This window comes from Somniosus microcephalus, chromosome 13 (assembly GCF_052327205.1).
Source record: "Somniosus microcephalus isolate GS21.2 chromosome 13, FLI_Smic_1.0, whole genome shotgun sequence".
In the NCBI taxonomy this organism is placed as follows: Eukaryota; Metazoa; Chordata; class Chondrichthyes; order Squaliformes; family Somniosidae; genus Somniosus; species Somniosus microcephalus.
Window position 1 is genome coordinate 22,135,891 of NC_140999.1, and position 72,089 is coordinate 22,207,979.

Here is a 72,089-nt window from a genome sequence, read left to right on the forward strand (position 1 = left end):
AGCGCATTTCAGAAATCTGGGCACGCTGCACGATTTTCCGACCGTTTAATTGGAAAATGGTGCGTTGCATATGCCTGAACTTGCGATGTATCCTTTTGTTGGGTAAGGATTCCCTGCCAGAAGGGGAAAGTTGGAAAATTACCCTCAGTTATTTGTCTCTTAGATTGTCACTGCAGTTAAAAATATGCAAATGGAGTACATCATTTTAAAGTGGCCTGCTACTGCTTCAATCAGTAACTTTTAATTGGGGTCAAAACCTCCTAATGTCATATTCTTTGATTTTTATTTTTTATTTTTTATAAAGTCATTTATCTGTACAATCTAAATTCATATCAGTGGAAACATCAACCATTTTTCATATGCACAAGCACATAAAAGAAAGCTTACTGGATACTTGGTAGACAATCAAGGGATGAATTATAGGTATCAATGACCTTGCTAATTAGTTCTGGATTTATGCATATCTCCCAAAGAACTCAGTATGTCATACATTTTTATAATTCACCCATGAAACATTCATTATTTTTACTTACTGACTTCCGTGCCTAGATTTGAAACATCTCAACCCTAAGTTCTAACTAAGGATGAAATAATTGGTGGAATTTGGTATTTCTAAATTATGACTACCATCCAAATTTCTGAGCATCGAACTGTGTGCATAACCTTTCCTGCTGTAGTACACTTGACCCACTGGAAAATTGTATTTCACCATGAGATGCTGAACGTCTAAAATAAAAGCAGCCTGATGTTGCACATATGCTGCCTGGATGCCTCAGGTATGAAAGCTGCTCATTTGTTTTGGCCTGGGGCAAACATACATTGTAGAATATAACAACAGAAAACGCTGGTGATACTCAGCAGGCCAGGCAACATCCGTGGAGAGAGAAACAGAGTTATTGTTTTAGGTCGCAACCCTTCTTCAGAACTGAGAAAAAAAAAAGCAGGAAATGAAACAGATTAAAAGGCCAGTTTGGGGGCTGGGAAATGGGGGAGGGGATGAAAGAACGAAAGGGAAGGTCTGAGAGGTGAAGAGACATTGAGATATTCAAGACGAGACGGTAATAGGACAGGTAAAGAGACAAAAGATGGCTCTAGATGAGGTGTGAAATGCGCTGGCAGAGTGAGAGACAGCTGCCATGTGGGAGAGAAAAAAAGGAAAAGGCACAAACCAAAAGTGTGGATAAAAAATATATAAAAATGATAGGGGCCGAGGTTATGATCTGAAATTGTTGAACTCAATATGGAGTCCGGAAGGCTGTAAAGTGTCTAATCGGAAGATGAGGTGCTGTTCCTCGAGCTTACGCTGAGCTTCCGTGGAACAATGCAAGAGGCCGAGGACGGTGAGGTCCGAGTGGGAATGGAGCGGTGAATTGAAATGACAGGCGACATTGTAGGATGTTTTTTTCAACGGCAATTTCCTGTTCGTCAAAAAAAAATTGCACTGCTTTCCTCCTTCAAGACTCCTTAAAAACTACCTCTTTGACCAAGCTTTTGGGTCATGTGCCTTAATACCTCATGTGGCTCAATGTCAAACAGCCCCACAACCCTCCGGGATATTTGCACTCCTCAAATTCTGGCCTCTTGAGCCCCTCCGATTTTAATTGCTCAACCATTGGTGGCTGTGTCTTCAGCTGCCAAGGCCCTAAGCTCTGGAATTCCCTCCCTAAACCTCTCCATCTCTCTTTCCTCCTTTAAGACGCTCCTTAAAACCTACCTCTTTTGTTCATCTGTCCTAATATCTCCTAGTGTAGCTCAGTGTCAAATTTTGTTTGATAACGCTCCTGTGAAGTGCCTCGGGACGTTTTACTATGCTAAAGGTGTTATATAAATGTGAGTAGTTGTTGTTGAAGCTAACTGTAGCACCCCTTTCGCCACCCCAGCTGAACCAAGAGAGGGACTTCCTGAGCTGGATGAGTCAGTTGCTCAATGGATAAACACGCTGAACCATCAGGGCTCAACAGAGCTCCAGAAAGACTTTCATTTATACAGTATATATCATCACGTCTCTCAGAAACATCTCAAAGTGCTTCACGTTTAACAAATTACTTTGTAAAGTGCAGGGGCTGTCATTAAATCAGCAAATTGCAATGAGACAACTTTTGTGGTGTTAAGGGAGGAATATTTTCCAGCACATTGGGAAAACTCCCTATTCTTCTTCGAATAGTGCCATGGGTTCTTTAGTGTCCATCTGCATAGAAAAGACTTGCATTTATATTGCACTTATCACAACCACCAGACATCCCAAAGCGCTTTACAGCCAATGAAGTACTGTTTGAAGTGTAGTCACTGTTGTAATGTAAAAAGTGCAGCAGCCAATTTGCACACAGCAAGCTCCCACAAACAGCAATGTGATCATGACCAGATAATCTGTTTCAGTGATGTTGATTGAGGGATAAATATTGGCTAGGACACCGGGGATAACTCCCCTGCTCTTCTTCGAAATAGGGCCATAGGATCTTTTCCGTCTACCCGAGAGCGCAAACAGGGCCTCAGTTTAACATCTCATCCGAAAGATGGCTCCTCCGACAGTGCAGTGCTCCCTCAGTACTGCACTGGGAGTGTCAGCCTAGATTTATGTGCTCAAGTCTCTGGACTGGATAGACTTTGTTTAATGCCTCATTTAAAGGAATAATTTACTTTAATAGCCATTACAAGTTCAGAAGTTTATGCTACACTTGCAGTTTCTTGCAGAATTTTAATAGTTACGATTTTCCAAAATGTGAAATGATTCATAAGGTTATTACTTGTGGTAATTCAGTAGATTCTTGAAATGACTGTAGTCGTGCAATACATCATGAAGAGGCGTATTTGTATTTCAGCTCCAAGTACAGAAAAAATATTACATAGAATGTACAGCACAGAAACAGGCCGCTCGGTCCAACTGGTCTATGCGGTGTTTATGCTCCACAGAAGCCTCTTCCCACTTCTCTTCATCTAACCCGATCAGCATATCCTTCTATTCCTTTCTCCCTCATGTTTATCTAGCTTAGCTTTGAATGCATCTATGCTATTCGCTTCAACTACTCCCTTGTGGTAGTGAGTTTTACATTCTAACCACAAATATGAAATCGGGATGTAAAAAATGAAGTATTTACAGGCTCCCGGATGGCTCATCGAGTCTGTCTAGTGAGCGGCTAAGCCATATAGACATAGAAGACCACAGTTCGGTCCTTGGCTTGTTGCTATGTTAGTTGACATCAGCCAGGATGCTAAAAATCACCTCGCAGTCTCTGGATTAGGGAGGAGAAAAACAGCCAGGGTTCATTGCTGGATATGCCTGGGTGTGGATGGTGGGAGAGGACAGGGTGAAGCTTGGTTTTGATCTTCCTTGCAGTTGAATAGCCTATTGATGCTCACCATCAAGGCTCACACGTGAATATAAAGACTTGCATTTCTATAGCGCCTTTCATGGCCTCAAGACTTCCCAAAGCACTTTACAGCCAATGAAGTACTTTTTGAAGTGATGTCACTGTTGTAATGTAGGGCACACGGCAGCCAATTTGCACATCGCAAGCTCCCACAAACAGCAATGCGATAATGACCAAATAAACTGTTTTACTGAGGTTGATTGAGGGATAAATGTTGGTCAAGAGACCAGAATATCTCCCCTGCACTTCTTTGAATAGGGCCAAGGGATTTTTGCATCCACTTGAACCAGTCAGGGCTTAGGTTTACTGTCTCATCCAAAACAACAGTATCTCCAACAACGCTCCTCTTCAAAATAGTGCCATAGGATCTTTTTAATCAATCTCAGAGCGCAGGCAGGGCCTCGGTTTAACGTCTCATCCGAAAGACGACACCTCCAACTATGCAGCACTCCCTCAATACGGCCCTGGAGTGTTAGCCTGGATTTTGTGCTCACATGAATAATAAGAAACAGTGGCCACTTGTGCGAGGTACCGGAGACCGGAGAATACCTGGTGCCAGTGAGGCTTTGTTGCAGTAAGGATTCCATTACTGTCAGAAGGTGAGGGGAGACAACTGGCAGAGGGAAATAAAAGTAGTCACTTAACACAGCTAAAATTGATCACAGCAATCCAAATGGGCAGAAGGCTGCACGCTCAAACACGATTGCGGATACCCTTGTGAGACATAGCCAAAAGAAGGGCGTTAACCAAATAAGTCAAGTTCACTGTATTAGTGGCAACAAAGAGTTCTCTTTATTGTCTGAATCCAGACAGAAATATTTCAGGGATGCAGAAGACCAGAAAAACAAGATAGTGACTCAAACAGAAGCAAAGAACAATTATTGGTTGACTTTCATATTGTCTAACATATACTGGTATAATGGTAATGTAGCCATTTCATATCATGAGACAGGCTGGCATTACCACATCCCCATTAGCGCCTCCCCAACCCAAAACTGGCAGAAGGCTGGTTAAATATGCAATCGAGTCCGACGCAATTTTTATAGAGCAATAGGTGGAGGATCCGAAGTGCGTGCCAGTCTCAGTTTTTTTTTCCAGGCATTGAGCAGCCTAACCAGCAGTCCATAAAGGGACCATGAGACCGGCCAAAAAATAAGAAATTCAACTCCAATCGTCTGTTTTGTGCCTGAAAGATAAGCGGCCAGGAATTTTTTTTAATGGGGAGATCGGCACCTCAGCTACCCAAGGCCTACCTGAGCCATATTCAGGCCAACTTGTAAGTGGACATAACAACAGAAAATGCTGGAAATGCTCAGCAGGTCAGGCAGCATCAGAGAAACAGAGTTAACGTTTCAGGCTGATGACCCTTCATCAGAACTGGAAAACTGCTATTGCTATTGTAAATGGACAAGCAGCCTACCAGCCTAAAACAGGCTGCTTTGTTGTGCGAATCGAGGCCTACGCGGTTGTACGTACCCGATGCAAAATTTAGGTGGGTCTTGAGCAGCTTAACTATTGAGGACACTCAAAAACGGTCACAAAACATTTTCAGTTACATTGTTGTAGAGCCATAAGGAGCGGGAATGCTCCTTTCAGCACAATTAAAATACTGCGGGTCTCTGGCTTCCCCAGGACATCCCTGTGGGCCAGCTCAGCATTGGAACCAGCCAGATTTCATCAGGCCCCAACCTGCGAGTTGCATCAGGGTACCCGTAGCTCGCCACTTCCATTCAAACGAGGCCCGAAGCTAAATTTGGCTTGGGCCTCAGCCCAGCATGGACTGCCGCGTGGGAGCTTCTCCCCAGGTAAATTTTGGCTTTTTAAATACAATTTTTGCAGAGCATTCATGCCACCCCTCCCGCTCCAATAGGCCCCAACCATTGGCCAGCTCCATGCAGAATCTGACCGATTTTCCGCCCCACCAGCCCCACGTGCTGCAGCAGTGGCGCCATTTGGCACCCGCAGCTGAAATGATTCGAGTCCTCCAACGGTGGCCATGAGTGAGATCTGCAGGTGCACCACCGATACCATGCCAGTTTTGGGCTCAACTTGAAAATATCCCCCAATTTGAGCTCTTAGCGGGAACAAGGCCCTCCACCAGCAGCGTTAAACTGGAAAAATTACACCCAAAGTGCCCATTTCTGCCGTGATCCCATAATGAGAGAGGGGAGACTTTCATTTGATCATGTGGGGCTGGAATCAAACCCAAGGCCGAGAGTTGAAAGGTCATTGTTCTAATTCACTCAGTCGCCTAGAAGTTAGTTTCAATTTCAGCCTTAATCATTTTGTTTTTAGATGTGGAAGCCACTCTTGCACATACTAACCGCAAACTGGTGGCACAGAAATGTTCTGTACTTCACTGCATGAAAGATGTAACATATTTGGTTTAGAATTTTTTTTATTTTTTTAAATACACTTGTTTCCAAAGTGACAAACCAGCCCTACGACAGTCCCAATTGGACTGGTTGCTACGAATTTTGTGTTTCATGCCACACCGCTGGTATCATGCCTGTCACCGCACAAACACTGAAAATGTTTTGCTACAATCCTTCTTTCATAAAGTGACGAGTGTTGTGCCAATCCATTTTGCATGGGAAATATAGACACTATTGCAACGGGCTGGTCTCCAGTGCAAACTGGGCACAGGGAACAGGTAGGCCCAAGGCCCAATTTTGATCAGGTGAGCTGCGGCCGCCTGCTGTGTGCCCCCAGGCAACTCGCTGGAGAAGCGGAAGGGCAATTTTGGGCAGCTGCTGGCTTCACATCGACCCTCCGATAGGTCCTGGGAAGGGGGGAGATGTACAGTTTGGGAGATTCTATCAGCAGTGCCCTGGACGCCTAAAAAATGGGCCCTATGAATTTATCAGTGGGACCAGCAGAGATTGGGCACAGGCAACCCCACTGTGAAATTAGCATGCTTTGCACCCATTTTATACCCCAAAAAAGGTACTCTGCACTCCCAATTTCCTGCCCATGATTTCTTTATTGCAGAATAACCAGATCAGAATGGGGAAGAATTTTGTTTTTATTCTTAAGATTTGTATAAACATTGGGTTGTTTTGCAAGGTTAGCGAGAACCACTCTTGCACGTATTGACCTAAATTCCAACTCTTGACTGTATGTGCATCTGTAATTTGCTGCAAACCATCGGTTATTCTGTACAGAATTAATGTGGCTGGAAGAAACTTCGTTCAGCAGCACACAGTCCTTCAACTTGTCTAATTTGAGATTTGTGTCTTTGGATACTTTTAAACAAGATACAAGCACTTTGCTGGCAAGTACATCCATTGTTTTCCACTACAAGGGAGGGATTATTTTCCAGCAAATATAAATGGGTGAGTTTGACCATATTTCACTTTTTTTTTAAAAATATCGTGGCCTTTTTCTTTGTCTGTATTCCTCTTTTACCATATTAGTCCCATGGAGAGCTCTGCCTTGAGGCTACCACTTTTATCAAGACCCTAAATTCAAGTCCCAGGCACACATGCCCAGATGGTAGAGGCCAGCTGCTAGCCAATGAAGAATTAAATATAGAAGGAATCTGGCCAAAACATTCTTCGTGTTGTTTGGGAGATGTGTGCATTATTCACTTAGAACAAAATGAGACTGTTGTACATGGCTGGACCTTGCATCTCTGTTGCAAATTATACATGAATGTTATAATGATATCATGTAGGAGCCTCAAGCTATATTTATCTGGGTGTGCCTAGCAGCAATTCATTAATGAACACAATAAATCTATGGCTTTGCCTTATAATTAAAACTGCACTTCAGTTGTAATGAAATTAAGTAGAAAAGGACTCGAGTATGTCTCATGGGTTTAAACACAAAAGTTTTTCTATATGTAAAAATGGACTTAGTTGCACCAGAAAGGGTTCTAGGGAAATTAACAGCAATCTTAAGTTTTTTCATTCAAATATCCCATAGAATACTTAAAGCAATTACATTTTTGAAAAGCCAAGCAAGCAGTTGGCTGAAGACTGAAATGGAGTACTTTCAAAAGGTAGTCAGAGTATCAAACATCAGCCTGTCTTGATGAACTGCTCCAAGCTTAGAGGTCTACACCCCACCCCATTTCTGTAGCGCTCAGTCACTATGATTCACTGTGCATCATTGAAAATAATGTGGCAAATTTAAGTCCTTTATAATGCATTGAACCCACAACCCTATAATTCAGATGCAAGAGTATTACCAGTCAAGCTGACAGTAACGGGTCTAATTTCTTCTGGTATCACACTTAACACATTCATCTAAATTTATTTTTCCACTAATTTAACACGATTGTTAACCATTTAAATGAACAGGTTAACAACTGCGTTAATCGGCACACAGCATCTGCACACAAATGCATTAAGCAATGGATTGCTAGAGGAAATTAAACCTCCTCACCATTTTGAATCTTACTTGAATTGGAATAAAAGTTCTCACCTTCAAGTTATTGTGGTGTAAGTTTTTGAGTGCTAGCATTCAGTGCTATAGAATGGAGATAAATGTAGGAAGGGAACTGGTTACTTCGTCATTTTGTTTAATATTCTTCAATATCCATACTTAAAGGGTAGTGTTTTCTCCATTTATTTGGAATACCTGAAGAAAACTGGCACAGATCATTTAACATTTTAGTAAAAGATATTGCCACATATAACCAAGAACAAAGAAAAATAAAGAAAAATCGCTCACCAACACACACCAAGGGTATGGCCGAGAATGTTGTGATCACTCTCAGAAAAATAAGTGCTGAATAATCTAATGAGTATAAAAGTGAATTTTAGGAGTTAACAATGATACACATCTTCCAATGCCAGCTTCTCCACCTTCTGTGCAGAACCTCAGAAACAGTGTATGTTGGACCAGTATTCCCTGATGGTTTGGCTCCCTTGAAGGTGGACAGATGAGTAGATCTTGATTATGAATAAATTAAACTGTTCAGACTGCTGAATAAAACAGAGCACCATATGGTTAAGTACACCAAACGCTCTGACACGTACTTAAAGGGTTCAGTGTGATGCATTAAGGTCATTGCAGTGATTGCCTTAGAAACATAGAAAAATAGGAGCGGGGTAGGCCATTCGGCCCTTAAACTACAAACAAGATTCAATGTGATAAATTTGCTCATAATTCAACACAATTAATTTATGGTTGAACTAGAATGTGTTGTTGAAATGCAAACATACATGATTGTCACTGATAACATGACTGCACAGCTTAAATATAGAACAAAGAGAAAGCCAAGTAAAGCACAAGTCAATAACTAAGTGATTTAAAGATCTCATTTTCAGTATGCCTTAAAATCAGCTCCAAATAATTAGGATGTTTTTAAGAAAGGCATTTGGTTTTTATTTTCCCGTTGACTCCCTTTGGCCAAGAGGGGAAGTAATTTACCCAATCCCAGGTCTCCACCAATACCACTCAATAACCAATTGCTAGGGGTTGTATGACAGCAGACCAAGGTGCCCCTCCCTCTGCGTGGCATTTCCCAACAATGAAAATGGCTGTGTCTGGGAATTCATTGTGTGGGGGGGACAGTGAGAGCAAACCCAGGTTCTACCACAAAGAATTGTTATTGTCTAACAGCACTTGGATTCTTATTTGCCCTCCTCCTCCTGTATTTCTCAAGTCTCTAATCAGGAGAACTGGTTTGGAGACTGCGACTGCCAGCACGATGGAGCATGATTAATGTGTGCAGGTGAAATGACAAGATCACCAAAGCAGCGTAGTGGGCCTTTGGCGTAGCGGTAGCATCCCCGCCGCTGGGCCAGAAGGCATAGGGTTTCGAACCCCGCTCCAGACAGTCCCGGCAAGTGGAGTCGGAGCTCCGGCTCTAAATTCTGGGTTGACATCCAGCGGGATACTTGCGTCCGTGGGTGCCCCCCCCCCCCCCCCCCACCTCATATGGGTTGTGGGAGCCCATAAAACCCTCCCGCCATAGGACTAACCACCCTAATGGCTGGTACGAAGATGGTTACGGTCACGGAAGGAGCGTTAATCGCGGCCAGAAATCCTTCCACCACTTCATACAGTTCCCCAAAGGGAACAGTGTGAAGACACGTACGACGACAACCAAAGCAGCTGGTGTTAAGGCTGTACCTATGGAGACTAATTTATCCACAATCAGTTTTCAGAGTGACCTCACCGGGTGACAAACAAAAAGGTAATTGCAGCATTAAATGACCAAGTGGTGATAAGGTATCCTCGGAGATACTTCTTCAATTTGTTGGGAGTTATCCAAAAAAAGTAGTTTGATAAAGTATTTTTATTTGTCTGAAAGCAATATTCTTAAGGCTAATTTTCTCCCTTCTCCATGTGCTGTACACTGGTGAGAGCTCAAGACAGCGAGAGAGGGTGAAACCAATTACTGGGAAGATATGTAACCCAAAGCTGACACTCCCAACTCCTCCCATGAACAGCACCTGGCTTCTGCATGATGTTGAGATCAAGAAATCATGGTAGCGATGGTGTTTGGGGGGGGGGGGGGGGGGGTGCGGCGAAGGGGGGAAAATCAGATGAAAATCCGTATTATTACTACGCTGTGGCAACTTACAGCTGGTCCAATACACTGTACCATCATGAATATAATATTATAGGCTATTTATGCAGGCACCACAAAATTACCCATTACAAATACTGTTGTATGACAGGGTGAAATAATCTATGACTGTTTTAAAAAATGGGAATTGAATAAATGTTGGTTTAATTTTAGGGTCCAGACGGCATCCATAAGTGAAGATAACTCCCAGACCCTGAAATTAAAATGATTGTATAATTCTTTCACGTGTACATTATTCTACATATTATCCTGTAGTGCTCTGGACAATATTTTACTCCCTTCAGTATGGGTCAATAATTATATAATACAATTGAGTAAAAGGAATCAATCGGATTTAAAAAAAACTTCTGCTCCCATTCTTTTATGAAGAAAAAATAATCTTAAAATTTGCAGAGATCTCTGTAAATGTGAGTGAACTGCACTTCCCGAAGGTGTGGTGAATATTGCTCAGTCACAGTAAGGTATTTAGATAACTGAAGATGACAAACATAAATCTGGAATACTGGGGGTGTACTGACGCAAAAGGTAATCACGTACAATACTTGTCATGTTTCTGGGATGCATTTACTTTGTAATTATCTCCACAAAGTTACAGCAGAAACTAATTGGCCACAAGTCAGAACAAGCAATCCATAAATAGCTACAATCAGAACTATGCAGAGCGTGGTCACGCCAGTTTATCCATGGCAAAGAGGGCAACTTTATTAAAAGAAATGTAGTTGCCAAAATCAACCACAAAAAAGATTAAGAAAATTCTGAAAACAAATTCATAATGGACAGTATACATTGCAATCCACTGTAAACAAAGTATATTTTGGAAAACCAGATTCTAAGATCTTAAAACCAATACTTGTGTAAAATAAGTTTGCTATTACTGATTCTATTTTTAAATGTTTCGAAAATTGTACAAATTCAGCCTAATGTTCAAAGTTACAAAAATGTAATCTAGACTTCAACAAATCCACTGCCTGACTGAGGGAGCAAATCAGTGTATACGGAGCGCATCAGCTTAGCCTTCTCATGTGGTCATTCAATATTACACCCAAGACCGCCTGTTCCTCCTCTCTGTCATCAGCACTCACTAAACAATAGACAGAAACAAGAGAATGTTGAAGCCAATAATTCTTTGCTGATGGAGTTATTTTTGAGGGAAGTCCATCACCACAAAATCTGTTTTACATAATGAAACCAAAAAAATCCTTGCTGGAGAATTGCAGCTTTTCTCTTATTTTTCCATTTCTCCCCTGAAGGTACACAAACTGGGGTACAGTTCCTTGGGTGCCAGTCCCCTTCATGAACTTCACCCAAGTGACAATCTTTCAGGTGTTAGTTAACACTGGGCTGGCAAGTAATTCAACCATGCAGGTGGTGGCAGTAGCAGGTTCTCACCCAACCTCTATACACTTCATAAGGGGCCATTAGATTGTAATCGGCAATGGATCCCTATCTGATTTTTCACCTTCCTAGCCCAAGGGTGCTGAATCAAATGTAATGCCCAAACTTTAGATTAGCTTCTAGATCAGTGATCAATCCCAAGAACATATGGCACAATTTCATATCTGGCAGTGCATTTACCAACTGAGTCCTTGAGGGAGCAAGGGAAAACATACTATGGAAATCATCCAAAGATTTTCACACTATACATTAACGGAATAGTTCACATTATAAATTCACTCAAAAGTCTCAAGTATGACATCGCAATAGTTTTCTTGCTGCATCAATACAATTTGAAGTCATCATACAAAATCTGTTTTCCCTTCACGCCCTGTAACATTTCAAACAGAAAATAGGAAATTCGGCTGACAATTTGAAATCACTGGATTTTACAGCAGATAACTTGAGACTTCTTGCAAGCAACATTTCCTGAGCAGATTTACGACAATGCATTTTACAATGTTAGGCTCACACTTGCCAAAACTAATGATATAATAAAGCAGAGTATATAAGGTGATCACAGAATCAGAAGTTCTATACCTGCCCAGTAGCATTACACCATACTCTTAAATCCAACTATTTAGAAACCAAAGTACATAAAAGTCTTCTAGATTGCATAAAAGTCTTCTAGATTGCACAAACCTATCATTTTTTGTGCAAATGCCACCAGTCCATATATTTTTCCTGAAATATATTAGTTTAAAAAACAGAACCCAGACTTTCCTGATGGCTTAAAGTTTATCCATTGAGCAGCTAAGCCATACAGACTAGTTACAGCAGAGGTTTAATTCTTAGTCAGTGCAATTATTTGATCTCAGTTGGAGTGGTGGTAGAGACACACCAATTCATCTCTGCATTGACCAAGGATAGGATCTGGCTTAGCTATGAAGTCCCCCAACTCTCGTAGCCTCCTGGCACTCACCATCAAGGCTCATACATGAATAATGATCACTTGGATAACGTACCTTGGAAGGGTGACTAACTCTTATGGAACAATACCCCAGCAAGGAATCAACACCTTGGGGGATGGGAAAAAGTTGAAAATAAAAGAATATTTTTTCAGGCGAATAAAAAAAAAAATCAAAACAGATTGGTTGGTATGTTTATTTGCATAAATTCAACTCAATTAACTGTACAAAGTGTTGTCTTCTTCCCAAATGAAGGTTGAACAATCAGCTTCATGACATACAGCTCGTCCTGCCAACATAAAGGGACCTGTAAGAAGAAACATTTTTAAAACTTGTAGGTGGTAAGAACAAATGCAAACCTTGCACAAAGCATAGAGACTGATCAATGCCATATCTGGATGTAAACAGTGTATCCATACTTGTTTTTTTGGGGTTGAATGCTTGCACTCATCAAGTTGTGGGGGATATCAGTGCTACAAATGTAACAATTTTCCACTTAAGCTCTCTGTGACTACATCAAGCACTCCCAGGTCAGGAAGGCAAATGCAGACAACTTGATATAAAATTCCCTGGGCAAAGTGCTTTAAAATCGGAAGTATCAGAATGCCAGTTGGTACTGAACTTTTGTATTTGCATCCCAGCACTCGGATTGACATCCAGTACTAGAAGAGACGCTAATGCCCACTCATAGGAATGGCTGGAGAATGATTTGCCAGAGGTCATCCAATGGCTTTCTCCTATTGGGAGACCCCTGATGTTAGCACTGTCTAACTAAAAATGGCAGCCATCTTGTCCCAGATAAATATCAAACACTTCCTAAAATTGTAGTATTTCCAGGGGGAAGGATTATACTTCAAGCTTCCTCCAGGGTACTGTTTTTGCTATTAAAAACAATTGAGGATCTTGTCCATTACAAAATGAAAGAAAACACAACTGGAACAAATGTCAGAACATTTGAAAATATTAAAATGATATCCTTTGGGACTCAACATTTAGAGTTAATAATTTTACTTGCCCTAGGCTTTTCCCTGTGGGTTTATTTTTTCCTCAGTCCATAAACATTTCATACATGAAAATATACTGTTGATATAAAATAGTTTTTAACCATTATGTAATAGAACGATGGCTAGCTATTCCTGTATGTTGCTGATCAATGCTACAAGAACTGGAAAGCACCTAGAGTTCTGAAGATGATGAGACAGATAAAAGGACCAGAATCCCATCTCAAATACACATTCAACACCTGGCCTGCCAAGGGTCAAGTATTAGGTGAGAGACACACTTATTTCAGTTTGAAGTATAACCAATTTTGATGCATGTCACTTTGAAAAGTAAACAGAGCTCCATATGTTTAAATGGGTTCCATCAATCTTGCTGATAAGTGTCACTTCTACCTGCTAGTCTGACAGCTCTGATATGCACATACAAAATTACAGTGCCACAAAGTCAAAGATTAAGCAAATGTAATTTATTTGATGACATGGTAATCATATAAATTACACAATATCATAATCAGGTAATTAAGCAGCTTATTATTAGGTAGAGAATACAGTGCACTCAGGTAAAACGGCCTCAATTTTTCCTATTGAAAGCTTAGTCTGCTGTAAAAGGCACTGGTGAACCAGACTAATTTCCCCGATACGGTGGGACACACCAAGGCAAGGAAGAAAAACAATGTTGCAGGGGCTACTCTTGCAGACCCTAGCACCCAGTTCAGAGTAAGCCACTCATTAGATCTGATGAGTTGGGAGAGAAAGAGAGGAAAAAGCTACCAAAACAAGAACCTGGAAGCAATTTAGAGTTCAGGCCACAATTCTAGAACTAATCACGTGCTTTAGGACACCATCTTAAAAGCATGAATGAATATCTATCATTCCCTATAACATGTACTTACAAAATATTGCGTATCCCTATAGAAAACAATGACACTGAGAACTCAGAAACCCGGCACATGCATTGTACCTGCACAATCTGTGTTAAATTAGAATACTTTCCCACAACAACTATTGCAGCCAAGTACAGGAGTTTGGCAAATTATCCAAATAGAAAGAAAGAGAGAGCAAGTGACATGTTTTTTCTTGAAGCCACTAGCCAGAAAAAGCAGATATATTTCGTAAACTAGAATGACCCATAAAACTGTTGAAAGTAGCTAGGGACTAAATGACATCTTCCAGGTTTTAAGGAGAACTGCAAAAGTATCAATATTCCATTATGCACAAAAACAGCCAGTTCCAAATTTGTAATCCAGCCTTGGATGAAAGTGGTCTACTAGCATCAGCCATTCATATGGTGTTAAATCCCACAGCACTGGTCAAAATGCAGAGTTTTCTGGCCACTATTCCTCCCTCAATAAAACCTACTTCTTTGAGCAAGCTTTTGGTCATCTGCCTCAAGATCTCATGTGGCTCGCTGTCAAATTTTGTTTATCGCTCCTGTGAAGCGCCTTGGGACGTTTAACTACATTAAAGGCACTATATAAATGCAAGTTGTTGTTCAATCAACATTACCAACAGATCAACTGGTTATTCACCTCACTGCAGTTTGAGAGCTGTTGGTGAGCATAGGACGGCTGCAGTGTCTGCCTACACTGTAATTCATTGTTGGTGCAGCACTTTGAGACCTTTCAGAGACATGATAATGTGCAAGTTCCTTAACTGAAAGGTTTGAGAAACCCCAAAAAGCTGCGACATTTCTGATCTGCATGCTCAGCAAATGTAAAGGAAACACTTATTTTGCAGGGTTTTTAAAAATCAGGGCGGTGCTCCATCAGATCAGGCCTCAACCTCGTCTAGGGTTGCATTTTTGTAGATTCTATAAATTAAACATATCTGCAAGTGATGTTCTTTGCAAATTTATACAAAAACAATGAACTTTGCCCAATCTAAGAAAAGTTATCTATAACGAAAAGTGGAGTGATTTATTTTTAACCAATCCCACATTAATTACACAACACAGTTCCAAAGTAAAGGTTTGCATTCCTAGAATTACTGGAAATTTTTCTTAATCCTTCATTCCTCCACCATTTTGTCCCCCAGGTTCAGAAACCTCAGTCTCATTCCTGGGAAAATGAATTAGCATCAATGATTATAATTTTCAAAAATTTGCCTTGTTACATAGATTGATCATTTAGATCAGTTATATACTAACACTGCACCATAAGTAAAAATAAAGTGCTTCTAACAATTAATACCACTTCAGAAGTGGCATTTAGTAATGTCAACACAGTACCATTACAGCAATGTTCCCGTTTTTAAATTTTTTTGGTTTGCTTTTGTTCTTAATCTGTCTCTTTCCTTCTACCCTTATGAATTGACAGCCAGTTTCATACCCAGTGGAAGCACAGCCCACCAAAGCCATCTGAAACAAAAAAACACTTACTATGGGCGAGAGAGAAGTTTTGAAATTTTTTAAAAACTTTCTTTCTCCCCCCACCCCCTCAAATTTAACATGTTTGTTTGTGAAGAAAGCCCAGTTCAATAACAATGCTCAGCCTCTTCCCCCAACACACGCGCACACAGGCAACGAGTGTATCCAGACTATTCAACGGATGTGGTCAGTTGAGCCCAATGTGGTCCACCCAAATGCATTTCCATTAGTATCCTCAACGTAACGGTTAGAAGGAGGAAGCCTGGCTGATTTTCGTCCCGCCCCGTAGTCCAACACTGCTGAGGGAAGCCAACTGTAGAATCCAATACGAACCAGTTGAGATCTCCTAATTCAGCACAGACCAAAGACCATATTCGGATATAAACTGGTTTTGTTGATAGACACAAAAATTTTTTTTTTCCCCCCAAGTGTAGCTTATGCATGGTGCAAGGAAAATGAAATATAATTGAACGGCAATAGATTGGGAGAAGGGGAAGTGCAACGAGACCTTGGTGTCCTTGTGCACCAGTCGCTGAAAGTAAGCATGCAGGTACAGCAGGCGGTTAAGAAGGCAAATGGTATGTTGGCCTTCGTAGCGAGAGGGTTCGCGTACAGGAACAAGGATGTCTTGCTGCAGTTGTACAGGGCCTTGGTGAGACCACACCTTGAGTATTGTGTGCAGTTTTGGTCGCCTTATCTGAGGAAGGATGTTCTTGCCATGGAGGGAGTGCAGCGAAGATTCACCAGACTGATACCTGGGATGGCAGGAATGACGTATGAGGAGATTGGGTCGATTGGGCTTATACTCGCTGGAGTTTAGAAGAATGAGAGGGGATCTCATTGAAACTTATAAAATTCTAACAGGGCTAGGCAGACTAGATGCAGGAAGGATGTTCCCGATGGCGGGGGAGTCCAGAACCAGGGGTCACAGTCTAAGGATAAGGGATAAGCCATTTAGGACAGAGATGGGGAGGAATTTCTTCACCCAGAGAGTGGTGAACCTGTGGAATTCTCTACCACAGAAGGCAGTTGAGGCCAATTCATTAAATATATTCAAGAAGGAGTTAGATATATTTCTTAAGGCTAAAGGGATTAAGGGATATGGGGAGAAGGCAGGGACAGGGTACTGAGTTTGGATGATCAGCCATGACCTCATCGAATGGCGGAGCAGGCTCGAGGGGCCGAATGGCCTACTCCTGCTCCTATCTTCTATGTATCTATGTAATCAGCTATGATTAATGTATCCTCCAGAAAGGAGAAACTAGGATACTGTAGAGACGCTACACTACATAGTACAGAATTTACAAAGTGTGTCATCTAGTGGCAGAACATTAGCAGTGCAACTACATCTAAACCAAGTAGCAGTAGCTAAAACCTGCAAATGCACATTAAAATGCAAGATGTGTCCCCTAAGGCTCAACTGGTGAAAAATCAGTGTGTAAGCTATGAAGATGAGGAATGTTAAAGTGCAATCACTGGTCGATATCAAGTTAGTTGATCTTGGCCAGAGTAGCTGTAAGGGTGCTCCTGGGCTAGGAAGCACCAAAGATGTCCACTTTAGATCACTGTCCAGTGACTGCCCCCCATCCCCCTTTAGAAATTCTCTCTCTCCACCTAATTTCATCTCAAATATATCAGTTAGAACTTGTGCGCAATCCTATATGCAATCTGATATTATGCAGCTATCCACAGCTCTTCCAATAAACAAGATTTGCAGGGTTTGACCATCTGACTTAGTTTCAAAAATCACATCTTTGCTGAAAAGACACACTGGAATTTGGATGACTGAACAGAATGCTAAGCTCATGTTCAAAGGAACACGCAATTCCTTATAGACAGTAGAAATGGCTCAAAAGCTTTAAAGCAGACAACCAGATGGAATATCCCATCCCAAGGGACATGAAAAGCTAAACTCCTAAATATAAACACACTACATTCCAATTTGATAGAAAAAAAAGTAAAACTGAAAAATATTGAAGCAAATGATGCTGTACCAAACCCTTTGTGGCGCCAAAACTTTACCCCACATTTCAAAAAGGAGCCCATTGGATAGTATGAATGCATTTGGAACCAAAGGAAGTATTCTGCAGAAGAATGATCAAAGCCAGGCAAGTCACAACTGGGGCCAATAACAACGCTCCGAACCTGACATATGAATATCAAGACCTTGTTAGAATCATAGTCCTTAGTGAGGGAAGAACAGGGCAGCGCTTCTATAGTACAATGATGCATTTCAACATGATTTGAGTCATTGTATCCAGTGATTGGTAAATTGCATTCCTGATCCCAGGATTTTAAAAGGTAGAGCCCTGGAATTTAAAAGTACACTAATATAAATGATGCAGTGTATATGCCTCAAAGTGCAAAAACTTAAGTAAGGTGTTGTAAAATTCTGTGTTATGGGAACCCCCATCTAATATTGCACCAAAAAGTCTTGCTTCAATAAAATCCTGACCCCAAAGGTTGACTATTTAGAGGGCTTTCCCTGGATAGTAATAAAACAAGTGGACCACTAACTTGCACAATTGTGAAACATGGAGTTGATATTTTTAAAAGTATCAAAAAGGCATGATGCAGACTCCAGCAGATTCCTTCTTGATGTTTAGATGCCTAGAAATTAAGATAAGTGCTCACTTCTATTAGTACATCTCACCTTTCAATTACTGAAACTTATCCTCCAGGTGTGCAGTAATTCAATATTTTACAGTACAAACGAAATCAAAAAAACGGTCCAGGTCAGAACCAAACAAAACTACCAAGACTTTGTTCAATTCAAATCAGCTCTTACCCGATAGTCAAGCTACTCCAGTGCTTTTATGATTGCTTCATTAGTTTCTACACTAATTAAGGCCTCTGCCCGTGCTACCTCGTCAGAGGCAGATGATAGTTCAGCATTGGCCTTGTCCAGGTTAGCCTTTGCAGCCTGCAACAAAAATTCAAAACAAACATTCATTTTCAACAGAATACCAATTGCGCTGAAAACATAATCTGCAGCAAAACATCTTCTGCGCCTTTTTACGAAAATAGGGGTATGGCTCCATTTCATTTTTACTTCCCTAACAGAATAATTTAAAACTGCTGTAAATTCAGGCAGATTTTACACAATACAGGAAACTTTCGTTTAAACGGAGGTTAAATCTCCAGAATGCTCTATCCACCGGCAAAATTCAGGAGTCGGTTCAGATAACTTTTTTTTATTTTTTTTTATTAAACTTTTCGTTGCTTTTTTTCTCCATTCCTGGCTCTGCAAGCGTCTAGCTGAAGCTGTTGCTTAGCTAGAGACGATTGCAAGCTGCGCCGACTGTTTTGAAGCTGTTGCTAAGCAACAGGGTTTGTTGCTAGCTCCGTATGTTTTAACATTAGCGCTGGTTTCTCCGGCAGTGTTGATCGACCGGCACCAGCTCGGTCCCGTCAGTGCCGGATACCAGAAAGTTTCCTGTACATGAAGAGTCTGGATTCGGTCAGATCGGCCCTATTTGCCATACAAGAAACGCCTCAAATTAAAAAAGCGAGTGTAGTATGTGCATCTTTTGACATCCACACAAAGTAAAACATCCATGAAACCACTGAGAACCAGTGGTATTATAACAGCGCCACTAAATCCCCACTTAGAATCCACATTACAGCACAAAACCTCAGCATTAATAGGACATTAGAGTAAAATGTTTAAACAAAAAAGCATGGTTACTTTTCCAAGTCTCAGCAAGCCATTCCTCAACTGGTAGCCAAATAATATCCACCAAGCCTCCAATGACACTGAAGCCATTGGCTAGGTTACAAGAAACATCCAGTCTAACTCCGTTCAGTTTTCCCTTCCTGTGGGGCGTGCTTCCATTGAAAATGTAGCAGGTTGGGCAAGTTACACAAGGCATCATGGCACCACAATTCTATGCCATACACCACTCAGCTGAGCAACTTATTGCAGGGAAAGATACTTTTTAGACAAGAATAATCACATGACAAACACCTTTCTCCAAATACATTACAAGGTTTGTGGATGTGAGATCAATCGTATCAACCCACACACACTCAGACAGTTGTAAAAAAAATTTAATACAAGGATGTTTTTATTTTGCTTGCTCAGATATGAAATGTTTAAAGACATTAAATTCCCTAAATATAAAAGGAATTCTAGTTTTTCCTACTCTAAAGCAATTGCACTGATGCGCTTAGATTCTGGTCCATGCAAGAAAGCATCAACATGTGACAAAGAATTCTGTATTAAGAAAGTGAGGCCAAATAATGTGATAATTTTTGGGAGACTTTGGCATCAAACATTTAACAGGTCAAATTACATGGAGTAGCACAGGCTTTCAGAACACAACAGTACAAGACGACCAGAGACAAACAGTCATCCACGAAGGTGGGTGGGAGAGCCTCGGTCAGGCCTCTCATACTAAAAATACACCTGAAGGTACCCAAGATATGGCACATTTAAGGTTTTCTTGTGAGGAAAGCATGTCTGCTCAGCTGGACACTTCTAATATTTAGAACTAATCAAATGGGGACGACCTGCAAGTACAAAGAATGATCTACAACTCGATGGTACAGCACCATCTCTCCTACAATTGCCCACCTCACCCCATTCTCGCTCCTGAAGGTACTGACTTTTGCCTGGGTACAAATACTAGCAACCTCATCAAGGTGGTTACTCTGTGAGCTTGCAACAAGCTATGTAACCATGGAGGATATGACAGCCATGCCCAATCCCAAAGTCTACACATTCACACCTTCCAGCAGGGATCAGTGAGTAACAACCAAAAGGAGCAACCCGGGTTGATTTTTCCCCCTCCCCAGCCCAGAGGCAGTGAAACAAACTGTCACACCCCAAATGCTGCCTTAACTAAGGGCAGCTAGCAAAACAGATCAGAAATTTAATCTGGTCTGTATGGTTTAGTGCTACACTGAGGCACTGCCCTTACCCAAAAAGCTGCCAAGGAAGGCAAACCACAATATTTTCACACAAACAGATAATTAATTGGAATTTTGAAACTTTACTTGCAAATTTATCCCACTGTACACAAATGTCACTCATCTATTTTGTAGCTACAAGTCCCCTGTATATCTGCATGAACAGGGTAACTTAACCTTGAAGTTAATGCGGTTTTTATTGTACAGTGAATCATCATGGTTCAGCCCACCAAGTCTGAGGGAAACTAACAGGGCTTCTAACTGTGCACAGTGATGTATATTTTCCTCTGTAGATGGGGCAATTTGCAGAATATGGAAACACATTCTAAATGGTATGGTTGCAAATGTTCAGCTCTGCATCAGCAGATACGTTAACTCTAACGAAGAGTCAAAGTGCATATAAACAAAGGATACCTGGGAGAGACTACAAAACTGTAATCTAATCGAGAAGGCTCAGATGATGCAAGTATTCACAGCAGCCCAAAAAGTTCATTAGTGAATTGATACAAGAGGAGGTTAGATTTGAGGTCTTAAAACACTGGAATTTTAATAGAATAAGATTTCATTTTTGTGAAGGATTCATTCTGTCGTTGCACTGGCAGTAAGCTTCATGGCTGTGATGCAAAAGGGCATTCATACAAGGGGATTAACAGCTTTAATTCAAGTACTTTGCTCACCAAGACAGATATAAGGACCGATGTGTTATGGCCAATATTACTGCACGTCTTAAACTGCGATGGGATACACTGTTGTCTTTCCCCTAGTGCTACAGGTTGAGTCAGTTTCATTCTAAATGGAGACAGATTATCTATACTGCTTAGAGAAGATGAAACTGCTCTATTAAAGAAAACAGAAGCCAAAATTACAAGCGTAGAAACTGCTGTAGAATCTTGCCATGATTAACAGATTAGCAAAGCCATTTAGAACTGAGATATGGAGAAATTTCTTCACTCAGAGGGTTGTGAATCTTTGGAATTCTCTACCCCAGAGGGTTGTGGATGCTCAGTCGTTGGTAGTATATTGAAGACAGAGATCGATAAATTCTTGGGCACTAAAGGAATCAAGGGATATGGCAGGAAAGTGGAGTTGATGCAGAAGTTCATCCATGATCTTTCTGAATGGTAGAGCAGGCTCGAGGGGCCGTATGGCCTACTCCTGCTCCTATTTATGTTCTTAAAGCAGAGGTGCAACAAATTTCCAGTAGCATCACAATCCCGTCAAACTGCAAATGTAGGGGGCCAGCTTCCTGCATTTACTCATCTGGAAGAGCCCCATTTGTTGTAGGTCTATTCTGCTGGCTTCCTGAAACTCCCACTGTTTATATTTAGAAATGCAGCCCTTATAGGAAAACTACAATTTATAGTTGGCTGTAATCCTGCAGCATAAAAGCACTTTAAAAAATAGGCAAACTATATCTATTAGCACAAAATGGCTGTAGGTTATAGGGCAGTTTCATGATTGCTGAATATTATGGATAAGTTCAGACTCCATTTAGGAACAAGCTGACCCAACTTGCAGAGGTGTCACAAGAGACCAGAAAAAAAGAGAAACAAAAAGTAGCTCATACACAAAAACAGTATTTGCACCTCAGTCACTTTTCTGAGAAAAGCCTCAAATGACTTCACATAAATTACTTTAGAAGTGCAGTTATGTAGGCGTTGGCTAGGAACACCTATTACATGTTACCAAAATTCTCATGGCAATGCTGAGCCACACAATAAAGGGCCAAGATCCAAGCAGTGCAATATAGCACAATCTTAATGTCTGACTGGATCAGGCAACATTTTCTATCAAAACGGGCAAACACTTCTGTAAATTTGTACTTACAGCGACATCCAATTCATCGAGAGCTGCTACCGCTTCAGCCAAGAGCTGAACTGAAGAGTCTGCGTTCACTGTCACAGAACCACTGCTCACTGAAAAGAAAGAACCAACATTTCAGTACAGTGTGAAAGCACTAATCTTGGATTTTGATTGATAATATTAATTTCTGGTATTCTTCCTCCTGCAGCTCTGGTCATTAGCATGCTGCCATCAATTTGTTCAGTCTAGAATGGCATACATTCTTAAACATCGCTGGTATTTATTATTCTTACTATATGCCATTTAGAATATTTTACACTGCCACCGAGTGATCATTGGCTTGAACAACCTCACCACAAACTAATACCATAAAGACATGCTCAACCACATCATGTGCTCCAATATAACTAGAATGGTAAGCGCCCCTGAAAATACTAACATACAGTAAATATGACAAGCACTATTGGATAAGAGAAATCAGTAACACTGCAATGAACATCGCTCACAAATCCCAGTGTTTTTTCCCCCCCCGCGAGCCATGATGTGTACCCTCTATTGTCCATGATTTTTCAAAAATAACCTATGGATTACATGTTTGAAAATCCAAAACAAGTGGGTTTATTTAGATCTTTGCATAAATTTGGCCACTGCCAATTAATCTAGTTTATAGGCAGCCAAGATAATCACGAGCACAAGAAAAGTGATTAAAAACCAGGGCTAAAAGATCATAAAATGTCAAATCAGTATTTGAAAAGATTAGGCCAGGAGACTAGGTCATTCAAGAATATATAATGCACATGTAGTATAAGCACTGAGCAAAGGCCGATACTTGCACTGTACTGTACAACTCAAGTGGAAGTGAGTTTGCATGAATTACTTAGTTACTGCCGAAGATGTGAACCTGCAATGAACCAGGAAATAGCATAAGTGAGTTTAAGTTCAATTAGCAGATTCAAAATTAGCAGAAGCCAAGTTATATTGTACAATTAAGCATTTGATTTTATTGACGAGAAGTAACAATACTAAGGATTGTCATTTGTATTCCACCATTTCCTGCAACAGGAATAAACCTGCAAGCTATAAAATGCATGCAAGGTGAGCAGGGGCAAGAGTTAGGCCTAGAAATTGAGTTTGCGCTGCGCCGGGGCTTAACGCCGGAAATTTAGCGCCGGTGCTAAGTCGCGCTGTGCGCGCCAAAAATTCAGTAGCGCCGCGCCCAAACGGCTGCCGGCGCTACTGAAGGCTGTTTGCGCCTGAAAACTGGCGCTACGCGCCGCATTGCGGCGCCCGATGCGGTGCGGCAGGCTCGGGAAGTGCAGGCCTCCTCCTTCAGTTAAGGAGGAGCTGCCTGCACCCGCCCACTGGCCGGTTAAATCGCCACAAAAATGAGCCCGGCACCTCGGGGAAGTGCCGGGCTCGCAGCTGAGAAGCATCTGTTCCGCGGGGGGGGTGGGGGGAGTCCGGGGAGGGAGGTGCGGGCAGGCGGCCGGCCGCCGCTCCACCTTTATGCGCCGGCGCAAAGTCGTGCAAGACTCTGTTGCCAGAGTCTTAGTTGCGGCTGCCAAGGGCGAGGCGGCCGCAACTGAATTTCGGCGCTGGGGCCCGTCACCACGGCAACCGGGACGCTGCGCACACCGATGACGTCATCGGTGCCGGCGCAGCGCTACCGGTGTAACGCCGATGTTGGGCCCTAGTCAATTTCAAAACCGGCTGCAAGTCCAGCGCAATGCCCTCTAGCGCCGCAAAATGGGCGCTAAGCCCACTCAATTTCTAGGCCTTAATGTTTTTAACATTATGCAATCCCTCAAACAGTCAAGTATTCCAGCACATCGTTTTGGAAATGAAGGCTGGCCCATTTTTAGTCACAAGGAAATCAAACGGCATTTTTCCCTTTTCAGATAATAGAGAAGCACTGCCCAGCTAGCCAAACCAAACAGTATTAGTCTTCCTAGAATAAAACCCAGTTAGACTTGCTCAACTGAATCTTCCATTCGTACCATATCGGTACATGATTGGGTTGCGCTGCAAGGGCAGAGAATGGATTTTTAAAAAATCCATTCATTTATTTTAAGTGGCAGCAAAGCTCACAAAATTCCCTATGATGTGATGATAGAGGTAACTGTAGAAAACATCCAAAAATATGCTTTTATTGTAAATAAATCCAGTCAAAAATATAAGATTTTTACTGTAAAACAGTACTTTACTTATTGGCTACTGTTTACAGCATGGGGGAAATTTTTATATTCAAAAATAAATCTCGACAATAAAGTCAAATCATTTGTGTCAAAATCCAAGGCAACCATAAATACACAAATATCTCTCACACCTAATATGACAAATGTTGAATTTTATTTAGCAGTTCCTATTTTGCCCCCTCCTCTCCAGAAGACACTGTCATGCTGGGGCACACGAGGAGGATGCTAGCCGCCATTTGTTGTGTCGGGAGTTACACACGGGCATCAAGCTATTAGACGGTGCAGAACATCACCGCAGAGCACAATCCTTTCCTTACTACATGCTCACAACTGTGCACTTTCCCGTAGGAATCACTAGATAGCAATCAGGGGTGGAAGATCTTGCTGATATACCTCACAGAAGGACAAGGGCAGCAGACGCATGGGAACATCACCACCTACAAGTTCCCCTCCAAGCCACACACCATCCTGACTTGGACCTGTATCACCGTTCCTTCACTGTCGCTGGGCCAAAATCCTGGAACTCCCTTCCTAACAGCATTGTGGGTGTACCTACACCATATGGACTGCAGCGGTTCAAGGTGGCGGCTCACCACCATCTTCTCAAGGGCAATTAGGGATGGGCACTAAATGCAGGCCTAGCCAGCCAGCGACGCCCACATCCCATCAATGAATTAAAAAAAAAGTACTGAAGGCACATTTTAGCATTTTTAGTTCTTAATATGGGTAAATTCAGATGCAGCAAATTCAGGTGCTCTATTGCCGTGTGTGTCATGGACAAGTTAGCTTATCTGCAGCTACCACATTCTAGTTGATGCACGTCAGATATCAACAATCACATGCAACAACATCATTTGGTGTTTAGGCCTTTGATCAGGTTTTGAGAAAATACTGCTTTTTGATTCAGTGTCTAGTTAATCAAAACTCAGTTTCTAAAAGTTGCTCCCACCTCCAAAAATAAACTATCGGAGCCAGCAGGAGTTTAGAAGTTAAAAAAATGTTTTTTTTTAAAAAAAGTGTAGGCTAGGTTATCAAAAATAGATAGAAAAAATGGGTCATAGAATAGAGAGAATGGGAAGAGGAACAATGGAACAGTCAGAAGTAAAAAAGAGACCTTTTTTTATAGAATACATAGAAATTTATAGCACAGGAGGCCATTGGGCCCGTCGTGCCAGCTCTTTGAAAAGAACAGTCGTGCTTAGTCCCACATCCCTATTTTCTGTTCGCAATCCTGCAAAAGTTCCTCATCCTCAAGTACCTGTCCAACTCTTAAAATTTATGAAATCAGCTTCCACCACCTTTTCAGGTAGAGTGTTCCAGATGACGACAACTCACTCAGTGAAAATATTAACAAATTCTATTTTGGTGTTTGTTTTGCAGTTTGGGGTTAAATGAAAACTGGACAACAGTTAATGAAGCAAAAAAGTAAACCTGGAAAAGAGAGAATATGCTGGTCATTTATTTTGTGTTGCTATTTTACTTTCCTGCCACCAGGTGTCCCCTTCAAGACAAGTGGAGTATAAAGGGCAAATGTCTTCCTGGTAACTGCAGGCCACTTTGTGATCAGATGTTGTGGTTACTCAATTAAAAACTGATGGCAAGATAAAAAATTTGGAAGCCTTTTCAGGAAACACTAGATTGCACAAAAATTAAACCTATACATATTAAAATAAACTGTCTTTCTTGGTATTGCAAATGGATATTATGACTAGTATGAATCCTGAAAACACAACTCAATACCTAAAGGCAAATTGTTTGCAATCATAAAAAAGGACAGTATTAAAATATACTTGCACTTTAAAGAGGTGCGTTACTATACACTTGCGACAAGCTGTAAAGAGGAGCCAAATGCAGAAACAGAACGGTTACAAATTCTACAGCTGCATGCAGAAAGAGTGCATGCAAACAGATATTCGGCACTACAGTAATTATCTGATACTCCTACATAGAAACTGTGGCAGTTATTTTCTTTGGGCCTTCATAAGAAAATAAGAAACAGGAGCTGGAGTCGGCCATTTGGCCCTTCGAGCCTGCTCCGCCATTCAGTAAGATCATGGCTGATCATCTACCTCAACTCCACCTTCCCGCACTATCCCCATATCCCTTAATTCCCAAAACTTTATCGACCTCTGTCTTGAATACTCTCAACAACTGAGCATCCACAGCCCTCTGGAGTAGCAAATTCCAAAGATTCACCACCCTCTGAGTGAAGAAATTTCTCCTCATCTCAGTCCTAAATGGCCGACTCCTTATTCTGAGACTGTGACCCCTGGTTCTAACTCCCCAGCCAGGGGAAACATTTTCTCAGCATTAACCCTGTCAAGCCCCTTAAGAATTTTATATGTTTCAATTAGATCACACCTCATTCTTCTAAACTCTAGGGAATATAGGTCTAGTCTACTCAGTCTCTCCTCATAGGGCAATCCCCTCCACCCAGGAACCAGTCTAGTGAACTTTTGTTACACTCCCAAGGCAAGTATGTCTTTCCTTAGGTAAGGAGACCAGAAAGTATTCATAATGGAATACTTTATGACAAATGACTATTGAAGTAGAGTCTTCAGCATTGCTTAAAAGGGAACTGGGTAAGGATTTGAAAATAAAATACAAAAAAGATATGGGGAAATAGTTTCAGCTTAGACAGCTCCAACTGAGTAACTAGCATCAGCACAGGTGAGGGCTCACAGGGCCTCTATCTGTGCTATGATTTCTATGATGATCCTATAAAAGAGAATCATTAACACCATTCATGCATTAGGTTTTGAAGAGCACAACTGCCAAATTTTCAAAACCAGCACAACATTCAGAAATACAAAAGTTCCAAGTACACAAGCTCCTAGATTGGAGCCTTAACCACTGCATCTATATTTTTAACTAAAGTTTTACTTTTTGAAGTTATTTTTGCATAGTTGTATTTCATTTTTATTTTCTGAACATAGCTTTTCCATTTTGGTATCCAAGAATTGTCAAACTAGTTACACATCTGAGAAAAGGAGTGCCTGCAGGACACGGAGGGGGGAGGGTGAACAGCTAGAGGTCGTTGTCCATATCGATACCAACGGCATAGGCAGAAAGAGGGATGAGATCCTGCAGGCAGAGTTTAGGGAGCTCGGAGAGAGATTAAAAAGCAGGACCACAAAGGTAGTAATTTCCGGTTTACTCCCGGTGCCACGTGAGTACAAGAATAGGATGATAGAACAGATGAATGCGTGGCTGGAGAGATGGTGCAGGAAGGGGGGCTTTAGATTCCCGAGGCATTGGGACCATTTCTGGGGAAGGTGGGACCTGTACAAGCCAGACGGGTTACACCTCAACAGAACCGGGACCAATATTCTCGCAGGGAGGTTTGTTAGTGCTGTTGGGGAGGATTTAAGCTAGCTTGGCAGGGGGATGGGCACCAGCATATAGGAGTAGAAAAGAGGAATAAGGTCGACCAAGTGTCTGTGGGAGAACACTTGGGTACGAGTGATCATCGTATCATAAGATTTAGATTAGCAATGGAGAGGAGCAAGGAACAATCTAGAGTGGAACTTCTAAACTGGAATAGGGCTAACTTCAATGGGATGCGAAAGGATCTAGCCAGAGTAAAATGGAACCGAAGACTGACAGGAAAAACTGTAACAGAACAATGGGTGATCTTTAAGGAGATGTTGTTGCAAATACAGGCTAGGTACATTCCAACAAGGGGGAAGGGTAAGGGAACCAAAGCAAGGGCTCCTTGGATGACGAGGGAGATAGAGAAGGTGAGGAAACAAAAAGAGGGCTTATGATGCATGTCAGGTGAATTCTTCAAGGGAGAACCAGACCAAATACAATAAGTTAAGAGGGGGTGTGAAGATGAAAATAAGATTGGCAAAGAGAGAATGAGAGAGTAGAATGGCAGTTAACATAAAAGGGAACCCAAAAATCTTCTACCAGCATGTAAACAGTAAGCAGGTAGTAAGAGGCAGGGTGGGGCCTATAAGAGACAAAGGTGGTGATATTTGCTTAGAGGCGCAGGGCAAGGCTAGAATACTCAATGAGTACTTTGTATCGGTGTTTACTAAGGAAGTGGATGCAATGGAAGAGGTGAAAATTGTTAAGACAGGATGTACTAGAAAGGCTGGGTATGCTTAGAGTGGATAAGTCGCCTGGTCCAGATGGCTTGCATCCCAGGTTGCAAAGGGAATTGGGAGAGGAGATAGTGGAAGGGCTTGCCATAATTTTCCAATCTTCCCTAGATGTGGGGGAGGTGCCTGCGGATTGGAAAGTGGTAAATATGACGTCATTGTTTAAGAAAGGGTGTAAGGACAATCCTAGTAACTACAGGCCGGTCAGTTTAACATCAGTGGTGGGTAAAGTTTTAGAAACAATAATCAAGGAAAAAGTTAACAGGCACTTGGAGGGGTTTAAGCTAATTAAGGAGAGCCAACACGGAATTGTAAAAGGCAGATTGTGTTTGACTAATCTAATTGAATTTTTGATGAAGTAACAGAGGATTAATGAAGGGAACGCAATGGATGTTGTCTACATGGATTTTCGGAAGGCGCTTGACAAAGTACCACACAGAAGGCTGGTTAACAAAATTGAGGCTCATGGAACAGGTGAGTCAGTGGCAGCTTGGATAAGGAATTGGCTTAAGGACAGAAAACAGCAAGCTGTGGTAAATGGCTGTTTTTCAGACTGGAGGATGCCACATTATTTTATTCAAAAACAAATCTCAACAATAAAGTCAAATCATTGTCAAAATCCAAGGCAACCATAAATACACAAATATCTCTCATGCCTAATATGACAAAGGTTGAATTTTATTTAGCAGTTCCTATTTTGCCCCCTCCTCTGCAGAAGACACTGTTTCATGCTGGGGCACAAGAGGCGGCTAGCCGCCATTTGTTGTGTCGGGAGTCTGAACAGCACACGGGCATCAAGCTATTCGACGGTGCAGACAGTGGTGTTCCAAGGGTCAGTGCTGGGGCCACTACTTTTTTCAATATATAAAAAAAAATGACCTGAATATTGGAATAGAGTAGAATTTCTAAATTTGCCAATGACACCAAACTTGGGAGGGGGGGGGGGGCAAAACAGTGATGATGATACCAATCGACTGCAACAGGACATAGGAAGGCTAGCAGAATGGGCAGACAAGTGACAGATGGAATTTAATACAGAGAAGTGTGAGGTGATGCATTTTGGAAGAAGGAACAGGGAGAGGCAATATACACTTTATGGCACAGTTTTAAAGAGTGTGCAGGGACAGAGGGACCTGGGAGTTAAAGTGCATAGGTCCCTGAAGGCGGCAGGACATATTGAGAGTGCTTAGCAAAGCATATGGGATCTTGGGCTTCATAAATAGAGGTATTGAGTACAAAAGTAGAGAAGTTATGCTGAACCTTTATAAAGCACTGGCTAGGCCACAACTGGAGTATTGCGTCCAGTTCTGGTCACCACACTTTAGGAAGGATGTGAAGGCCCTTGAGAGGGTGCAGAGGAGATTTACCAGAATGGTTCCGGGGATGGAGGATCTTAGCTACAAGGACAGGTTGAAGCTGGATTTGTTTTCATTAGAGCAAAGAAGGTTGAGGGGTGATTTGATAGAGGTGTACAAGATTATGGCAGGTTTGGATAGGCTAGACGGTGAAAGGCTGTTCATTAGTTGATGGTACAAGGACTAGGGGACAACAGATTTAAGGTTTTGGGCAAGAAATACAGGGGGGACGCGAGGGAAAACTTTTTTACGCAGCAAGTGGCGACGACCTGGAATTTGCTACCGACAGAAGTGATGGAAGCGGAGACACTCAATGTTTTCAAGGGGAGACTGGATAGGTACTTGAGGGAAATAAACTTGCAGGGCTACGGGGGATAGAGTGGGGGAATGGGACTGACTGGATTGCTCTACAGAGAGCCGGCACGGACTCGATGGGCCGAATGGCCTCCTTCTCTGCCGTTATGACTCTGCCGAGGCGTATTCATTCCATTTGGTTCCTAATCATTAAAAGTGTGTCAGTGTTGGGTATAAGCACTTATCCTTTATATTTGGAGGTAACCTATGAAAGCTTTTCTGCCAGTGAATGAGTTAGCACAGCTAATCAAACTGCATGCTGCACAAGAGCCTGCAACAGTGCTAGCATTGTTAACACTACTAAATGGTATCAATGCAAAAAGCTGCACAAGGGTTATCGACATTTTTAGCACTCAAGTCACTGTTAGATGAAAATTAGCTACAAAAATCCATTATATTGATGCTCAGCTGGTGTAAAAATATTATCAGTGTTAATTGCCTATAGTTTACACAATTACAGTAGAAAATGTCATTGCAGTAATATGGAAAGCTTTTCAATTATGAAATTCAATTTTTAAATTATCTACTCTAATTACAGAAATTGACGTACCAAAATACTTGGTCTGTGCACCCTCTTCATCAAAGATCGTTACTACTCCAGGTTTGAGCACCTGCAGTGTGGGTACATGAGCAGGGAGAATGCCAAAGTTTCCAGTCAGTGTTGGAACATCTACTTGCTTCACGCTGGCTGCATTATAATACACCTGATAAGAACAAACACGTTAACAGCCAAGAAAACTGCAGCACAGGTCTCCGCACCCCTCATCTTTTCCCCCTTAAAGTCAAAACCCAGGCAACATTATCGGTCAGTTATAAATTTTGCAAGCATATACATAGAGGCCAGTAACTTATGTCACTAGAAACACAGCTACCACAAAAAAAATTGTCAACTGAAATATACTTTCCCCATAAGCCACACATGCTAGAAAGGTCATAAGTTCTATCTTCAGTCTGTGTTGTCTCTGGTGAAAAGGTAGAAATGCTACATAACAACAGAAAATGCTGGAAAAACTCAGGTGGTCAGGCAACATCCGTGGAGAGAAATTTGAGTTGGCGTTTCGGGTCGAACCCTTCTTCAAAACTGGAAAGAAAAGAAAATAGATCGAAGGCAGGGCTGCGATCAGACAAAAGAAGTGAAAGAAACAAAAGAGCTAGACGAGATGGTAATAGGCTGAGATTAGGTGTAAAGTGTACTGGCAGGGCAAGAGATAGCTGCCAGGTGTGGGAATGGGGGGGGGGGGGGGGGGGGGGAGAAGGAGTGGAAAAATTACAAGAAAAAATGTGTAATAGGGACCGAGGTTATGATCTGAAATTGTTGAACTCGATGTTGAGTCCGGAAGGCTGCAGAGTGCCTAATCGGAAGATGAGGTGCTGTTCCTCGAGTTTACGTTGAGCTTCCGTGGAACAATACAAGAGGCCAAGGACGGTGAGTTCCGAGTGGGAATGGAGTGGTGAATTAAAATGACAGGCGACCTCATTACCCTAATGTAGTGAAAGGAAAATGTATCAGGCATTTTGCTCCCAGACCATGACTGGAAGTTTATGCATGGATATCACAAGGGCAAGATTGAGATCGAATCAGATGTGATGCCTCCAGGGGGCAACTGGCCTGCAGTCATTCACTGTCTTAAGCTCCAGCATGAAGAAAGAATGCCCACTTGTGCAGGTACAAGAGTGTAACCAGTGTCACTGTATCTGTACCCCAGCAAGGGGGCAACACAGTTGGGAAACAGCAGAAAATAAGTAAAAATACAGCACAGCATTTCCCCCGAATCAAAAATTACACCACAATTATAGGGCTCTTTTTGGGTGGGGATAATATTTAGAGTTTTATACTGCTGCTAACCCATGCTCTCCCTGAGCTTGTAGTATTACTCCTGATGTTTGAGAAACCAAGTGACAATCAATAAATCCTGTTACAAAAGCAAAATACTGCAGATGCTGGAAATCTGAAATAAAAACAGAAAATGCTGGAGATACTCAGGTCAGGCAGCATCTGGGGAGAGAGAAACAGAGTTAACGTTTCAGGTTGATGACCCTTCGTCAGAACTCAATTCTGACCTGCTGAGTATTCCCAGCATTGTGTGTTTTTATTTCAATAAATCCTGTGTTTTGTAACACCACATGTCAATGACACAGAATGCAGTGACAATTGCTGTCAGTACATGCTCCATGTAAAAATTGAGAATTTTTCTTTGAATATCGGAGTGATTGCAAGGGTGTGATCTAATCCTGGGTTAACCTATCCAGAATTGTTACAAACCCCTTGCCTCGCCCAAGATCAATTGTGATTTGTATAAAACCCTGTTCTGGTTATGCCTATGACTAAAGTGACAGTACTGCCTAATCTAATTTTTGGAGAGTGTACTGGCCTCAAATGCAATAATAAATCTGTAGCTCAAAAGAGAATTAAAATTTATCTGGAGTTTGGTCTCCCAACAGCATCAGTGACCTTTTTTTAAACTCCACAACTGTGGAAGAAATGACCTCTAACTTTTAAATTATGTAACATCATTTCCACAACACATATACAACTTCAGCACTATAATACTAGTCATATTTACTCCAATGACCACGGCCCAGATTGCGCTGTAGCGGCATGTGCTGTTAGTTATACTTGTTCATGCACGTTTAGGTTTTTTAATTTTTTTGCATGGAAAGTTGCTGAAAGTGCGACCCGATAGCGAGGCATCTGAAACCCAAGTGAAAGGGGCAACCAACTGTGTATGTCCTCAACCAATCAAATTGAAGGATTGATAAATAAACAGAAATGACAGAAGTGTAAATTCAGAGTGGGTGAATTCAATGTCAAATCAGGTAGAGAGAGATAGAGAAGGAAAGATTGGATTGAGAAAGAGACAAAGGAAAAGTAATTTTTTAAAAATAATTCTAAAATACATTTTTCAAAACAACTATTACCTGAAGGAATGAAACTCCACACTTAATAGTTCATTTTCAGTGCCAGAGGGGTTGATAGGCAGTATTACGTCAGTAAAAGGGTGCTTACGCTTGTGATGACAAGACATAACTTTGCAGTGAGTTTAGTTTGCGTCTACCGTGCAAATTCAACAACTTCACGCCATTCAATGCATTTCAATGGTGAGGCGAGATGCCGTTTTCACTAAGCTAACTTGGACAGCAACTTTTGGGTATTGGCATTTGACCACACATCTGCCCTTTGCTGTACCATTTACGTATAAATAACAGCAAGCACCATTAGCCTCACCGTTATTTTGACAGCAAATTCTGGGTCATTACGTTTTGAGCCAGAGTTCCGAAATACCCTTTTTATTTATTTCACTCACCATTGTCAACAAGGCCCTTGCCTGTAGCTGTCCTGTTGCCCACACCTCAACTCAAGACAGCAGGACCCCCTCTTGGCCCTCTCGACCCACTAGCCGAGGCATCTACCATTTGCAACATGATTCTTGCATCAAGAACAATTTCTCTTACCCGCCCTGCTTTTCAGAGCGAGTGTTGCCTCTGACACTCTTGCTTGCTCACTTTTATCTGGCTGCTCTTTCAGAGACAATTTCTCCTGCAACCACACCAGGTACAGCACCTGTCCATTTCCCCCTCTTTGACCAGCAATTTGTACTGCTTCTAATCCAATCTACTGTTGGGGGGAAAACAAATACAGATTCAGCAGCACAAAGGATCTCCACCCAAAACAATAACCTGTATTTTCTCGTCAACTGCTGGCGGACCTGTTGTATATTTTCCAGCATTTTCTGTTTTTACTCAGTATGTACTTAACAAATCATAGGTCCACACTAGGATTAAGGAATTAAAACTATGGCCAGCTCCCTCATGTCTTGCTTGTTAAAAAGACCGAGTACTGTATAGTGACTTTTGTCACAAGATTCACACACTCAGGCAGGAATTTAACAAACACAACTGTTACAAATCTGTTTTCTATATATTGTCACACATCACAGAATGCTAACATCAGAATACCATTCAGAATATCAAAACTATTTTGAATGATTTTGTACAAGTGTGCAATTTCTGTTGACACACTGCCCTATAAAATGTAACAAAAATATACTGCCACAAATTTGCATAACTCAAATTTATTCATAATAATTCTCAAATCGAACATGATTTTTAAACGTGGCTGGTGGCGGTCTCCACTTAACCGGGTTTGTTGTAATGAAAAGAGCCCCAATTTCTTCTCATAGCTGAAGCATCTCAATCTTAGTGAATCTCATCTGCAGCCCTCATGGCCTGGATATACTTGCTAAAGTAACAGAGCTCCTTCCAAGGGGCACAAGATAAGCTGCACAAATTATAAAATTATGCATTGTCACCATCGTTTTGACCACAGTATGGGCAAACACCATACGACCCAGCAAAAAGTGCTTCTTCAGGTTGCACGTGCAGGGCCTCATTAGGTGCCCGCGTGCCTCTGCAATCCAAGTAAGATAGGCACCGAACCAGAGCCGGACTAAGAATCTGAGACCCTGTGCACCAATGACAATCAAGGCCCATCCGCACCCCAACATAGCCCCTCCTCCAATCCATTAAAACACAAATATGTAGTCCAGGTCATGCTGTATGGACTGCTTCATTATGAGGAACTGCAAATGGAACTGAACACTGCCAGCTTGAAACACACTAGCTAGTACAGGAAACTTTGGTTTATCCGGAGGTTAACTGTCCGGAATGCTCGAGCCACCGGCAAAATTCAGGAGTCGGTTCAGTAAGTTTTTTTTCTTTTCGTTGTTTTTTTTCCCCCACCAGTCAAGCTCTGCAAGGTCTAGCTAAAGCTGTTGCTTAGCTACAGAGACGCTTGCAAGCTGCGGCTGACTGTTTAGAAGCTAAGCAACAGGGTTTGTTGCTAGATGCGGAGCTCAAAAGCTTCCGTATGTTTTAACATTAGCGCTGGTTTGTCCGGCAGTTTTGATGGGACGGCAACAGCTCAGTCCCGTCGGTGCCGGATAGCACAAAGTTTCCTGTAATGCCCTAGAAGACCAAGTCCAATGCTGCCTACTAGCCTTACCCATTACCAACTGTTTAATCCACATCCTCATTAAGAGGCTTTGGCAACGAGACATGTCTGCCCTGAGGCGGACTCCTTCCAACAATATGAGGACAGTAAAAGAGGATAGAAGAGACGAAGAATTAATCAGCTAAATGTACATCTAAAAGATAAAGATATTTAAGATAGAGGAGAGATAATTGATAAACTAATCAAACTTAGAGAGCTTAAAACTTCTGGTCTGGATGGATTGCATCCACACATTAAAAGAAGTTAGGGAAGATACAGCAGAGGCGCTATTACATATATAAAACAATTCATTAGAATAGGGAATAGTGCCAGAGGACTGAGACAGCTAATGTTATTCCTATATTAAAAAAAGGGAGCTAGAACAAGTCCCGGGAACTATAGACCAGTTAGCTTAACGTCAATGGTAGGAAAGGTAATGGAATCTTTATTCAAAGATGTCATTAAAAAAAAATCTAGAAACAGAAAATATAAAAGAGTGTAGTCAGCACGGATTTCAAAAGGGAAGCGCATGCCTGACAACCTAATTGAATTCTTTTAAGAAGTGACGGAAAGAGTAAACAAGGGTAATGCAGCAAATGTAATGCATTTGGATTTTCAGAAGGCCTTAACATAAAAACATACATAGAAGATAGGAGCAGGAGTAGGCCATTCGGCCCCTCGAGCCTGCTCCGCCATTCAATGCGATCATGGCTGATCATCCAAATTCAGTACCCTGTCCCTGCCTTCTCCCCATATCCCTTGATCCCTTTAGCCTTAAGAAATATATCCAACTCCTTCTTGAATATATTTAATGAATTGGCCTCCACTGCCTTCTGTGGTAGAGAATTCCACAGGTTCACCACTCTCTGGGTGAAGAAATTCCTCCTCATCTCTGTCCTAAATGGCTTACCCCTTATCCTTATTAAGGTACCGCACAGTAGACTTATGGCTATGGCCAGAGCATGTGGAGTCAGGGGACAGGTAGCAGAATGGATAGCAAGTTGGCTACAAAACAGAAAACAGAGTAGGGGTTAAGGGTAGCTATTCAGACTGGCAAAAGCTGGGAAGTGGTGTTCCCCAGGGATCAGTGCGGAGACAATTTACATTAATGATTTGTACCCTGGAATCAGAAGTACAATTTCAAAATTTGTGTACGAAACCAAATTGGGAGATATAGTTAATACAACAAGGAAGAACGAAATAAAATACAGGAAGACATTAATAAGCTTGCAGAATAGGCATGAATTGACAAATTAAGTTCAATATAGTTAAGTGTGATGTGGTGCATTTTGGTAACAAGAATAAGGAGGCCACATACTGCTTGGATTTTAAGAGTATGAATGGGGTAGAAGGGCAAAAGGGATCTAGTGGTGCAAACACACAAATCACTAAGAGCTGTGACCCAGGTTAATAAGGCCATAAAAAAAGGCAAACCAAGCACTAGGGTGCATTTCTAGTTGTAAAACAGAAGTTAGGTTAAACTTGTATCGAACCTTGGTTAGGCCACACTTGGGAGTACTGTGCACCAATGTTCCCTCTAATTTATTTTGGGCTGTGCAGCCCCTTCAAAATTCTGCACCTGCGTGCTTTCAAAAGCTGGTGAGCCGGCTGCACAGAGCCTCCAGACGCTGTGTGGACACGCAGCTTAAAAGGGAACATTGCTAGGCGCATTTCCGGTCTCCATATTATGAAAAGAGGCATTGGAAAAGGTGCAAAAAAGATTCACATGGATACCACCAGAATTGAGCAGATATACTTATCAGGAAAGGCTAATCAGGTTAGGTCTCTACTCTATAGAAAAGAGAAAGCAAAGGGGTGACCTGATAGAGGTCGTTAAGATTATGCAAGGGTTTGATAGGGTAGATGTAGAGAAAACGTTTCCACTTGTGGAAGAGTCCAAAACTAGTCGTCGTAAATGAGTGTTATCAATAAATCCAATAGGGAATTCAGGAGGAACTTCTTCACCCAAAGAGTGGTAAGAATGTGGAACTCACTACCACGAGGAGTAGTTGAGGTATATAACATAGATGCATTTAAGGGGGGAGGGGGTGGGGAGAAATTTACATTTATATAGCACCTTTCACAACCCCAGGGTGTCCCAAAGCACTTTACAGCCAATAAAGTGCAGTCACTGTTGTAATGTAGGAAACGCAGCAGCCAATTTGTGCACCGCAAGCTCCCACAAACAGCAATTTGATAATGACCAGATTATCTGTTTTAGTTACATAGGTATTATACATAGAAGATAGGAGGAGTAGGCCATTCGGCCCCTCAAGCCCGCTCCGCCATTTAATGAGATCATGGCTGATCATCCAAATTTAGTACCTTGTCCCTGCTTTCTCCCCATATCTCTTTAGCCTCAAGAAATATATCCAACTCCTTCTTGAATATATTTAATGAATTGGCCTCAACTGCCTTCTGTGGCAGAGAATTCCACAGGTTCACCACTCTCTGGGTGAAGAAATTCCTCCTCATCTGTGTCCTAAATGGCTTACCCCTTATCCTTAGACTGTGACCCCTGGTTCTGGACTCCCCCGCCATCAGGAACATCCTTCCTGCATCTAGTCTGTCTAGTCCTGTTAGAACTTTATAAGTTTCAATGAGATCCCCTCTCATTCTTCTAAACTCTAGTGAATATAAGCCTAATCGACCCAATCTCTCTTCATACGTCATTCCTGCCATCCCAGGTATCAGTCTGGCGAATCTTCGCTGCACTCTCTCCATGGCAAGAACATCCTTCCTCAGATAAGGTGACCAAAACTGCACACAATACTCAAGGTGTGGTCTCACCAAGGCCCTGCACAACTGCAGCAAGACATCCTTGCTCCTGTACTCGAATCCTCTCGCTATGAAGGCCAACATACCATTTGCCTTCTTAACTGCCTGCTACACCTGCATGCTTACCTTCAGCGACTGGTGCACAAGGACACCCAGGTCTCGTTGCACTACCCATTTTCCCAATCTATTGCCATTCAGATAATAATCTGTCTTCCTGTTTGTGCCACCAAAGTGGATAACCTCTCATTTATCCACATTATACTGCATTTGCCATGCATCTGCCTGATCACCTAACCTGTCCAAATCATACTGGAGTTTCTCTGCATCCTCCTCACAGCACACACACCCACCCAGCTTTGTGTCGTCTGCAAACTTGGAGATATTACATCTAGTTCCCTCGTCTAGATCATTTATATATATTGTGATGAATAGCTGGGGTCCTAGCACCGATCCCTGCGGTACCCCACATTACATAGGATATATGGCACAGAAACAGGCCATTCGGCCCCACCAGTCCAGGCCGGGGTTTACGCTCCACTCGAGCCTCCTCCCGTCTTCATCTCACCCCATCAGTGTAACCCTCGATTCCTTTCTCCCTCGTGTGTTTATCGAGCTGCCCCTTAAATGCATCTCTACTATTGGCTTCAACCACTCCGTGGTAGCGAGCGCCACATTCTCACCACTCTCTGGGCAAGGAGGTTTCTCCTGAATTCCCGACTGGATTTCTTGGTGACTGTCTTATATTGATGGCCTCTAGTTATGCCCTTCCCCACAAGTGGAAACATTCTGTGTCTAAAACTTTCCTAATTTTAAAGACCTCTATTAGGTCACCCCTCAGCCTTCTCTTTTCTAGAGAAAAGAGCCCCAGCCTGTTCATCCTTTCCTGATCAGTCTAACCTCGCCATTCTGCTACCATCCTTGTAAACCTTTTTTGCACCCTCTCCAGTGCCTCTATATCCTTCAGCCATTGGAAACAATTTCTCTTAAATTTACTTGATCTTAACAATTCATGACTTTTAAACGCCTCAATCAAATCTCCTCTTAGCCTTCTCTGCTCGAAGGAGAACAACCCCAGCTTCTCCAGTCTCTCCGCATAACTGAAGTTCTTCATCCCTGGTACCATTCTGGTCAATCTCCTCTGCACCCTCTCCAAGGCCTTCACATCCTTCTTAAAGTGTGGTACCCAGAAGTGGGACACAGTACTCTAGCTGGGGCCAAACTACTTCTTTATATAGTTTTCACATAAGTTCTTGGCTTTTGTACCCTATGCCTCTATTTATAAAGCCCAGGGTCCCGTATGCTTTGTTAAGCTGTCCTGTCACCTTCAGAGATTTCTGCTGACCCCATCCAGCACCTTAAACATTCACTCCCTCCACCACCGGCGCACCGTGGCTGCAGTGTGCGCCATCTACAAGATGCAATGCAGCAACTCACCAAGGCTTCTTCGGCAGCACCTCCCAAACCCACAACCTCTACCGCCTAGAAGGACAAGGGCAGCAGGCGCATGGAAACAGCATCATCTCCAAGTTCCCCGCCAAGTCACACACCATCCTGACTTAGTATATCGCCGATGGGTCAAAATCCTGAAACTCCCTCCCTAACAGCACTGTGGGAGCACCTTCATCACACGGACTACAGCGGTTCAAGAAGGCAGCTCACCACCACCTTCTCAAGGGCAACTAGGGATGGGCAATAAATGCTGGCATTGCCAGCAATGCCCACATCCCAGGATAAGATGATAATTACGAGCTGGATCACACCCCCACCCCAAAAAAAGAGTTCCCAATTCTGCCACCCCCACCCCCTCCAAATCTAGTTGATGATTGAGGGATAAATATTGACCGGGGAGAACTCCCCTGCTCTTCAAATTAGTGTAAGATAAACACGAGGGGAAAAGGAATAGAAGGATATACAGTAGTGAATGGGAGTTTTAGATGAACTAGGATGGGAGGAGGCTGCCGTGGAGGATGGACCAGTTGGGCCGAATGGCCTGTTTCTGTGCTGTAAATTGGATTCAGGCTTCAAATGAATCAAGCGCAATTAAAGAAAAGTACTTTGAGGCAAAAGTAGAAATACACCAATTCCCAAAACTACATGAAACGCTACATTCTGCAAAGCTTGCCCGAGAAGACCGAGCTCTGCTGTAAATGTAGGGGTGACAGTGGACGGCAGCTGGGCCTGCTCAGGGCCGCACAGGCCTAAAACTATCCTGAGCCGGTGAAAACCGGAAACATAGAAGATAGGAGCAGGAGTAGGCCATTCGGCACTTCGAGCCTGCTCCGCCATTCAATGAGATCATGGCTGATCATCCAAATTCAGTACCCTGTCCCTGCTTTCTCCCCATATCCCTTGATCCCTTTAGCCTTAAGAAATATATCTAACTCCTTCTTGAATATATTTAATGAATTGGCCTCAACTGCCTCCTGTGGTAGAGAATTCCACAGGTTCACCACTCTCTGGGTGGAGACATTCCTCCTCATTTCTGTCCTAAATGGCTTACCCCTTATCCTTAGACTGTGACCCCTGCTTCTGGACTCCCCGACCATCTGGAACATCCTTCCTGCATCTAGTCTGTCCAGTCCTGTTAGAATTTTATAAGTTTCAAAAAGATTTTTTTATATATATAATATAAAATTAAAAAAAAAATATATAAATATATATAAAATAAATAAAGACACATATTATATAAAAAAAGCGAAAGACTAAAAAGAGAAACTTATGCCCAACATTGGTGATACCTATTCCCTGACAGAGCCCCGGCTGGGGGAGCCGGCGCCGCCCGCTACGCTAGGCCCAGGCCGGGGCCTGTCGCCATTACCTTGGTCGGAGAGGCGAAGGTGAAGGACATCTTGACAGCCTCGGAGGCCACCGGCGCCGCCTCGGCATAGCCTCGGGCCAGAGCCGCCCGGGTCAGCTGCAAAGTGCCGGGACGGAACATGGCGCGGATCCTGGTGGCGAACATGCCGAGCGCTGGGTTTTCCTTTTGCTGGGAGCCGAACGCTGGGTTGACACCTTCCTTTCAATGGCCGCGCCGCCGCCAAACCAGCAAGGACAAGCCGCGACCCAGCCTGCACCGCGGCCCCGCGCAGCCGCACACACACCACAGCCTGCTGGTCTCTGTAGTTCTTCATCTCAACCAAAAAAAGAGAAAGACTTGCATTTACATAGCGCCTTTCACGACCACTGGACCTCTCAAAGCGCTTTACAGCCAATGGAGTACTTTTTTCACTGTTGTACTCTTCTGGTTAAAACAATAAAACTGTAACTTAACTGAAAACAGTAAAAGAACCATAACAACTTAAATTAAAATGGTAGCCACCATTGTAATGTGGGAAACGCAGCAGCCAATTTGCACACAGCAAGATCCCACAAACAACAATGTGATAATGACCAGATAATCTGTTTTTGGTGAGGTTGATTGAGGGATAAATATTGGCCCAGGACATCAAGGATAACTCCCTTGCACTTCTTTGAAATCGTGCCCTGGTATTCTTTTACATCCAGCTGAGAGAGCAGACGGAGCCTCGGTTTAACATTTCATCCAAGAGACAGCATCTCTCTCCCTCAGTACTGCACTGGAGCATCAACCTAAATTTCTATGATAATCAAGTTCCTGGAGTGGGATTATGAACCCACAACCTTCTGCCTCAGAGGTGAGTGTGCTACCAACTGAGCCACAGCTGACACCTAAACAACACAACAACTTGTATTTATATAGTGCCTTTAACGTATTAAAACGTCCCAAGGCACTTCACAGGTGTATTATAAGACAAAAACATAGAAACATAGAAGATAGGAGCAGGAGTAGGCCATTCGACCCCTCGAGCCTACTCCGCCATTCAAAGCGATCATGGCTGATCATCCAAACTCAGTACCCTGTCCCTGCCTTCTCCCCATATCCCTTGATCCCTTTAGCCTTAAGAAATATATCTAACTCCTTCTTGAATATATTTAATGAATTGGCCTCAACTGCCTTCTGTGGTAGAGAATTCCACAGGTTCACCACTCTCTGGGTGAAGAAATTCCTCCTCATCTCTGTCCTAAATGGCTTACCCCTTATCCTTAGACTGTGACCCCTGGTTCTGGACTCCCCCGCCATCGGGAACATCCTTCCTGCATCTAGTCCTGTCAGAATTTTATAAGTTTCAATGAGATCCCCTCTCATTCTTCTAAACTCCAGCGAGTATAAGCCCAATCGACCCAATCTCTCCTCATACGTCATTCCTGCCATCCCAGGTATCAGTCTGGGATTTGAAACTTCTGACACCGAGCCACATAATATATATTAATGACTTGGACGTGGGTGTACAGGGCACAATTTCAAAATTTGCAGATAACACAAAACTTGGAAGTATAGTGGAACTGTGAGTAGGAGAGTGATCGACTTCAGGAAAACATACACTGGCTGGTGAAATGGGCGGGCACGTGGCAGATGAAATTTAATGCAGAAAAATGTGAAGCGATACATTTTGGTAGAAAGAATGGAAATATAAACGAAATGGTACAATCCTAAAAGGGGTGCACGAACAGAGAGACCTGGGGGTATGTGTGCACAAATTGTTGAAGGTGGTAGGGCAGGTTGAGAAAGTAGTTAAAAAGGCATACAGGATCCTGGGCTTCATAAATAGAGGTAGAGCGTACAAAAGTGTGGAAATTATGATGAACCTTTATAAAACACTGGTTCAGTCTAATTCTGGGCACCGCACTTTAGGAAGGATGTGAAGGCCTTAGAGAAGGTGCAGAAAAGATTTACGAGAATGATTCCAAGGATGAGGAACTTCAGTTACATGGATAGACTGGAGAGGCTGGGGTTGTTCTCCTTAGAGCAGAGAAGGTTGCGAGGAGATTTGATAGAGGTGTTCAAAATCATGAGGGGTCTAGACAGAGTAGGTAGAGAGAAACTGTTCCCATTGGCGGAAGGGTCGAGAACCAGAAGACACAGATTTAAGGTGATTGGCAGAAGAATCGAAGGCGACATGAGGAAAAACTTTTTTACGCAGCGAGTGGTTGGGATCTGGAATGCACTGCCTGAAAGGGTGGTGGAGGCAGACTCAATCGTGGCTTTCAGAAGGGAATTGGATAAGTACCTGAAGGGAAAAAATTTGCAGGGCTACGGGGAAAGGGCGGGGGAGTGGGACTGGCTGAAGTGCTCTTGCAGAGAGCCGGCACGGGCTCGACGGGCCGCATGGCCTTCTTCTGTGTTGTAACCATTCCAAGTGGAAAAACTTCATTGGGAGTACTCATAGCAAATCATGCCTGGCATTGCATTCCACCAGCATATCTATGTCCTGTTGAAGTCTATCACTATGTTCCTCACTGTTCACTATACTTCCAAGCTTTGTGTCATCTGCAAATCCAAGTCATTAATATACATCAAGAAAAGCAGTGGTCCTAGTATCGACCCCTGGGAAACACCACTGTGTACCTTCCTCCAGCCTGATAAACAACCATTCACCACATCTCAATCATTTGGAGTGATATCTAGACATTTTGATTTAGAAAAACAACATCTTTTGTTGTGTGTCAGGTGTGGCGTGCTCAGTGGTAGCGCTCTCACTCTTGACTCAGAAGGTTGTGTGTTCAAGCACCACTCCAGAGACTTAAGCACAACAATCTAGGCTGATGCTCCAGTGCAGCACTGAGGGTTTGCAGCACTGTCTTTCAGATGAGATGTTAAACTGAGGCCCCGTCTGTAGTGTATGTACCTTTAAGAGAGAACTACTTTTACAGCTCCTGTATACTGTAGTACCAGCAGTGACCACACCTGTATATAAGCCTTGAGCAGGCATCTGTACTGTTAGTCTTTAGACTACCCTCCTTCAGTAAACACCTGTTGATTGTTAATTTACACCCTCCATCTAGTTATTGGAAAACACCATACTTTAAGATTCACGATTCAACAGTGGCGACGAGGTCGATTCGAATCTACCTGCAACTCTGCATTTCCTTTCAAGGATTCGCTCCGGGAGGACGGTGGAAGAAAGTTGAGGCCAGAAGCACGGGCGTCGACCACGAGCAACCGCCCAGTCATCCGGCAGAGAGTGAACATTGCGGGGGAGGCTGTTGAGAGCTGGGCTTGGTTCTCCAGCCCCGATGATCCAGCAACAGGCTGGCAACAGGTACAGCGCAGACCCTTCCCGGACAGCGGCGGCTGGAGCCAACCGACGGCACAGAAATGGCCGAGCAGCGTCGACGGGGTAAGAGAGAGGGTAAAGCGCACAGGGCGCAGCCAGGGGTTGAAGACTGAGCGGCGTCAACGGAAAACAAAAAGAGAGAGAGGGTAAAGCACAGCCAGGGTTCAGGACCGAGCGGCGGCAACGAGAGAGGCGCACAGGAGAATGCGCAGAGCGCAGCCAGGGCTCAAGGGCTGAGCAGCATCCGCGGGGAAAGGAAGGAAGCGCGGGAGACGCCATTTGAGCTGCGGAGAAGAAGGTAGAGCGTGGGAGACGCCATTTTAGAAGCCGCAGCGGAGAAGAAGGGCGAGCGTGGGAAGAAAGGAAAGCGCGGGAGACGCCATTTTAGACAGTTTAACCACACCCAGGGATGCCGAAGAGTGGCAGTGTCACTGCGTTCGACAATGAAGTCGAAGATTGAGCGACATATGTGGAACGCATTGAGGTGTACTGCAAGGCGAATGAAGTGCCAGATGCTAGGAAAGCACTGGTTTTGTTGAATTCCATGGGTGCAAAAACTTATGGGTTACTGCGAAACCTAATAACCCCAGAGAAGCCAGTGGATAAGGATTTCGAAAGCATAGTTGAAATCCTACAGGACCACTTAAACCCCACACCGCTGCTGATAGCAGAACGATTTAAGTTCCACAAAAGGAACCAGCATAAAGACAAAAGTAATGCTGAGTATTTAACGGAACTGCACAAGCTATCGAAACACTGCTAGTTTGGAATGGGACTAGCAGATACGTTAAGGGACAAGTTTGTGTGTGGGCTTCAAAGTGAAGGAACCCAGAAAAGGCTTCTATCAGAAAAGGATCTTACGCTGGACAAGGCTTTCAGGATGGCAGTATCACATGAAGCAGCCGCACGGGGCGCTGCAGGGATACAACGGAGACCGCAAGAATATGGCACCAATGAAATGTCATATGGAGCAGGGAAGTGTTATCGCTGCGGCAGAACAACACACGACCAGAAGGATTGTTGGTTCAAGGACCAAGTGTGCAGACAGTGTGGAAAAGCAGGACTCATAGCAAGAGTCTGCAGGTCAGGGAAGAAAACCAGCAGCAAGAAATCTCCACAGGAGAAGTACAAAAAGGTACATAAGGTGATGGACAGTAGTTCAGACGAACAGAAAAGTGATACAGACTCCGGAAGCAAGGAGCTGGGTTGTCTGAAACTACATAAGGTAATCAAAATGGAGGATCACCAGACTATCTGGGTCACGCTCAAGATAGACGGAGTCCAAGTGAAAATGGAATTGGACACAGGATCAGCCCTAACAGTCATAAACCGAAGGGACTACAAGCGGCTATTCTCACATATACCCTTGAAAGCTACAGAGATTGTCTTGAAGCCGTACACGGGGCAAAAAGTCTACCCCAAAGGAAAAATAAGGGTGAACGTGATATACAAAGGCCAGGAAATACCAAAAATGGACCTATATGTATTGCCAGATGGAGGACCACCACTACTAGGACGTGAATGGATCCGGAAGATACAATTAGATTGGCATTCCATACAGGCACTGAAGGTTGAGGCCAAAAACGATGAGGACGTCACACCTGGACGACTGTCAAAAATGCTAACTGACGCACAAGAAGTGTTCCAGGAGGGACTCGGAACACTAAAAGGCATAAAAGCGACGATTAAAATAGAGGAAAATGCAAGCCCAAAGTTTCTGAAGGCCAGACCGGTGCCTTATGCGATCCGACCAGCCGTCGAAGCAGAGCTGGAAGGTTTGGAACGTTCAGGAGTACTGTCCAAAGTGGACTGGAGCGAGTGGGCTACACCCATCGTTCCTGTAATGAAGAGGTCGTTGAGTAATACGCCTGGGGAACCAAAGAAGGTCCGCATCTGTGGGGATTTTAAGGTGACAGTGAACCCAGCCCTTCACACGGTACAATATCCGCTTCCACGGATTGAAGATATTTTCGCCTCGCTATCTGGAGGTAAACGCTTCACTAAGATAGATCTGGCCCAGGCGTACCTGCAAATGGAGGTAGAAGAAGCCTCGAAACAATACCTCATGATCAACACTCATAAAGGTCTCTACCAATACAACCGGCTGGTGTTCGGGGTAGCATCGGCTCCGGCTATTTGGCAAAGGGCAATGGATCAAGTCCTGCAAGGGATTCCAGGGACCCAGTGTTATTTGGACGACATCCTGGTCACGGGCGAAAATGACAGTGATCACCTCGCCAACCTGGAGAAGGTGCTCACTAGATTAAGGAATATGGGCTACGAGCTAATCGCCACAAGTGCGAGTTTTTTCAGAAGCAGATCTCGTATTGTGGCCACGTTATTGATGAAGAGGGGTTACATTAGTCCCCTGAAAAGATTGAGGCAGTAGTCAAGGCTCCAGCACCGGAAAATGTGTCACAACTGAGGTCGTTCCTCGGGCTGGTGAACTACTACCATAAGTTCTTACCAAATTTGTCTACAGTATTACACCCACTGAACACCCTACTGCAAACGGGGGTATCATGGAAGTGGAATGACGAATGTAAACGAGCTTTCCAGAAGTGCAAAGAATTGATCACATCAAAAGAGGTGTTGGCCCATTTCAACCCAGCACTACCAATTCGGTTGGCATGTGATGCATCACCCTATGGTATTGGAGCGGTGCTGTATTACAAATTCCCAGACGGGTTGGAGAGGCCAGTAGCCTTTGCGTCTCGGTCACTAACCTCAGCCGAGCGCAACTGCGCCCAGATTGACAGGGAGGCCCTCAGCCTAGTATGGGGAGTAAAAAAATTCAACCACTATCTGCATGGGCAGAAGTTCACCTTGCTGACTGACCACCAAACACTTGTCTCCATCTTTAATTCAAAGAAGGGCGTTCCGGTGATGACTGCACAACAGCTACAAAGATGGTCCCTTTTTCTAGGGGCGAACCAATATGAAATAAAGTATAAGGGCACGAAACAGCATGGAAACGCTGATGGGCTATCACGCCTGCCACTGCCTACTGTAGAGGAAGCACCAGCAGTGGACCCTATCGAAATATTTTATTCGTCGATAATTGAACGCTTGCCAGTAACTAACGCGGATATAGAGAAGGAGACCCGAAATGATCCGACACTGTCTCGGGTATATGATTTGATGGTGAAGGGATGGCCAACACATGGCGACTCACTGTTGCCAGCATTCTCATCCAGAAGAGAACAGCTGTCAGTATGCCAGGGGACAGTGATGTGTGGATCCCGAGTGGTAATTCCACCCAAGTTAAGGGAGAGAGTGCTCAATGAGCTTCACGAAGGCCATCTGGGAGGGGTGAAAATGAAAAGCTTTGCTAGGGCTTATGTGTGGTGGCCAGGGATCGATCAACAAATCGAGGACCTAACAAAGAGCTGCTCAGGATGCCAGAAGGTCCAAAATGCACCACCACATGCCCCTCTACACCCATGGGAGTGGCCCTCCTCTCCATGGCAACGGGTGCATATTGATTTTGCTGGTCCATTCATGGACTCAATGTTCTTAATAGCAGTGGATGCGCACTCGAAATGGCCTGAGGTGATCAAAATGTCCTCCACCACTACAGAGAAAACGATTGCAGTCCTACGGACCATATTTGCCAGGAACGGCTTGCCAGAGCAGATTTGCTCTGATAACGGACCACAGTTTGTGTCCGAAGAGTTTTGGAAATTTATGAGAAGGAATGGGGTAAGGCATTACACATCCGCCCCGTATCATCCAGCCACAAATCGATTGGCTGAGAGGTTCGTACAAACCTTTAAAAAGGCGATAAGGGCCATGTGCGATGATGACATTCCACTACAGCATAAGGTGGACAATTTACTGTTAGCCTACAGAAATGCGACACATGCAGTTACCAACCAGACCCCGGCCATGATGTTCTTTAACCGAAGGTTGAGATCTCGTCTGGATTTGCTCAGACCAAATGTGCGAAGAAATGTTGAGGATAAGCAATTCCAGCACATCAATGAGAAGCCGACAAGGAGCTTCAATGTAGGACAACAAGTCTTGGCCCGCGACTACCGAACAGAGAAATGGCAACCCGGAACGATATGCACACGGCAGGGGCCACTAATGTACACAGTGGATGTCGGGGAGAACATTGTGAGACACCACGTCGACCAGATCCTAGCGTCACAGGAACGAGTCAACCCCATGTCTCGCGTACCTGGGGATGAACCCGACATACCAGTAGCATCTACCCCAGAAACAGTAGCAGCGGAAACTGATGAACTAACTGACGAAAGGGGGCCAGAATCGCCTCCGCACCAAGAACAAGACACTCAGGAAAGGCGCTATCCAGAAAGGATCAGGAAGCTGCCCCAAAGACTGAATCTATAAATGGACTATTTCAGTTAAATGTGCATGTTAAAGTGTTAACTGTTATTTGAATGTTATGGGTACTGTTAATCTAAAAGGGGAGGAATTGTAGTGTATGTACCTTTAAGAGAGAATTACTTTTACAGCTCCTGTATACTGTAGTACCGGCAGTGACCACACCTGTATATAAGCCTTGAGCAGGCATCTGTACTGTTAGTCTTTAGACTACCCTCCTTCAGTAAACACCTGTTGATTGTTAATTTACAGCCTCCGTCTAGTTATTGGAAAACACCATACTTTAAGATTCACAGATTCAACACCGTCTGTCCTTTCAGATGTGCGTGAAATATCCCATTGCACTATTTCAAAGAAGAGCAGGGGAGTTCTCCCCAGTGTCCTGACCAATATTTTTCCCTCAATCAACATAATTAAAACAGATTATCTGGTCATTTATCTTATTGCTGTTTGTGGAACCTTGCTGTGTGTGAATTGGTTGCCACATTCCCCTGCATTACAACAGTGACTACCCTTCAAAAGTGTTGGCAAAGTGCTCTGTAAAGATGACCTAAGGTCATGAAAGGTGCCATTTCCTCGATGGCAAGTTCTTTCTTACACTGAAATTTGGTGTCTCTTACTTTTGCAGCAGTGGTCACCATCCAAGAAAGATGTTACAAAATCACAAGATAATTGCATATGAGGGAGGCCTTCGGCCCATCTTGATTCATCCATCCAGCGAGATCCTAACATCACCCCGTTAATTGTTTCTTAAATAATTCCATTGTTATTGTCTCCACTACTTTATCTGGAAGTTTATTCCACTTGTTGATTACTGTCCCAGAAGTACCTTTCTCTATTTTTTTTACTCGTTTTTATGGGATGTGGGCATCGCTGGCAAGGCCAGCATTTATTGCCCATCCTTAATTGCCCTTGAGAAGGTGGTGGCGAGCCGCCTTCTTGTACCACTGCAGTCCGTGTGGTGATGGTACTCCCACAGTGCTGTTAGGGAGGGAGTTCCAGGATTTTGACCCAGCGACGATGAAGGATCGGCGATATACTTCTAAGTCAGGATGGTGTGTGACTTGGAGGGGAACTTGGAGGTGGTGGTGTTCCCATGCGAATGCTGCCCTTGTCTTTCTAGTGGAAGAGGTCGCGGGTTTGGGAGGTGCTGCCAAAGAAGCCTTGGTGAGTTGCTGCAGTACATCTTGTAGATGGTACATGCTGCAGCCACAGTACGCCGGTGGTGGAGGGAGTGAATGTTTAAGGTGGTGGATGGGGTGCCAATCAAGCGGGCTGCTTTGTCCTGGATGGTGTCGAGCTTTTTGAGTGTTGTTGGAGCTGCACTCGTCCAGGCAAGTGGAGAGTATTCCAGCACACTCCTTACTTGTGCCTTGTAGATGGTGGAAAGGATTTGGGGAGTCAGGGCAGAATACCTAGCTTCTGACCTGCTCTTGTTGCCACAGTATTTATGTGGCTGGTCCAGTTAAGTTTCTGGTCAATGGTGACCCCCAGGATGTTGATGGTGGGGGATTCGGCGATGGTAATGCCATTGACATTCAAGGGGAGGTGGTTAGACTCTATCTTGTTGGAGATAGTCATTGCCTGGCACTTCTGTGGTGCGAATGTTACCTGCCACTTCTCAGCCCAAGCCTGAACATCATCCACTGCTTCATTGGCCCGTATTTTCCGACCGCAGGCCTCCCGAATGCGGAGGCCTGCGATGTGGAAAAATGTACGCCCTTACCTGAGGGTTCCCGGGACGCACACGCTTCCGATCCTGGGCCTCTACAAACTCCAAGTGCGCAGGGCCCACTTCCAAAAAAAATATATTCCACTGAGAAGAAAAGGGTGTAAAAGAAAAGACAGCCATCCGTGGCTAAGTAAAGAAATTAAGGATAGTATTCGACTAAAAACAAGGGCATATAAGGTAGCCAAATCTAGTGGGAGGATAGAGGATTGGGAAAACTTTAAAAGACAGCAAAAAATAACAAAAGATTAATTAAGAAAGGGAAGGTAGATTATGAAAGTAAATTAGCAAAAAATATAAAAACAGATAGTAAGAGTTTTTATAGTTATATAAAAAGAAAAAGGTTGGCTAAAGTAAATGTTGGTCCCTTAGAGGATGAGACCGGGAAATTAATGGTGGGAAATATGGAGATGGCAAAAACACTGAATGAATATTTTGTATCAGTCTTTACGGTAGAGGACACTAAGAATATCCCAACACTGGACAAACAGGGGGCTATAGGGGGGGAATAGCTAAACACGATCAAAATCACTAAGGAAGTGGTACTCGGTAAAATAATGGGACTCAAGGCGTATAAATCACCTGGACCTGATGGCTTACATCCTAGGGTCTTGAGGGAAGTGGCGGTAGGGATTGTGGATGCATTGGTAATAATTTTCCAAAACTCCCTGGACTCGGCAAAGGTCCCGGCAGACTGGAAAACTGCTAATGTAACGCCCTTATTTAAAAAGGGCAGTAGACAGAAGGCTGGAAACTATAGACCGGTTAGCCTAACATCTGTGGTAGGTAAAATTTTGGAGTCCATTATTAAGGAGACAGTAACAGGACATTTGGATAATCATAATTTAATAGGACAAAGTCAGCATGGTTTTATGAAGGGGAAGTCATGTTTGACAAATTTGCTGGAGTTCTTTGAGGAAGTAACATATAGGGTGGATAAAGGGGAACCAGTGGACGTAGTGTATTTAGACTTCCAAAAGGCATTTGACAAGGTGCCACACAAAACATTATTGCTTAAGATAAAAAATCACGGGATTGGGGGTAATATTCTGGCATGGATAGAGGATTGGCTATCTAACAGAAGGCAGAGAGTTGGGATAAATGGTTCATTCTCAGACTGGCAATCAGTAACTAGTGGTGTTCCGCAGGGGTCAGTGCTGGGTCCCCAACTCTTTACAATCTATATTAACGATTTGGAGGAGAGGACTGAGTGTAACATATCAAAGTTTGCAGATGATACTAAGATGGGGGGGAAAGTAGTGAGTGAGGAGGACATAAAAAACCTGCAAGGGGACATAGACAGGCTAAGTAAGTGGGCAGAGATTTGGCAGATGGAATACAATACTGGAAAGTGTGAGGTTATGCACTTTGGCAGGAAAAATCGTAGAGCAAGTTATTATCTTAATGGCAAGAAACTGGAAAGTACTGAAGTACAAAGGGATCTGGGGGTCCTGGTGCACGAAACTCAAAAGGTTAGTATGCAGGTGCAGCAAGTGATTAAGAAGGCCAATGGAATGTTGGCTTTCATTGCTAGGGGGATAGAATATAAAAATAGGGAGGTATTGCTTCAGTTGTACAAGGTATTGGTGAGACCGCACCTGGAATATTGCATACAGTTTTGGTGTCCATACTTAAGAAAAGACATACTTGCTCTCGAGTCAGTACAAAGAAGGTTCACTCGGTTAATCCCGGGGATGAGGGGATGGACATATGAGGAGAGGTTGAGTAGATTGGGACTCTACTCATTGGAGTTCAGAAGAATGAGAGGCGATCTTATTGAAACATATAAGATTGTGAAGGGGTTGGATCGGGTGGATGCGGTGAGGATGTTCCCGATGATGGGTGAAACTAGAACTAGGGGGCATAGTCTTAGAATAAGGGGCTGCTCTTTCAAAACTGAGATGAGGAGGAACTACTTCACTCAGAGGGTGGTAGGTCCATGGAATATGCTGCCCCAAAAAGCTGTAGAAGCTACATCATTACATAAATTTAAAACAGAAATAGACAGTTTCCTAGAAGTAAAGGGAATTAAGGGTTACGGGGAGCGGGCAGGAATTTGGACATGAGTCTAGGTTCGGATCGGTCATGGCCCTGTGGGTAGCGGAGCGGGCCCAGGGGCCGTGTAGCCTGATCCTGCTCCTATTTCATGTGTCTAATTCTGTTAGATTCAGGAGATGGTTCTGTGATAGTAGTTTGGCGGTTAGGATCAGATCAGCCATGATCTTATTGAATGGCGGAGCAGGCTCGAGGGGCCGATTGGCCTACTCCTGCTCCTATTTCTTATGTTCTTATGTATCCCAGAGGCACAGGTAGTTCGCAGCGTCCCTGGAATCACGTGGGCAATGGGGAGCCAATCAAAGAAGGGAATCTCCCTTCATACACTTGACAGGAAGACCTGTCAAATATATGAATGGAGATCACCGCAAAAACATAGTAAAAATTTAAATAATTTTTTTTTTTAATCACATTTTTAAAATGACTTGAAATGACAATAAATTAAGTATTTTAAACAAAAATTAAATTTTTTGAAAAAAATAATTAAAGTTTTTTACGGGGCTAAAAATAAACTTACCTTTTTAAAAGTATTTTTAAATGATAAATCAGTGAAAAAAATGTTTTAAAAAATGTTTTCAACACTTATCCTGGTAAAAGCAGGTGTAAGAATTGTAAGGGTTTTCTGCGGGCGGAGGGTCTCCAAAAAGCGTAACTATCCGCCCGCAGAGGCCCTTCTCCAGGGCAGCCAGAGGATCTGTCAAGACCATGCTTGACAGATCGGAAATGCCGGTTTTCAGAGCATGCGCTGTGCATATCTGAAACCGGCATTTCCGATGTCCCTACGGGTGGGTACACAGCGCGCACCCACCCGTAGGGATCGGAATATCTGGGCCATTATCTGAGGAGTTGTGAATGGCGCTGAACACCATGCAGTCATCAGCGAACATCCCCACTTCTGACCTTATGTTGGAGGGAAGGTCATTGATGAAGCAGCTGAAGATGGTTGGGCCTAGGACACTGCCCTGAGGAACTCCTGCAGCGATGTCCTGGGGCTGTGATGATTGACCTTCAACCAATACACCCATCTTCCTTTGTACTAGGTATGACTCCAGCCGCGTTTTCCCCCCGATTCCCATTGACTTCAGTTTTACTAGGGCTCCTTGATGCCACACTCGGTCAAATGCTGCCTTGATGTCAAGGGCAGTCACTCTCACCTCACATCTGGAATTCAGCTCCTTTGTCCATGTTTGGATCAAGGCTGTAATGAGGACGGGAGCTAAGTGGTCTTGGCGGAACCCAAATTGGGCATCAGTGAGCAGGTTATTGGTGAGTAAGTGCCGCTTGATAGCACTGTTGATGACACCTTCCATCACTTTGCTGATGATTAAGAGTAGACTGATGGGGTGGTAATTGGCCGGATTCGATTTGTCCTGCTTTTTGTGGACAGGACATACCTGGGCAGTTTTCCACATTGTCAGATAGATGCCAGTGTTGTAGCTGTACTGGAACAGCTTGGCTAGAGGCGCAGCTAGTTCTGGAGCACAAGTCTTCAGCACAATAGCCGGGATGTTGTCGGGGCCCATAGCCTAGCTCTATGCAGTGTGCTCAGCCGTTTCTTGATATCACATGGAGTGAATCGAATTGGCTGAAGACTGGCTTCTGTGATGGTGGGGACCTCAGGAGTAGGCCGATATAAATCATCCAATTGGCACTTCTGACTGAAGATGGTTGCAAACGCTTCAGCCTTGACTTTTGCACTCACGTGCTGGGCTCATCATTGAGGATGGGGATATTCATGGAGCCTCCTCCTCCCGTTAGTTGTTTAATGGTTCACCACCATTCATGACTGGATGTGGCAGGACTGCAGAGCTTTGATCTGATCCATTGATTGTGGGATCGCTTAGCCCTGTCCATAGCATGCTGCTTCTGTTTTTTAGCATGCATGTAGTCCTGTGTTGCAGCTTCCCCAGGTTGGCACCTCATTTTTAGGTACACCTGGTGCTGCTCCTGGCATGCACTTCTACACTCCTTATTGAACCAGGGTTGATCCCCTGGCTTGGTGGTAAAGGTAGAGTGAGGGATATGCCAGGCCATGAGGTTACAGATTGTGGTGGAATATAATTTTGCTGCTGCTGATGGTCCACAGCGCCTCATGGATGCCCAGTTTTGAGCTGCTAGATCTGTTCTGAATCTATCCCATTTAGCACAGTGGTAGTGCCACACAACACGATGGAGGGTGTCCTCAGTGTGAAGACGGGACTTCGTCTCATAAGGACACAAGAAATAGAAGCAGGAGTAGGCCATTCAGTCCTTCGAGCCTGCTCCGCCATTCAATGAGATCATGGCTGATCTTCTGCCTCAACTCCATTCACCGGCCTTATCGCCATATCCCTTGATGCCCTTACTAGTCATAAATCTATCGACTTCTGTTTTGAATATACCCAATGACTGAGACTCCACAGCCCTCTGGGGTAGAGAATTCCAAAGATTCACCACCATCTGTGTGAAGAAATTTCTTCTCATCTCAGTCCTGAATGGTCTAACCTTTATCCTGAGGCTGTGGCCCCTGGTTCTAGACTCCCCAGCCAAGGGAAACATTCTCCCAGCATCCACCCTATCAAGCCCTGTAATAATTTTGTATGCTTCAATGAGATCCCCTCTCATTCTTCTGAATTCAAGAGAATACAGGCCTAGTTTACTCAATCTCTTCTCATACGACAGTCCCCCCATCCCAGGAATCAATCTCGTGAACCTTCGTTGCACTCCCTCTATGGCAAGTATATCCTTCCTTAGGTAAGGAGACCAAAATTGTACACAGTACTCCAGGTGTGGTCTCACCAAGGCCCTATATAATTGGAGTAAGACTTCTTTAGTCCTGTACTCAAATCCTCTTGTAATGAAGGCCAGCATACCATGCCTTCCTAATGGCTTGCTGCACCTGCACATTCACTTTCAGTGACTCATGTACAAGGACACCCAGGTCCCTTTCAGCATCTGCTTTCTCCAATCTTTCACCATTCAGGAAATACTCTGCCTTTCTGTTTTTTTTCTACCAAAGTGGATAACTTCACATTTATCCACGTTGTATTCCATCTGCCATGTTCTCGCCTACTCACTGAGCCTGTCGAGATCCCCTTGAAGCCTTTTCACATCCTCTTCACAACTGACACTGCCACATAGCTTTGTATCATCAGCAAATTTGGAAATGTTACATTTAGTCCCCTCATCCAAATCATTGATATAGATTGTGAATAGCTGGGGCCAAAGCACCAATCCTTGCGGTACCCCACTAGTCACAGCCTGCCATCCTGAAAAAGACCCGTTTATCCCTACTCTTTGTTTTCTGTCTGTTAATCAATTCTCAATCCATGCTAGTATATTACCCCCAATTCCACGTGCCCTAATTTTGTTCACCAACCTCTTGTGTGGGACCTTATCGAAGGCCTTCTGAAAATCCAAATACACCACATCTACTGGTTTCCCTTTGTCTACTCCACTAGTTACATCCTCAAAGAACTCCAATAGGTTTGTCAAACAGGATTTCCCTTTCATAAATCCATGTTGACTCTGCCCAATCTTACTATTAGTTTCTAAGTGCCCAGTTATTGCATCCTTTATAATAGATTCCAGCATTTTCCCAACTACTGATGTGAGGCTAACAGGTCTGTAGTTCCCCGTTTTCTCTCTCCCTCCTTTCTTAAATAGCGGGGTTACATTTGCTATCCTCCAATCTGCAGGAACCATTCCAGAATCTATAGAATTTTGAAAGATGACAACCAATGCGTCCACTAACCCAATGGCCACCTCTTTCAAAACCCTAGGATGTAGGTCATCTGGTCCTTGGGATTTATTGACTTTTAGTCCCATTAATTTTGCTAGTACTGTTTTTTTACTAATAATAATTTCTTTAAGTTCCTCATTCTCGCCACACCCTTGGTTTTCTAGTATTTCTGGGAGGTTTTTTGTGTCTTCCTCCGTGAAGACAGAAACAAAGTATTTATTTAATTTCTCTTCCATTTCCTCATTCCCCATTATAAATTCTCCCATCTCTGACTGTAAAGGACCTACATTTACCTTCGCCACTGTTTTCCTTTTCACATACCTATAGAAGCTTTTACAATCCATTTTTATATTTTTCGCTAGTTTGTGCTCATATTCCATTTTCCCTTTCTTTATCAATTTCTTGGTCCCCCTTTGCTGATTTTTAAAAAGATCCCAATCCTCAGGCTGACCGCTTTTTCTGGTAACTTTATAAGCTTCCTCCTTTGACTTAATACTAGCTTTAATTTCTTTTGTTAGCCATGGTTGGATCACTTTTCCTTTTGGGTTTTTATGCCCTAGAGGAATATATGTTTGTTGCAAATTATGCATTATTTCCTTGAATGTTAGCCATTGTATGTCCACCTTCATACCTTTTAGTGTAGTCTCCCAATCTACCATGGCCAACTTGTCCCTCATACCCTTGTAGTTTCCTCTGTTTAGATTGAAGACCTTAGTTTCAGATTGGACTACATCACTCTCAAACTTAATGTAAAATTCAATCATATTATGGTCACTTGTCCCTAAAAGCCCCTTTACCACAAGATTATTGATGAGCCCTTTCTCATTACTCAGTACCAGATCCAGAATAGCCTGTTCCCTGGTTGGTTCCTCCACATACTGATCCAGGAAACCATCTCGCATGCATTCCAAGAATTCGTCCTCCACACCATTAGTGGTAATTTGATTCGCCCAGTCAATATGTAGATTAAAGTCCCCCATGATTACCGTATTGGCCTTGTTACATGCACTTCTAATTTCTTGATTGATACTGTGCTCTACGTTACCACTATTGGCTCCACAATGACTGTGCGGTGGTCACTGCTACCAATACTGTCATCGACAGATGCATCTGCGACAGGTAGATTGGTGAGGACGAGGTCAAGTAGGTTTTTCCCTCGTGTTGGTTCTCTCACCACCTGTCACAGGCCCAGAGTGGCAGTTATGTCCTTCAGGACTCGGCCAGCTCGGTCAGTAGTGGTGCTACCAAGCCACTCTTGGTGATGGACATTGAAGTCCCCCACCCAGAGTACATTCTGTGCCCTTGCTACTCTCAGTGCTTCTTCCAAGTGGTGTTTATACCTGTGTCCCTTAGTTCTACTCCTGCAGTTTAATTTAAAGTTCAACTCCTACTCCACAAGCAGTAAGCATAACATTACACCTTGCCTCTTGCTGAAGCTTTCCCACCTGGCTATACTTTCCACCACCTTGGCTGCCCAAACTGCCACGGTATATCACCATTATCCCTTATCACCAAGTGGCACTTTGTTTTCTCCCCATATTCTTCTGATACCTTCTCCTCCTTTGGGCACTTCACCTGGCTCCACTCCTCTCACCCCTCCTTCCCTCCTTCAGTCTCTGCACTGAGCAACTCCTCATCCTCGATGGGATTTCAATCTCCATCTCAGCTCCACTCTAATCAGAATTCATTGCCCTCCTGCCCTCCCTAAACCTGTTCCACCATATAAATTCCCCATCCCATTTCATGACCATTTCCTCGACATTGCCAACTGCAATGGTGCCTCTATTCTCAGGATCTCAAGGCAATCTCTGAGCACTTCCTTGTATCTCTCATCACCCACATCCTTCTACCCCCTTCCAACCCCACTTGCTTTTGTGTCTGTCCCTGGAAAAACACTCCCCCAAATCACTTTCAACTGCACTTCCAAACTGTAAAGCCCTCCATTCATCCCAATAATTCTGCAGCCATTGATTTGCTTAACCACTCCATAACCTTCACCTTTTATGCCCTTGTCCACAGCAAAATCTTTACTTTCGCCCATCTCGGTCATTCCCCCTTATCACCAAGTGGCACTTTGTTCTCTCCCCATATTCTTCTGATACCTTCTCCTCCTTTGAGCACTTCACCTGGTTCCACTCCTCTCACCCCTCCTTCCCTCTTTCAGCCTCTGCACTGAGCAACTCACCTTTGCTCCCTCAGGTCCAAAGGGCACAGACCTGAGCATTTAATCATAGATTGCCAATTCTGGGTAGACCATGTCAGGCACTATCAGGCATCACTCTCATCTACTAAAACCGCTCACTAATCTGTCTTTCGATGAAACATTAAACCCGTCTGCCCTCTCAGGTGGATGTAAAAGATCCCATGGCACTATTGACCCGATATCTTGGCCAATATTTATCCCTCAACCAACATCACTAAAACAGATTATCTGGTCATCATCACAATGGTGTTTGTGGGAGCTTTCTGTGCACAAATTGGGTGCCACATTTCCAACATTACAACTGTGACTGCACTTCAAAAGTGTTTCATTGGCTGTAAAGCGCTTTAGAACGTCCTGAAGTCGTGAAAGGCGCTATAAATCCAAGTCTCTCCTTCTTTCTTTCCAGGATCATCCAAAGAGAGCATCCAACTTCTTTTCTCCACTATTGACCCCTCTCCCCTGCCCCCTCCACCCTCACCTCCATCAACAAGAGTGAGGAGCTCCTGAACTTCTTTGTCGCCAAGACTGAGTCCATCCATTCAGCTGCCTCTGCTGCTTCCTCCCTTTCCCACCAAGCCAAACCTCCCACCAGGCTCCCCCCACCCTAGCCCTGAACCTGTATCTTTCTCTAGTTTCTCCCCCAATGTCCCCTCATGCCCTCTCCAAACTCAGCGCGTCAGTAGAAATAGACTGGAAAAAGAAACAGCAAGATGTTAACATCATGGTTGCTTTTAGCTGTTTTTTTTTAAGGTACCAATGAGACTTGCTCTTTAACAATAAACTATAAAATAATGCCAGTTAACGGCCAAGAGCATTATTGAAAATAAGCCACATTCCCTGTGTGCAACATTGGTTATAAATTCATATTTCAGGAAGTAATTTATGGAGCACTGCAAAACATTTCTCCTTCGTATAAGCTGCATCAAACTCAATGTATTGGTTGGGGTCTGATTTTCAAGTTTCAGCATACTTTGAAAAGCAGTTTCAGCCACGTCATCAGTCCCTTATTCAGTTATTCAGAGTTTTAAATTGCTGTAGAAATCAATGTGGGCGTGAGGCAGCCTGAATGTGCAAACAGCAGCCATGAAACAAAATCTTAGCAGTAGACAGTTTTCCACTGTTCATTGAGATGGCAAGTGAGCACTTTGTTCAGTCAATCCACTTATTGCACAGACCAGTTAGGTTGAGATCCATTAGTTGAATCTTTTACGAGTCAAAGCTTTGTATAATGACTCAAAGTCCTTAAATTTAAACAAATCAAGTCAATTGAAAACAGCCTAATAGATGCTATTAGGTTAGACAAACTGGTTCGTACAATAATTGGAAAAACTTTATATGCAGCTAACAGATGCCCCTCGCCCTTGAAGCAATAATAAAATCCATCTGAAACTATGTTTACCGAACACTAATAATTTAACGGGTAGATTTTCCAGACTTTTGCTCACAGGGAATGCCCCATTTCCCCAAGCGCTAAAGTCAGCAAAAGGGATGGAGATGCATTCTAATGATTCTCAACTCCTTTTATGTTGCCCCAGGATTTACTAGACTTCCCTGGAGGGGAGGGGTGGAATCGTAGCTGGACCTGTGCCTACATTATGGTTCGAGCTTATCTCAGGCATGCTAATGAATTGGGAGGAAGTTTTAAAGGCCTCCTGCACCATTTTACAGGGAGAAAGTTCGCTAGATACCCCAGCGCAGGTGCACCCACTAAAACATAGAGCTGGAATTTCCCTCTGTAAACCCCTCCCCCTCTCCACCACCAGTCATCTTTTAAGACTCTCCTTAAAACCCACTTCTTTGACCAAGCTCTGTAACGTGCCTTGGAACATTTTCTACATTAAAGGTGTTATGTAAAAGCTGTAATTATTTGCAACACCAAAGTTCTGATTGGTCCCCTTGGAGGACAAGACCAGGTTTCTGATTGGACCCCTTGGAGGACAAGACACACCCAGCAGTTATGTTAATGTATGTTGTTGATGTTAGAGGTGTTGTTGTTGTTGGCGGTGTTGTTGTTGTTGTTGGCAGCCATCTTTTTCCTCACCTGTTCCCAGATCCAGCAGGTACTGTACCATCATTGGCTGTTACATCCTGCCAGGCATCCTGCATTTGTGTCCTATGGGAAGGGTGCTTTACAGTGCCAAACACAAAGGGCTGGATTTTACGAACCTTGGCGGGTCCATGGCGGGCGATGTCGGTGGCGGGTCCTGACCCCGCTCCTGTCTCCATCCCGGCCTCTGAAATGACTTTCCCCTGATTGGGCTTGTTAAGCCCGCCCAGCGCGTTTCCCAGCCAATTAGAGGAAGCAGGTTTGGTGACATCATTTGATGACGCATCATCAGCCGGTTTCCTTAAAGGGACCATGGCCAAATTTAGTTTGACATTTGTGCTGTCAATGTTCTACAGCATTGAGGTGCTGCAAACACTGACAAGCACTGCACAAAGGTGCAGGGCTGCCCCCAGGCTCTCCCATGACTCCTTCCATATGCTTATGGAAGGAGTCACAGCACACAGAGAGGAAGAGACCTACCTAGGAGATCAACACAGCCTGGTTGCACATTGCACAGGAGGGCACAAGCAGGGACATGGTCAGGAGTACCTGGGTGCAGTGCTGCAAACATTTCAATGATCTCATTAGATCACAAAATGTTAATACAAAGCCACACTCAACCTCATCCCCATCACTCAGCCTTCTCTACCCTACTCCTGCACATCCTTACTCACACCAACTTACCTTGCACCTCCACCCATCCCTCTCTACCTACATTATCACTTCCCCATCTCACTAGCCATCCCTCACACTCACCCTCATCCTAGTCCAATCATACCAACTAACAACACACAAGGGTAGGCAGTTGGGTGTTTTATGCAATGTTCATGTAAAGTTTCTGTTAATGTGGTGTCAAACATTGAAACTTTTATTTTCAACACTTTGCATTCTTGGACAGATCTGTGTGCACCTTTGGAAGTGGCTTAGTGAGTTGCAGTGAATGGTGAGACATAACGGTAGCCACCGCAATGGTGATGCGTGTGAAAGGAATGGCTTGGGCATTGTAGGGATGCTTTATGGTGTTGGTGTAGGGTGGTGCCAACCTGGCGCATGATGTGGCAGCCAAGGTGTACAGCATCAAGTGAAGTAAATCTGGCTGTAGTGAGGCCATCCCTGGCCTCCCAGGCAGCAATGTGGTTGGGTGCTGATGCCCTGTGTCCTGTGCAGCATCAGTTGATTGCGGAGAAGGTTGGTGGTGTTGTCGGTGCAGCTGGTGTGTCTTCTGATGCTGGTGTTGGGGCTGAGCGTGGTGGGATTCTGAGGACCAAGGGGAGAGAGTTTCAAGGGCACCCATGCTGATGGAATAGATGGTAGGTGAAGTAAAGATGACAGAAGCGATCTGTCAATGGTGGGAGAGGTAATGAGGTCAGACCGGATGGAAACTTGTGTAAAGACTTGCAGCATCCTGAATCTGTAGTGGAAATGCAGGTTAGAGAAGCTAGTGGTTAAGGGAACATTTCTCAATCAGCTGGGAGCTTTGACTTGACATTTGAAGCTGTCAACTCATCAGCTAATTCAATGGCCACTGACCTCCCCCCTCAGCTTCACAGATGAGGTCTAGGCACAGCGGGAAACCAGTGGGCGATCTGTCAAATCCAAAAAGCTGGGGAAAGAAACCATGGATAAGTGGCTGTAAACAAGCCACTAATGATTTTAATTGCCTCCCTCGTCGCTGCGTGTCGGGTCTACTCAGCACTGACAGACCCGACATTTGGTAAAGGTGCATGGCGGCGGGTTCACAGCGGGGCCCGACCCCCTGGGGAAAAAGAACACTTTCCCACCCGACCCGCCAACGATCGTGCCCACTGGTCCACCCCCCACCCCCACACAAAATCCAGCCCATAAAGTCTTTATCCACCCATCTCTTGCAGCAGCACCTCCATCTTGCTATCTGTCAAACAGGGAATTTGGCTGTTGCACCCCCCCAATCACTTGCCCACTTACTTAATTTCCTGCCTCCACATTTGTTTTGCCTTGCACTGTTTTTTGTCAGACACTTCATTTGCCCCATACAGCCTTGTGCCATTCAGAAAATAATATTTCCTCTTTTGTAAGTGGAAGTATCCCTTTAAATGTCACTGCACCACTTAGAGAGTTGCCAACATAGCGGCTAGTCCACACCCCACCCCTTTGATGAGTTCCCTGCTGGTGCCCAATCCAGAACTACAGCGCTCATGAAATTAGTTTCGACCCCAGAAGGTCCCATGACCGACCGGAGATTATTTGGGGTTGGCAGTGGGCCACTCTCACAGGAGCCAAGCCCGTGATTCTGCTGAAAAATCACAGGCATCAGAAAATTTACCTGGAAAGACTAGAAATTACTGTTCACAATATTAGTGGCTGAATGTTTAATGCATTTGTACAACCAATGTAGGCGTAAACATTCTGACGAAGGGTCATCGACCTGAAATGTTGACTCTGTTTCTCTCTCTACAGATGCTGCCTGACCTGCTGAGTATTTCCAGCATTTTCTGTTTTTATTTTAGGTGTTAACTTGTTCATTTTACAGGGGTTAATGGCTCCATTAAAATGACAGGAGAATATCATACAACCACATTAAGTGATAGGCCACTAATATTGCCAACAGCAGTTTCTAAATTTAAAAGTTTAAACCAGGAAATTTTCAACCTGCTGAATTAAAAAACTGAATTGTTTTAATTAGTGTTGTGGAGTTGCTTGGTAACAAATGGATAGCTCTGTCTTTTAATGAGATATCAACTTGTTCTGCAGTACATTTAGTTCAATTAATTTTAATTATCAGGAGAAACTAATAAGCTGATCTCAGTATTGGAATTCTGAATGGTTTAAGGTAATAGAACAGAGTTTCTAATCTGAATGATTGTTGTTTAAATGGGCTTTAATATACATTTATGTAGATGTTTTATCATGACCTATTATCTAAATCATTTTGTTCTCGAATTGAGTTGATGGGAAACCAATATATTTGGATACAGCAAGGCAGCATTTGACCGAGTGTGGCATCAAGGAGCCCTAGTAAAACTGAAGTCAATGGGAATCGGGTGGAAAACTCTCCACTGGCTGGAGTCATACCTAACACAAAGGAAGATGGTTGTGGTGGTTAGAGGTCAATCATCACAGCCCCAGGACATCACTGCAGGAGTTTCTCAGGGCAGTGTCCTAGGCCCAACCATCTTCAGCTGCTTCATCAATGACCTTCCCTCCAACATAAGGTCAGAAATGGGGATGTTCGCTGATGACTGCACAGTGTTCAGCGCCATTCAAAACTCTTCAGATAATGAAGCAGTCCATGCCCGCATGCAACAAGACCTGGACGATGTTCAGGCTTGGGCTGATAAGTGGCAGGTAACATTTGCGCCACAGAAGTGCCAGGCAATGACTATCTCCAACAAGATAGAATCTAACCACCACCCCTTGACATTCAACGGCATTACCATCGCCAAATCCCACACCATCAACATCCTGGGGGTCACCATTGACCAGAAACTTAACTGGACCAGCCACATAAATAATGTGGCAACAAGAGCAGGCCAGAGGCTGGGTATTCTGCGGTGAGTGTCTCACCTCCTGACTCCCCAAAGCCTTTCCAACATCTACAAGGCACAAGTAAGGAGTGTGATGGAATACTCTCCACTTGCCTGGATGAGTGCAGCTCCAACAACACTCAAGAAACTCGACACCATCCAAGACAAAGCAGCCCATTTGATTGGCACCCCATCCACCATCTTAAACATTCACTCCCTCCACCACCGGCGTACCGTAGCTGCAGTGTGTACCATCTACAAGATGCACTGCAGCAACTTGCCAAGGCTTCTTCGGCAGCGCCTTCCAAACCTGCGACCTCTTCCACCTAGAAGGACAAGGGCAGCAGGCGCATGGGAACACCACCACCTCTAAGTTCCCCTCCAAGTCACACACCACCCTGACTTGAAATATATCGCCGATCCTTCATCGTCGCTGGGTCAAAATCCTGGAACTCCCTCCCTAACAGCACTGTGGGAGTACCTTCACCACACGGACTGCAGTGGTTCAAGAAGACGGCTCACCACCCCCTTCTCAAGGGCAATTAGGGATGGGCAATAAATGCTGACCTTGCCAACAACGCCCACATCCCATAAACAAATTTTTAAAAAATTAAGAAACCTAGATAAAGGGCCTAGGTCATCACCAAGGTTGAAAGTAGGAGAGAAGATGAACTAGAAGTTGTGGTTAGGTGATGTCAAACTTGAGTTTTGGATCATGTAGATTATAGGATAGTTCTATTCACAGTCTTGGTGGTGACACCAACATTTTTAGAGAAAATTTTCAACTTATATTAGTTCTGAATGAAAATATTTAAATATACCATCAAGTATATACAGCCATCTTCTGTTGCTGGTTTTAAAGCATCTTTGAAGTGACTACATTCAAATGCAGCTAGTTTCACAGTTTGATATGAACCCTCAGTTGTCTGCTATTTTATAATATTCACTCGCATATGTTTAATCTGACACTGATGCATTTATCAAAATGAAGATGCAGCGTAAATAGTAGCACGATTTAGCCCTTCAAGGACTCCAGTCCTTCAGCACCAAAGCAGAATGTAATGTCCCCGTTGCTCTGATTTTGTGAGTCCAGTAAAATGTGGCCCCACTCACCCGTGCCGGCCGCAGGGAGAACTGGCCTTGCCAAATTTTGCAAGACAAGCTATTCCCATTTCATTTGAATAGGTCCCCTGCACATGGAAAACATGCACCTGGAGTCTTGCCCGAAATCTGGTTGGCTGCAAGTTGTAAAACTGGGCAAAAGATTGCCGCTCACCCTTGAAGGGGAGTTGCCTGCAATTGTTTTGCTGGAGGTTGAAGAGAGCTACAGATTTGGCAGCATCAAGTGTGCAAGGAGGGCAGTGCCAAAGAGTTCCTTTATCGGGAACAAATGATTGGAAATGTTGCTGCAATAATGCAGTGTGAGAGGGGTCCTGTTTGGTACCTAATTTGTTAAATCCCAGGCGCAAGTTGCATGGGTGGAGGATGCTGACTGAGAGAATGCATTTCTGAGCTCTGCCTTCCTAGGAGCAAAGGAGGCAGATGTTCAGTGGCATCACAAGAGGTGCCAAGGTTCAATGTAGAAACTATTATATGCATTAGTACTCTTTCTTCATACAAGGCATGGACCAAAAGCATTCATATAGCATTTAAAGAAAGACTTGCATTTATAGAACACCTTTCACAACCTCAGGACGTCCCAAAGCGCTTTACAGACAATGAAGTATATTTGAAGTGTAGTCACTGTTGTAATGTTGGAAACGCAGCAGCCAATTTGCGCACAGTAAGCTCCCACAAACAGCAATGAGATAAATGGCACCTCTGACAGTGCAGTACTGCCCTGGAGTGTCAGGCTAAATTTTGGAGTAGGAATTTGAACCCACAACCTTCTGACTCAGAGGCGAGAGTGCTACTACTGAGCCACAACTGACTCCTTTTTTGCAACACAGTTTCATTCAACAACAACAACTTGCATTTATATGGCGCCTTTAACATGGTAACCCCCCCAGGCTTTTTACGATGTTATAGAAGCTGCATGGCACAATTGCAGTGAGGGACAATAATACCATGCATATGGCACTTCATTGTTCATCTGGAAAAGAGTACTGGTAGACAAAACAATACACACGCTCATTTGAAAAGGACTAGCACAGTGATGGAGGACACTGACATACTGCTTGGGGTACTTAAGCATTTGCTATAATCTTCATAAATGTGTTCTGCTTACAGGTCAAAGCAGCTCACAATTATTGAGAGGGAAGCCAGGACAAGTGGTGGATCAGCCAAATAAAAACACATGACAGAGATGGAGGTGATGTAACTGGAAGAAACATAGAAACATAGAAGATAGGAGCAGGAGTAGGCCATTTGGCCCTTGAGCCTGCTCCGCCATTTAATGAGATCATGGCTGATCATTCAAATTCAGTACCCTGTCCCTGCTTTCTCCCCATATCCCTTGATCCCTTTAGCCTTAAGAAAAATATCTAACTCCTTCTTGAATATATTTAATGAATTGGCCTCAACTGCCTTTTGTGGTAGAGAATTCCACAGGTTCACCACTCTCTGGGTGAAGCAATTCCTCCTCATCTCTGTCCTAAATGGCTTACCCCTTATCCTTAGACTGTGACCCCTGGTTCTGGACTCCCCGACCATCGGGAACATCCTTCCTGCATCCAGTCTGTCCAGTCCTGTTAGAATTTTATAAGTTTCAATGAGATCCCCTCTCATTCTTCTAAACTCCAGCGAATACAAGCCCAATCGACCCAATCTCTCCTCATACGTCATTCCTGCCATCCCAGGTATCAGTCTGGTGAATCTTCGCTGCACTCCCTCCATGGCAAGAACATCCTTCTTATTTATTAACTGACTTTCTTTAGGAAACAATGCATTTTAAAAGAAAAAAAGCCTTGCATTTATATAGCACCTTTCACAACCTCAGGACGTCCCAAGGCGCTTTACAGCCAATGAAGTACTGTCACTGTTTTCTTCTTCTCTTCTTAGGCAGTCCCTCGGGACCGAGGATGACTTGCTTCCACACTAAAAATGAGTTCTCAGGTGACTGATGAGTCCAATGCGGGACCTACAGTCTCTGTCACAGGTGGGGCAGACGGTGAGCAGTATGGCGTTCCATCTGTCGCTGTTGGGGTTGTCCATGAGGTTCCTGACGTTCCAGGTCCCGAACTTCATTTTAAAGGGTGGAAGATGCCTGTGCGTGAATTCTTCTAACGTGGGGTGGCAATTGCACACCAGCTACCACACGGGATTGACAGAGCAAGGTCTTGGTCCAATGGCAAGGGGATCCAAGACGATTGGAGACCAGGCTCTGCTACATCGGCCTAGCACACACACACACATACTCCCACTGTCCTCCTCCCTCCTTCCCGCAGGTCCTCTCTGCCTGGGTTTCATAGGCTGCAGTGTGGTCCTCCCGACCCCGCTGCTGGTCCACGCTGCGCCACGACCTCGCTGCCGGGCTCGTCCTTAAAGGATATCACGGAACGGTTGCAGAACATTCTGCTCCAATCCTGTTTCCTCGGTGTAGGAAACACAGCAGGCAATTTGCACACAGCAAGCTCCCACAAACAGCAATGTGATAATGACCAGATAAACTGGTTTTTTTAAGTGATGTTGATTGAGGGATGAATATTGGCTGGAACATTGGGGGTAACTTGCTTGTGCTTCTTCGAAATAGTACCACGGGATCTTTTACGTCCATTTACAAGAGAGCAGACGGAGCCTCGGTTTAATGTCTCGTCCGAAAGACAGCACCTCTGACAGTGTAGTACTGTCAGCTTAGATTTTTGTGCTCAAATCTCTGCAGTGGGCTTTAGAACCCTCAACCTTCTGACTCAGGGGCATGAGTACTACCAACGGAGCCACGGCTAACACTGTACTTAGTGGTTCGCTTTATTCATCCATTCACAGCTGGGTGGCCAATGTTACCGATGTCCCCAGTGGCAGTTCAGTGGTGTTGTGACCTTTCCTGGCAGTGCCTCTGGTCAGGGTGGTCCTGATAGTGTACTGTAGCAAGGCTCATGAGTTTGGGAGTTTATGAAACATGTACATTAGAAGCCATGGTGTGGAGATGCCGGTGTTGGACTGGGGTGGACAAATGTAAGAAGTCACACAACACCAGGTTATAGTCCAACAGTTCACCTGACGAAGGAGCAGCGCTCTGAAAGCTTGTGATTTCAAATAAAACTGTTGGACTATAACCTGGTGTTGTGTGACTTCTCACATATGTACATTAGAATCTGCCTACACATAAGTCTCATTCTCGGTGCTACATTCAGTTTACGACCTTACTACCTTGACTGCTGCTCTTCAACCCATGTTTTTTTTGGCAAACAATAGCTTAGCTGAGCATAACATATTAACAAGAGCAATGTTTAACTTTAGAGTGAAAGGGAGAATGCTCCAGATGATGAGATTTGTGTGTATTCTTGCAGGATAAATAATGTCAAATTTATTCATGAATTAGCTGCTATGCCTCATGTACCCCACAGTGACAACAGTTGCATATCATGCAAAAGCAGCACTTGCATCCCCTCAATAAATATTAAATGGATATTCGAGTACAAAGTGATTCAATAATATAGCTTTAGCAAAATGTAAATGAGTTTTATTAATAAAAATAAATTTACCATTTATTATGTAATATATTTGCAATCAATAATTGATGTTTGTCTGCAGAATTCCACAAGATCAGGCAGACATTTTAGCTAGATAGCTAATACTTTCTTTGAATTATGAAGCTGACTAAAGAAAAGCTGAAAGCAGGAGAGTGGCTAAAACCCGAAAGTCGTAGTCCCGCCTCCTTCCTGACTGCTGAATGAAAATCCAGCCCACAACTTCTACCTCAGACAATAGTGCTCTTAGCCAGGCCAGCATTTGGGGTACTAAATGCTGACTTGGTTTAGTTGATAACCTTCTCCTCTCTGAGGCAGGTTATGTTTAAATTGCACTATGGACTTGAATGTATAACCTAGATCAACACTTTAGTAACGTACTGAGAGAGTGCTGCATTGCCAGGGACTTCTGTTTTTTTGATTGAGATGTTAAACCAAGGCCCCGCCTACTTAGGTGGATGTAAACAATTCCATGGCACTTTTGGACGAAGAGCAGGGAGTTCTCCGAGTGTCCTGGTCAATATTCCTTCTTCAACCAACACCACCAAAACCAAATCATCTGATCATTCATGCTTTTGGTGTTTGTGGGACTTTGCTGAGTGCAAATCGGCTGCTGTGTTTGCAATTCACAGAGACTGTGGGCTGGATTTTAATAACGGATGCGGGTTGAGGGCGGGCCCGCTGCTCGGTAGCTTTCCGACCCGCTCCCAGCTGCCACCTCCTAGCACTTCTGATTTTGGTTTCATTGGCCTTGTTATGGCCTGTTGTGTATGTAATATGTGTGCTACTTTGAACCTATGGACAGGACTGCACTACTTGTTGGGCGTAGTGATACGCAGTACCACTCCTGGCCATAGGGGTATAAATAGTACTGTGGGTACTGATCTCCCCTCAGTTCCCGCCTGTGGGCATGAAGTAAAGACCTATGTATAGTCCCTACCTCCAACCAGTAAAGACCTGTTTGAGTTATACGTTTAAGTCTTTGTGTTAATTGTTCAATACAATACACATACTTAACACTGGCGACGAGTCAGGTTCTTACCCTGCGGCAGTTGAAGAGAGGTTTCAAACATCACCACCCCACTAGAAGCGACAGGCTTTAGGACTCTGAAGCCTCCATCAGCGACTGAGCACTGGAGTGCAGCAAACATCCTGACAGCTTCCAACGACTGACAGAAGTCTTTCTGCAGTTTCCTTGTTCAACCTAGGTGGGGTAAGCCGTGCAGTGTTGGCTGCAAAGACAGGGCTGGGGAAGTTGGAGAAGATAAGGGCGATCGCAATCCCTGATAAGAGCCGCGGTGAAACGCGCGAGCGGGTAAGCCAGAGCCCGGGAGGGAGCGAGCAAGAGCCGTGCGAGCGGGTGAGCCAGAGGCCGGGAGCCGCTTCAAGTGCGGTGCACAGCGCGGGCCAGCGATCGGAACCAAAGATAAGGGCCGCACTCGGGGGCTGAAGGGAGACGGCGTCGGGGGACGGGTGAAGACCGCCAAGCGCGGGAAAACCGCCATTTTGTGGGCGGAGGACGACAGCAAGAGCGGGAAGCCGCCATCTTTGATAACAAGTAAACAAAATAAAATCTGAGAAATTGCAAATCTACAATGCCTAAACACGGGAATATTAGCACCCTTGATAGTGACCTCGAAGATTGGGCCATATATGTTGAAAGAGTAAAAAATTATTGTAAGGCCAATAAAATTCATGACCAAGATAAAGCTCTAACATTATTAAATTTAATGGGTGCGAAGACATACGGGCAATTGAAACACCTGTTATCACCAGATGAACCGGCGGATAAGACGTTCGATGAGATTGTTACTGTCCTGAAAGATCATCTAAACCCCACGCCGCTGATGCTAGCGGAACGATTTAAATTTTATGACAGAAGGCAGCTACAGCATGAAAGCAATGCTGATTATTTGCTGGAATTGCGTAAATTAGCGAAATATTGCCAGTTTGGAACGGGACTGACAGAGACACTTCGAGACAAATTTGTGTGTGGTTTATTTAAACAGGATACACAAAAGCGACTGCTCGAGGAGAATGAGCTGACGCTTGAGAAGGCGGTCACTATGGCAGCAGCACACGAAGCCGCAGCGAGAGGCACGGCAGTAATGCAGCTACGGTCACCGGAGCTCAGTGCACACAAATTGGGTGTGAGTTCTGGCAAATGTTATCGTTGTGGAAAGACAACGCATGATCAGAACCAGTGTTGGTTTAAAAACCAAGAATGTAGAACTTGTGGTAGGCTTGGACATATAGCTAGAGTATGCAGGTCAGGGAAGAAGACCAGCAACAAGAAGTCACCGCAAGGAAAATACGCAAAGGTACACAAGGTGACCGAACAGGAGTCCGATTCAGACGCTAGCAGTAATGAACTGGCTAGCTTAAGCTGTAATGAACTGGCTAGCTTAAGAGTACTCAACGCTGGTAAGGGTGCAGACCTCCAGACAATTTGGGTCACTCTTCAGATAGAAGGAGTCCAAGTAAAACTGGAATTGGACACTGGATCGGCATTGACGGTCATAAATAAGAAAGATTACGGAAAGTTATTCCAACATATTCCCCTACAGGATACGGGGATTATATTGAAAACATACATGGGGCAAAGAGTGTACCCCATCGGGAAAATAGAGGTTGCAGTGGTCCACAAGGGCGAAGACAGTCAAATAATGGACTTATATGTGATATCTGAAGGAGGTTCTCCACTACTAGGACGGGAGTGGATTAGGAAAATGAATATGGACTGGCATTTCCTACAAACAATAACGAGTGAGAACTCGGTGAAGATAGTCGGCCCAGACTCTGGAACGGATGATGGTAAGCCCAACTCAGGTGCAAAAGACAAAGTTTCAGCACAGAATTCCACTGAGCAACAACAACATAGTTTAACTGTGGATTCTGAGTCTGGCAAGTCTACTGATGTGCCCATTTCTGAGGGACACCGGGCTCGAACTCAACTCCATTTCAAACTACAACAGCAATTAGAACAAATGCTTCGCCGTTGTGAGCAAGAGTTGAATGCAACGAAAGAGTTCTTTGATATAGAGTTGGAGAATCTGGAAAGACAACAGAAGCAGCTGATGGAGAAAATGGAGCAGGAGCACACAAAACGTCTGATGTCAGAGGAGTTAACGGTCAGCCAACTCCTGCATATGCTGAAGGACAGGACTCTGAAATGGGAAAAACTTGAACACGAACTTCAATATTCAAACGAAAGGGGTTCGGAGCTCTCAAAGGTTATTGGAAGAGCTGAGGTGGCAACACAGACTGAGATGACTGCAACAGAGCAGCCCTTGGATGCCAAAAGTACGCTGACTCACGTCAACGTAGAACAACAGACCGCTGAAACAGCTGCTCCGGTAGAGGGATTGAATAGTCCGATCAATCAATCTCCAAAAGAAGTTGAAGTAGTAAAATCTCAAATGAGGTCATTAGTAAACGACTTGCTGAAAGCCCAGAAAAAGCTGGATGAAGAGGTACGCATGAAGAAGTCTCTTCAGGAAAGATGTCTGGACTTGGAACAAAAGCTGGCTAACGCCCAGCTGGGTATGGAGGAAATAGAAGACCCTCTCGCTGGCCTAGATCAGGACGACACCGAATATTACTATGT

General features: G+C 43.8%; 1 protein-coding gene across 1 annotated transcript; it reads right to left on the reverse strand.

The window, feature by feature from the left end:
• Positions 1–12,436: 12,436 nt before the first annotated feature.
• On the reverse strand, positions 12,437–41,178 carry atp5f1d (ATP synthase F1 subunit delta). The gene is made up of 5 exons (XM_086004612.1): positions 40,931–41,178; positions 30,895–31,048; positions 22,359–22,447; positions 18,409–18,543; positions 12,437–12,561 (listed from the first exon to the last, which is right to left on the reverse strand). The coding sequence occupies exons 1-4, from the start codon at positions 41,072–41,074 to the stop codon at positions 18,421–18,423; spliced, it is 510 nt and encodes a 169-aa protein (XP_085860738.1). The 5' UTR covers positions 41,075–41,178; the 3' UTR covers positions 12,437–12,561; positions 18,409–18,420.
• Between the last annotated feature and the right edge of the window lie 30,911 nt (positions 41,179–72,089).

What these genes read in the sequence shown, in the direction of transcription:
- atp5f1d (XM_086004612.1), bottom strand. Translation starts at nt 41,074, where the DNA reads ATGTTCGCCACCAGGATCCGCGCCATGTTCCGTCCCGGCACTTTGCAG. An exon ending in CCTTCGCCTCTCCGACCAAG is followed by an intron (nt 31,049 to 40,930) that starts GTAATGGCGACA and finishes TGTTCTTATCAG; the next exon opens with GTGTATTATAATGCAGCCAG. An exon ending in TGCACAGACCAAGTATTTTG is followed by an intron (nt 22,448 to 30,894) that starts GTACGTCAATTT and finishes CTTTCTTTTCAG; the next exon opens with TGAGCAGTGGTTCTGTGACA.